Source organism: Salvelinus alpinus, chromosome 10 (genome assembly GCF_045679555.1).
Source record: "Salvelinus alpinus chromosome 10, SLU_Salpinus.1, whole genome shotgun sequence".
Lineage (NCBI taxonomy): Eukaryota > Metazoa > Chordata > Actinopteri > Salmoniformes > Salmonidae > Salvelinus > Salvelinus alpinus.
The window spans coordinates 545911-617999 of NC_092095.1; positions in this window are offsets into that span (position 1 = coordinate 545911).

Below are 72089 nucleotides of genomic sequence, written 5' to 3' on the forward strand. Positions count from 1 at the left end.
ATAATATAGACAGTAGATCTAGCTGGTCTGTCATAATATAATAGATACTGTAGATCTAGCTGGTCTGTGATACTGTAATAGAGGCAGTAGATCTAGCTGGTCTGTCATAATATAATAGCGACAGTAGATCTAGCTGGTCTGTCATAATGTAATAGAGACAGTAGATCTAGCTGGTCTGTCATAATATAATAGAGACATTGGATCTAGCTGGTCTGTCATAATATAATAGAGACAGTAGATCTAGCTGGTCTGTCATAATATAATAGCGACAGTAGATCTAGCTGGTCTGTCATAATATAATAGAGACATTAGATCTAGCTGGTCTGTCATAATATAATAGAGACATTGGATCTAGCTGGTCTGTCATAATATAATAGAGACATTAGATCTAGCTGGTCTGTCATAATATAATAGAGACAGTAGATCTAGCTGGTCTGTCATAATATAATAGAGACAGTATATCTAGCTGGTCTGTCATAATATAATAGAGACAGTAGATCTAGCTGGTCTGTCATAATATAATAGATACTGTAGATCTAGCTGGTCTGTCATACTGTAATAGAGGCAGTAGATCTAGCTGGTCTGTCATTATATAATAGAGACAGTATATCTAGCTGGTCTGTCATAATATAATAGAGACAGTAGATCTAGCTGGTCTGTCATAATATAATAGAGACAGTAGATCTAGCTGGTCTGTCATTATATAATAGAGACAGTAGATCTAGCTGGTCTGTCATAATATAATAGAGACAGTAGATCTAGCTGTTCTGTCATAATATAATAGAGACAGTAGATCTAGCTGTTCTGTCATATTATAATAGATACTGTAGATCTAGCTGTTCTGTCATAATATAATAGAGGCAGTAGATCTAGCTGGTCTGTCATTATATAATAGAGACAATATATCTAGCTGGTCTGTCATAATATAATAGAGACAGTAGATCTAGCTGGCCTGTCATAATATAATAGATACTGTAGATCTAGCTGGTCTGTCATAATGTAATAGAGACATTAGATCTAGCTGGTCTGTCATTATATAATAGAGACAGTAGATCTAGCTGGTCTGTCATAATATAATAGAGACAGTAGATCTAGCTGGTCTGTCATAATATAATTGAGACAGTAGATCTAGCTGGCCTGTCATAATATAATAGATACTGTAGATCTAGCTGATCTGTCATAATATAATAGAGACAGTATATCTAGCTGGTCTGTCATAATATAATAGAGTCATTGGATCTAGCTGGTCTGTCATAATATAATAGCGACAGTAGATCTAGCTGGTCTGTCATAATATAATAGAGACATTAGATCTAGCTGGTCTGTCATAATATAATAGAGACAGTAGATCTAGCTGGTTTGTCATAATATAATAGAGACAGTAGATCTAGCTGGTCTGTCATAATATAATAGAGACAGTATATCTAGCTGGTCTGTCATAATATAATAGAGACAGTAGATCTAGCTGGTCTGTCATAATATAATAGATACTGTAGATCTAGCTGGTCTGTGATACTGTAATAGATGCAGTAGATCTAGCTGGTCTGTCATAATATAATAGCGACAGTAGATCTAGCTGGTCTGTCATAATGTAATAGAGACAGTAGATCTAGCTGGTCTGTCATAATATAATAGAGACAGTAGATCTAGCTGGTCTGTCATAATATAATAGAGACAGTATATCTAGCTGGTCTTTCATAATATAATAGAGACAGTAGATCTAGCTGGTCTGTCATAATATAATAGAGACAGTAGATCTAGCTGGTCTGTCATAATATAATAGAGACAGTAGATCTAGCTGGTCTGTCATAATATAATATAGACAGTAGATCTAGCTGGTCTGTCATAATATAATAGCGACAGTAGATCTAGCTGGTCTGTCATAATATAATAGAGACATTAGATCTAGCTGGTCTGTCATAATATAATAGAGAAAGTAGATCTAGCTGGTTTGTCATAATATAATAGAGACAATAGATCTAGCTGGTCTGTCATAATATAATAGCGTCAGTAGATCTAGCTGGTCTGTCATAATATAATAGACACTGTAGATCTAGCTGGTCTTTCATAATATAATAGAGACAGTAGATCTAGCTGGTTTGTCATAATATAATATAGACAGTAGATCTAGCTGGTCTGTCATAATATAATAGATACTGTAGATCTAGCTGGTCTGTGATACTGTAATAGAGGCAGTAGATCTAGCTGGTCTGTCATAATATAATAGCGACATTAGATCTAGCTGGTCTGTCATAATATAATAGAGACAGTAGATCTAGCTGGTCTGTCATAATATAATAGAGACAGTAGATCTAGCTGGTCTGTCATAATATAATAGAGACAGTAGATCTAGCTGGTCTGTCATAATATAATAGAGACAGTAGATCTAGCTGGTCTGTCATAATATAATAGATACTGTAGATCTAGCTGGTCTGTGATACTGTAATAGAGACAGTAGATCTAGCTGGTCTGTCATAATATAATAGAGACAGTAGATCTAGCTGGTCTGTCATAATGTAATAAAGACAGTAGATCTAGCTGGTCTGTCATAATATAATAGAGACAGTAGATCTAGCTGGTCTGTCATAATATAATAGAGACAGTAGATCTAGCTGGTCTTTCATAATATAATAGAGACAGTAGATCTAGCTGGTCTGTCATAATATAATAGAGACAGTAGATCTAGCTGGTCTGTCATAATATAATAGAGACATTAGATCTAGCTGGTCTGTCATAATATCATAGAGACAGTAGATCTAGCTGGTCTGTCATAATATAATAGAGACAGTAGATCTAGCTGGTCTGTCATAATATAATAGAGACATTAGATCTAGCTGGTCTGTCATAATATAATAGAGACAGTAGATCTAGCTGGTTTGTCATAATATAATAGAGACAGTAGATCTAGCTGGTCTGTCATAATATAATAGAGACAGTAGATCTAGCTGGTCTGTCATAATATAATAGACACTGTAGATCTAGCTGGTCTTTCATAATATAATAGAGACAGTAGATCTAGCTGGTTTGTCATAATATAATATAGACAGTAGATCTAGCTGGTCTGTCATAATATAATAGATACTGTAGATCTAGCTGGTCTGTGATACTGTAATAGAGGCAGTAGATCTAGCTGGTCTGTCATAATATAATAGCGACAGTAGATCTAGCTGGTCTGTCATAATGTAATAGAGACAGTAGATCTAGCTGGTCTGTCATAATATAATAGAGACATTGGATCTAGCTGGTCTGTCATAATATAATAGAGACAGTAGATCTAGCTGGTCTGTCATAATATAATAGAGACAGTATATCTAGCTGGTCTGTCATAATATAATAGAGACAGTAGATCTAGCTGGTCTGTCATAATATAATAGATACTGTAGATCTAGCTGGTCTGTCATACTGTAATAGAGGCAGTAGATCTAGCTGGTCTGTCATTATATAATAGAGACAGTATATCTAGCTGGTCTGTCATAATATAATAGAGACAGTAGATCTAGCTGGTCTGTCATAATATAATAGAGACAGTAGATCTAGCTGGTCTGTCATAATATAATAGAGACAGTAGATCTAGCTGGTCTGTCATAATATAATAGAGACAGTAGATCTAGCTGTTCTGTCATAATATAATAGAGACAGTAGATCTAGCTGGTCTGTCATAATATAATAGATACTGTAGATCTAGCTGTTCTGTCATAATATAATAGAGGCAGTAGATCTAGCTGGTCTGTCATTATATAATAGAGACAATATATCTAGCTGGTCTGTCAAAATATAATAGAGACAGTATATCTAGCTGGCCTGTCATAATATAATAGATACTGTAGATCTAGCTGGTCTGTCATAATATAGAGACAGTAGATCTAGCTGGTCTGTCATTATATAATAGAGGCAGTAGATCTAGCTGGTCTGTCATTATATAATAGAGACAGTAGATCTAGCTGGTCTGTCATAATATAATTGAGACAGTAGATCTAGCTGGCCTGTCATAATATAATAGATACTGTAGATCTAGCTGATCTGTCATAATATAATAGAGACAGTATATCTAGCTGGTCTGTCATAATATAATAGAGTCATTGGATCTAGCTGGTCTGTCATAATATAATAGCGACAGTAGATCTAGCTGGTCTGTCATAATATAATAGAGACATTAGATCTAGCTGGTCTGTCATAATATAATAGAGACATTGGATCTAGCTGGTCTGTCATAATATAATAGAGACATTAGATCTAGCTGGTCTGTCATAATATAATAGAGACAGTAGATCTAGCTGGTTTGTCATAATATAATAGAGACAGTAGATCTAGCTGGTCTGTCATAATATAATAGAGACAGTATATCTAGCTGGTCTGTCATAATATAATAGAGACAGTAGATCTAGCTGGTCTGTCATAATATAATAGATACTGTAGATCTAGCTGGTCTGTGATACTGTAATAGATGCAGTAGATCTAGCTGGTCTGTCATAATATAATAGCGACAGTAGATCTAGCTGGTCTGTCATAATGTAATAGAGACAGTAGATCTAGCTGGTCTGTCATAATATAATAGAGACAGTAGATCTAGCTGGTCTGTCATAATATAATAGAGACAGTAGATCTAGCTGGTCTTTCATAATATAATAGAGACAGTAGATCTAGCTGGTCTGTCATAATATAATAGAGACAGTAGATCTAGCTGGTCTGTCATAATATAATAGAGACAGTAGATCTAGCTGGTCTGTCATAATATAATATAGACAGTAGATCTAGCTGGTCTGTCATAATATAATAGAGACAGTAGATCTAGCTGGTCTGTCATAATATAATAGAGACATTAGATCTAGCTGGTCTGTCATAATATAATAGAGAAAGTAGACCTAGCTGGTTTGTCATAATATAATAGAGACAATAGATCTAGCTGGTCTGTCATAATATAATAGCGTCAGTAGATCTAGCTGGTCTGTCATAATATAATAGACACTGTAGATCTAGCTGGTCTTTCATAATATAATAGAGACAGTAGATCTAGCTGGTTTGTCATAATATAATATAGACAGTAGATCTAGCTGGTCTGTCATAATATAATAGATACTGTAGATCTAGCTGGTCTGTGATACTGTAATAGAGGCAGTAGATCTAGCTGGTCTGTCATAATATAATAGCGACAGTAGATCTAGCTGGTCTGTCATAATGTAATAGAGACAGTAGATCTAGCTGGTCTGTCATAATATAATAGAGACAGTAGATCTAGCTGGTCTGTCATAATATAATAGAGACAGTAGATCTAGCTGGTCTTTCATAATATAATAGAGACAGTAGATCTAGCTGGTCTGTCATAATATAATAGAGACAGTAGATCTAGCTGGTCTGTCATAATATAATAGAGACAGTAGATCTAGCTGGTCTGTCATAATATAATATAGACAGTAGATCTAGCTGGTCTGTCATAATATAATAGCGACAGTAGACCTAGCTGGTTTGTCATAATATAATAGAGACAATAGATCTAGCTGGTCTGTCATAATATAATAGCGTCAGTAGATCTAGCTGGTCTGTCATAATATAATAGACACTGTAGATCTAGCTGGTCTTTCATAATATAATAGAGACAGTAGATCTAGCTGGTTTGTCATAATATAATATAGACAGTAGATCTAGCTGGTCTGTCATAATATAATAGATACTGTAGATCTAGCTGGTCTGTCATAATATAGAGACAGTAGATCTAGCTGGTCTGTCATTATATAATAGAGGCAGTAGATCTAGCTGGTCTGTCATTATATAATAGAGACAGTAGATCTAGCTGGTCTGTCATAATATAATTGAGACAGTAGATCTAGCTGGCCTGTCATAATATAATAGATACTGTAGATCTAGCTGATCTGTCATAATATAATAGAGACAGTATATCTAGCTGGTCTGTCATAATATAATAGAGTCATTGGATCTAGCTGGTCTGTCATAATATAATAGCGACAGTAGATCTAGCTGGTCTGTCATAATATAATAGAGACATTAGATCTAGCTGGTCTGTCATAATATAATAGAGACATTGGATCTAGCTGGTCTGTCATAATATAATAGAGACAGTAGATCTAGCTGGTCTGTCATAATATAATAGAGACAGTAGATCTAGCTGGTTTGTCATAATATAATAGAGACAGTAGATCTAGCTGGTCTGTCATAATATAATAGAGACAGTAGATCTAGCTGGTCTGTCATAATATAATAGAGACAGTAGATCTAGCTGGTCTGTCATAATATAATAGATACTGTAGATCTAGCTGGTCTGTGATACTGTAATAGATGCAGTAGATCTAGCTGGTCTGTCATAATATAATAGCGACAGTAGATCTAGCTGGTCTGTCATAATGTAATAGAGACATTAGATCTAGCTGGTCTGTCATAATATAATAGAGACAGTAGATCTAGCTGGTCTGTCATAATATAATAGAGACAGTAGATCTAGCTGGTCTGTCATAATATAATAGAGACAGTAGATCTAGCTGGTCTGTCATAATATTATAGAGACAGTAGATCTAGCTGGTCTGTCATAATATAATAGAGACAGTAGATCTAGCTGGCCTGTCATAATATAATAGATACTGTAGATCTAGCTGATCTGTCATAATATAATAGAGACAGTAGATCTAGCTGGTCTGTCATAATATAATAGAGTCATTGGATCTAGCTGGTCTGTCATAATATAATAGCGACAGTAGATCTAGCTGGTCTGTCATAATATAATAGAGACATTAGATCTAGCTGGTCTGTCATAATATAATAGAGACATTGGATCTAGCTGGTCTGTCATAATATAATAGAGACATTAGATCTAGCTGGTCTGTCATAATATAATAGAGACAGTAGATCTAGCTGGTCTGTCATAATATAATAGAGACAGTAGATCTAGCTGGTCTGTCATAATATAATAGAGACAGTATATCTAGCTGGTCTTTCATAATATAATAGAGACAGTAGATCTAGCTGGTCTGTCATAATATAATAGAGACAGTAGATCTAGCTGGTCTGTCATAATATAATAGAGACAGTAGATCTAGCTGGTCTGTCATAATATAATATAGACAGTAGATCTAGCTGGTCTGTCATAATATAATAGCGACAGTAGATCTAGCTGGTCTGTCATAATATAATAGAGACATTAGATCTAGCTGGTCTGTCATAATATAATAGAGACATTGGATCTAGCTGGTCTGTCATAATATAATAGAGACATTAGATCTAGCTGGTCTGTCATAATATAATAGAGACAGTAGATCTAGCTGGTTTGTCATAATATAATAGAGACAGTAGATCTAGCTGGTCTGTCATAATATAATAGAGACAGTATATCTAGCTGGTCTGTCATAATATAATAGAGACAGTAGATCTAGCTGGTCTGTCATAATATAATAGATACTGTAGATCTAGCTGGTCTGTGATACTGTAATAGAGGCAGTAGATCTAGCTGGTCTGTCATAATATAATAGCGACAGTAGATCTAGCTGGTCTGTCATAATGTAATAGAGACAGTAGATCTAGCTGGTCTGTCATAATATAATAGAGACAGTAGATCTAGCTGGTCTGTCATAATATAATAGAGACAGTAGATCTAGCTGGTCTTTCATAATATAATAGAGACATTAGATCTAGCTGGTCTGTCATAATATAATAGAGACAGTAGATCTAGCTGGTCTGTCATAATATAATTGAGACAGTAGATCTAGCTGGCCTGTCATAATATAATAGAGACAGTAGATCTAGCTGATCTGTCATAATATAATAGAGACAGTATATCTAGCTGGTCTGTCATAATATAATAGAGACAGTAGATCTAGCTGGTCTGTCATAATATAATAGCGACAGTAGATCTAGCTGGTCTGTCATAATATAATAGAGACAGTAGATCTAGCTGGTCTGTCATAATATAATAGAGACATTGGATCTAGCTGGTCTGTCATAATATAATAGAGACAGTAGATCTAGCTGGTCTGTCATAATATAATAGAGACAGTAGATCTAGCTGGTTTGTCATAATATAATAGAGACAGTAGATCTAGCTGGTCTGTCATAATATAATAGAGACAGTATATCTAGCTGGTCTGTCATAATATAATAGAGACAGTAGATCTAGCTGGTCTGTCATAATATAATAGATACTGTAGATCTAGCTGGTCTGTGATACTGTAATAGATGCAGTAGATCTAGCTGGTCTGTCATAATATAATAGCGACAGTAGATCTAGCTGGTCTGTCATAATGTAATAGAGACAGTAGATCTAGCTGGTCTGTCATAATATAATAGAGACAGTAGATCTAGCTGGTCTGTCATAATATAATAGAGACAGTAGATCTAGCTGGTCTTTCATAATATAATAGAGACAGTAGATCTAGCTGGTCTGTCATAATATAATAGCGACAGTAGATCTAGCTGGTCTGTCATAATATAATAGAGACATTAGATCTAGCTGGTCTGTCATAATATAATAGAGAAAGTAGACCTAGCTGGTTTGTCATAATATAATAGAGACAATAGATCTAGCTGGTCTGTCATAATATAATAGCGTCAGTAGATCTAGCTGGTCTGTGATACTGTAATAGATGCAGTAGATCTAGCTGGTCTGTCATAATATAATAGCGACAGTAGATCTAGCTGGTCTGTCATAATGTAATAGAGACAGTAGATCTAGCTGGTCTGTCATAATATAATAGAGACAGTAGATCTAGCTGGTCTGTCATAATATAATAGAGACAGTAGATCTAGCTGGTCTTTCATAATATAATAGAGACAGTAGATCTAGCTGGTCTGTCATAATATAATATAGACAGTAGATCTAGCTGGTCTGTCATAATATAATAGCGACAGTAGATCTAGCTGGTCTGTCATAATATAATAGAGACATTAGATCTAGCTGGTCTGTCATAATATAATAGAGAAAGTAGACCTAGCTGGTTTGTCATAATATAATAGAGACAATAGATCTAGCTGGTCTGTCATAATATAATAGCGTCAGTAGATCTAGCTGGTCTGTCATAATATAATAGACACTGTAGATCTAGCTGGTCTTTCATAATATAATAGAGACAGTAGATCTAGCTGGTTTGTCATAATATAATATAGACAGTAGATCTAGCTGGTCTGTCATAATATAATAGAGACAGTAGATCTAGCTGGTCTGTGATACTGTAATAGAGGCAGTAGATCTAGCTGGTCTGTCATAATATAATAGCGACAGTAGATCTAGCTGGTCTGTCATAATATAATAGAGACAGTAGATCTAGCTGGTCTGTCATAATATAATAGAGACAGTAGATCTAGCTGGTCTGTCATAATATAATAGCGACAGTAGATCTAGCTGGTCTGTCATAATGTAATAGAGACAGTAGATCTAGCTGGTCTGTCATAATATAATAGAGACAGTAGATCTAGCTGGTCTGTCATAATATAATAGAGACAGTATATCTAGCTGGTCTTTCATAATATAATAGAGACAGTAGATCTAGCTGGTCTGTCATAATATAATAGAGACAGTAGATCTAGCTGGTCTGTCATAATATAATAGAGACAGTAGATCTAGCTGGTCTGTCATAATATAATATAGACAGTAGATCTAGCTGGTCTGTCATAATATAATAGCGACAGTAGATCTAGCTGGTCTGTCATAATATAATAGAGACAGTAGATCTAGCTGGTCTGTCATAATATAATAGAGACAGTAGATCTAGCTGGTTTGTCATAATATAATAGAGACAATAGATCTAGCTGGTCTGTCATAATATAATAGCGTCAGTAGATCTAGCTGGTCTGTCATAATATAATAGACACTGTAGATCTAGCTGGTCTTTCATAATATAATAGAGACAGTAGATCTAGCTGGTTTGTCATAATATAATATAGACAGTAGATCTAGCTGGTCTGTCATAATATAATAGATACTGTAGATCTAGCTGGTCTGTGATACTGTAATAGAGGCAGTAGATCTAGCTGGTCTGTCATAATATAATAGCGACAGTAGATCTAGCTGGTCTGTCATAATGTAATAGAGACAGTAGATCTAGCTGGTCTGTCATAATATAATAGAGACAGTAGATCTAGCTGGTCTGTCATAATATAATAGAGACAGTAGATCTAGCTGGTCTTTCATAATATAATAGAGACAGTAGATCTAGCTGGTCTGTCATAATATAATAGAGACAGTAGATCTAGCTGGTCTGTCATAATATAATAGAGACAGTAGATCTAGCTGGTCTGTCATAATATAATATAGACAGTAGATCTAGCTGGTCTGTCATAATATAATAGTGACAGTAGACCTAGCTGGTTTGTCATAATATAATAGAGACAATAGATCTAGCTGGTCTGTCATAATATAATAGCGTCAGTAGATCTAGCTGGTCTGTCATAATATGATAGACACTGTAGATCTAGCTGGTCTTTCATAATATAATAGAGACAGTAGATCTAGCTGGTTTGTCATAATATAATATAGACAGTAGATCTAGCTGGTCTGTCATAATATAATAGATACTGTAGATCTAGCTGGTCTGTCATAATATAGAGACAGTAGATCTAGCTGGTCTGTCATTATATAATAGAGGCAGTAGATCTAGCTGGTCTGTCATTATATAATAGAGACAGTAGATCTAGCTGGTCTGTCATAATATAATTGAGACAGTAGATCTAGCTGGTTTGTCATAATATAATATAGACAGTAGATCTAGCTGGTCTGTCATAATATAATAGATACTGTAGATCTAGCTGGTCTGTGATACTGTAATAGAGGCAGTAGATCTAGCTGGTCTGTCATAATATAATAGCGACAGTAGATCTAGCTGGTCTGTCATAATGTAATAGAGACAGTAGATCTAGCTGGTCTGTCATAATATAATAGAGACAGTAGATCTAGCTGGTCTGTCATAATATAATAGCGACAGTAGATCTAGCTGGTCTGTCATAATGTAATAGAGACAGTAGATCTAGCTGGTCTGTCATAATATAATAGAGACAGTAGATCTAGCTGGTCTGTCATAATATAATAGAGACAGTAGATCTAGCTGGTCTTTCATAATATAATAGAGACAGTAGATCTAGCTGGTCTGTCATAATATAATAGAGACAGTAGATCTAGCTGGTCTGTCATAATATAATATAGACAGTAGATCTAGCTGGTCTGTCATAATATAATAGAGACAGTAGATCTAGCTGGTCTGTCATAATATAATAGAGACATTAGATCTAGCTGGTCTGTCATAATATAATAGAGAAAGTAGACCTAGCTGGTTTGTCATAATATAATAGAGACAATAGATCTAGCTGGTCTGTCATAATATAATAGCGTCAGTAGATCTAGCTGGTCTGTCATAATATAATAGACACTGTAGATCTAGCTGGTCTTTCATAATATAATAGAGACAGTAGATCTAGCTGGTTTGTCATAATATAATATAGACAGTAGATCTAGCTGGTCTGTCATAATGTAATAGAGACAGTAGATCTAGCTGGTCTGTCATAATGTAATAGAGACATTAGATCTAGCTGGTCTGTCATAATATAATAGAGACAGTAGATCTAGCTGGTCTGTCATAATATAATAGAGACAGTAGATCTAGCTGGTCTGTCATAATATAATAGAGACTGTAGATCTAGCTGGTCTGTCATAATATAATAGAGACATTAGATCTAGCTGGTCTTTCATAATATAATAGAGGCAGTAGATCTAGCTGGTCTGTCATAATATAATAGAGACAGTAGATCTAGCTGGTCTGTCATAATATAATAGAGACAGTAGATCTAGCTGGTCTGTCATAATATAATATAGACAGTAGATCTAGCTGGTCTGTCATAATATAATAGCGACAGTAGACCTAGCTGGTTTGTCATAATATAATAGAGACAATAGATCTAGCTGGTCTGTCATAATATAATAGCGTCAGTAGATCTAGCTGGTCTGTCATAATATAATAGACACTGTAGATCTAGCTGGTCTTTCATAATATAATAGAGACAGTAGATCTAGCTGGTTTGTCATTATATAATAGAGACAGTAGATCTAGCTGGCCTGTCATAATATAATAGATACTGTAGATCTAGCTGGTCTGTCATAATAAAATAGAGACATTAGATCTAGCTGGTCTGTCATTATATAATAGAGGCAGTAGATCTAGCTGGTCTGTCATTATATAATAGAGACAGTAGATCTAGCTGGTCTGTCATAATATAATTGAGACAGTAGATCTAGCTGGTTTGTCATAATATAATATAGACAGTAGATCTAGCTGGTCTGTCATAATATAATAGATACTGTAGATCTAGCTGGTCTGTGATACTGTAATAGAGGCAGTAGATCTAGCTGGTCTGTCATAATATAATAGCGACAGTAGATCTAGCTGGTCTGTCATAATGTAATAGAGACAGTAGATCTAGCTGGTCTGTCATAATATAATAGAGACAGTAGATCTAGCTGGTCTGTCATAATATAATAGCGACAGTAGATCTAGCTGGTCTGTCATAATGTAATAGAGACAGTAGATCTAGCTGGTCTGTCATTATATAATAGAGGCAGTAGATCTAGCTGGTCTGTCATTATATAATAGAGACAGTAGATCTAGCTGGTCTGTCATAATATAATTGAGACAGTAGATCTAGCTGGTTTGTCATAATATAATATAGACAGTAGATCTAGCTGGTCTGTCATAATATAATAGATACTGTAGATCTAGCTGGTCTGTGATACTGTAATAGAGGCAGTAGATCTAGCTGGTCTGTCATAATATAATAGCGACAGTAGATCTAGCTGGTCTGTCATAATGTAATAGAGACAGTAGATCTAGCTGGTCTGTCATAATATAATAGAGACAGTAGATCTAGCTGGTCTGTCATAATATAATAGCGACAGTAGATCTAGCTGGTCTGTCATAATGTAATAGAGACAGTAGATCTAGCTGGTCTGTCATAATATAATAGACACTGTAGATCTAGCTGGTCTTTCATAATATAATAGAGACAGTAGATCTAGCTGGTTTGTCATAATATAATATAGACAGTAGATCTAGCTGGTCTGTCATAATATAATAGATACTGTAGATCTAGCTGGTCTGTGATACTGTAATAGAGGCAGTAGATCTAGCTGGTCTGTCATAATATAATAGCGACAGTAGATCTAGCTGGTCTGTCATAATGTAATAGAGACAGTAGATCTAGCTGGTCTGTCATAATATAATAGAGACAGTAGATCTAGCTGGTCTGTCATAATATAATAGAGACAGTAGATCTAGCTGGTCTTTCATAATATAATAGAGACAGTAGATCTAGCTGGTCTGTCATAATATAATAGAGACAGTAGATCTAGCTGGTCTGTCATAATATAATAGAGACAGTAGATCTAGCTGGTCTGTCATAATATAATATAGACAGTAGATCTAGCTGGTCTGTCATAATATAATAGCGACAGTAGACCTAGCTGGTTTGTCATAATATAATAGAGACAATAGATCTAGCTGGTCTGTCATAATATAATAGCGTCAGTAGATCTAGCTGGTCTGTCATAATATAATAGACACTGTAGATCTAGCTGGTCTTTCATAATATAATAGAGACAGTAGATCTAGCTGGTTTGTCATAATATAATATAGACAGTAGATCTAGCTGGTCTGTCATAATATAATAGATACTGTAGATCTAGCTGGTCTGTCATAATATAGAGACAGTAGATCTAGCTGGTCTGTCATAATATAGAGACAGTAGATCTAGCTGGTCTGTCATTATATAATAGAGGCAGTAGATCTAGCTGGTCTGTCATTATATAATAGAGACAGTAGATCTAGCTGGTCTGTCATAATATAATTGAGACAGTAGATCTAGCTGGCCTGTCATAATATAATAGATACTGTAGATCTAGCTGATCTGTCATAATATAATAGAGACAGTATATCTAGCTGGTCTGTCATAATATAATAGAGTCATTGGATCTAGCTGGTCTGTCATAATATAATAGCGACAGTAGATCTAGCTGGTCTGTCATAATATAATAGAGACATTAGATCTAGCTGGTCTGTCATAATATAATAGAGACATTGGATCTAGCTGGTCTGTCATAATATAATAGAGACATTAGATCTAGCTGGTCTGTCATAATATAATAGAGACAGTAGATCTAGCTGGTCTGTCATAATATAATAGAGACAGTAGATCTAGCTGGTCTGTCATAATATAATAGATACTGTAGATCTAGCTGGTCTGTGATACTGTAATAGATGCAGTAGATCTAGCTGGTCTGTCATAATATAATAGCGACAGTAGATCTAGCTGGTCTGTCATAATGTAATAGAGACAGTAGATCTAGCTGGTCTGTCATAATATAATAGAGACAGTAGATCTAGCTGGTCTGTCATAATATAATAGAGACAGTAGATCTAGCTGGTCTTTCATAATATAATAGAGACAGTAGATCTAGCTGGTCTGTCATAATATAATAGAGACAGTAGATCTAGCTGGTCTGTCATAATATAATAGAGACAGTAGATCTAGCTGGCCTGTCATAATATAATAGATACTGTAGATCTAGCTGATCTGTCATAATATAATAGAGACAGTATATCTAGCTGGTCTGTCATAATATAATAGAGTCATTGGATCTAGCTGGTCTGTCATAATATAATAGCGACAGTAGATCTAGCTGGTCTGTCATAATATAATAGAGACATTAGATCTAGCTGGTCTGTCATAATATAATAGAGACATTGGATCTAGCTGGTCTGTCATAATATAATAGAGACATTAGATCTAGCTGGTCTGTCATAATATAATAGAGACAGTAGATCTAGCTGGTTTGTCATAATATAATAGAGACAGTAGATCTAGCTGGTCTGTCATAATATAATAGAGACAGTATATCTAGCTGGTCTGTCATAATATAATAGAGACAGTAGATCTAGCTGGTCTGTCATAATATAATAGATACTGTAGATCTAGCTGGTCTGTGATACTGTAATAGATGCAGTAGATCTAGCTGGTCTGTCATAATATAATAGCGACAGTAGATCTAGCTGGTCTGTCATAATGTAATAGAGACAGTAGATCTAGCTGGTCTGTCATAATATAATAGAGACAGTAGATCTAGCTGGTCTGTCATAATATAATAGAGACAGTATATCTAGCTGGTCTTTCATAATATAATAGAGACAGTAGATCTAGCTGGTCTGTCATAATATAATAGAGACAGTAGATCTAGCTGGTCTGTCATAATATAATAGAGACAGTAGATCTAGCTGGTCTGTCATAATATAATATAGACAGTAGATCTAGCTGGTCTGTCATAATATAATAGCGACAGTAGATCTAGCTGGTCTGTCATAATATAATAGAGACATTAGATCTAGCTGGTCTGTCATAATATAATAGAGAAAGTAGACCTAGCTGGTTTGTCATAATATAATAGAGACAATAGATCTAGCTGGTCTGTCATAATATAATAGATACTGTAGATCTAGCTGGTCTGTCATAATATAATAGAGACAGTAGATCTAGCTGGTCTGTCATTATATAATAGAGGCAGTAGATCTAGCTGGTCTGTCATAATATAATAGAGACAGTAGATCTAGCTGGTCTGTCATAATATAATTGAGACAGTAGATCTAGCTGGCCTGTCATAATATAATAGATACTGTAGATCTAGCTGATCTGTCATAATATAATAGAGACAGTATATCTAGCTGGTCTGTCATAATATAATAGAGTCATTGGATCTAGCTGGTCTGTCATAATATAATAGCGACAGTAGATCTAGCTGGTCTGTCATAATATAATAGAGACATTAGATCTAGCTGGTCTGTCATAATATAATAGAGACATTGGATCTAGCTGGTCTGTCATAATATAATAGAGACATTAGATCTAGCTGGTCTGTCATAATATAATAGAGACAGTAGATCTAGCTGGTCTGTCATAATATAATAGAGACATTAGATCTAGCTGGTCTGTCATAATATAATAGATACTGTAGATCTAGCTGGTCTGTGATACTGTAATAGAGGCAGTATATCTAGCTGGTCTGTCATAATATAATAGCGACAGTAGATCTAGCTGGTCTGTCATAATGTAATAGAGACAGTAGATCTAGCTGGTCTGTCATAATATAATAGAGACAGTAGATCTAGCTGGTCTGTCATAATATAATAGAGACAGTAGATCTAGCTGGTCTTTCATAATATAATAGAGACATTAGATCTAGCTGGTCTGTCATAATATAATAGAGACAGTAGATCTAGCTGGTCTGTCATAATATAATTGAGACAGTAGATCTAGCTGGCCTGTCATAATATAATAGATACTGTAGATCTAGCTGATCTGTCATAATATAATAGAGACAGTATATCTAGCTGGTCTGTCATAATATAATAGAGTCATTGGATCTAGCTGGTCTGTCATAATATAATAGCGACAGTAGATCTAGCTGGTCTGTCATAATATAATAGAGACATTAGATCTAGCTGGTCTGTCATAATATAATAGAGACATTGGATCTAGCTGGTCTGTCATAATATAATAGAGACATTAGATCTAGCTGGTCTGTCATAATATAATAGAGACAGTAGATCTAGCTGGTTTGTCATAATATAATAGAGACAGTAGATCTAGCTGGTCTGTCATAATATAATAGAGACAGTATATCTAGCTGGTCTGTCATAATATAATAGAGACAGTAGATCTAGCTGGTCTGTCATAATATAATAGATACTGTAGATCTAGCTGGTCTGTGATACTGTAATAGATGCAGTAGATCTAGCTGGTCTGTCATAATATAATAGCGACAGTAGATCTAGCTGGTCTGTCATAATGTAATAGAGACAGTAGATCTAGCTGGTCTGTCATAATATAATAGAGACAGTAGATCTAGCTGGTCTGTCATAATATAATAGAGACAGTAGATCTAGCTGGTCTTTCATAATATAATAGAGACAGTAGATCTAGCTGGTCTGTCATAATATAATAGAGACAGTAGATCTAGCTGGTCTGTCATAATATAATAGAGACAGTAGATCTAGCTGGTCTGTCATAATATAATATAGACAGTAGATCTAGCTGGTCTGTCATAATATAATAGCGACAGTAGATCTAGCTGGTCTGTCATAATATAATAGAGACATTAGATCTAGCTGGTCTGTCATAATATAATAGAGAAAGTAGACCTAGCTGGTTTGTCATAATATAATAGAGACAATAGATCTAGCTGGTCTGTCATAATATAATAGCGTCAGTAGATCTAGCTGGTCTGTCATAATATAATAGACACTGTAGATCTAGCTGGTCTTTCATAATATAATAGAGACAGTAGATCTAGCTGGTTTGTCATAATATAATATAGACAGTAGATCTAGCTGGTCTGTCATAATATAATAGATACTGTAGATCTAGCTGGTCTGTGATACTGTAATAGAGGCAGTAGATCTAGCTGGTCTGTCATAATATAATAGCGACAGTAGATCTAGCTGGTCTGTCATAATATAATAGAGACAGTAGATCTAGCTGGTCTGTCATAATATAATAGAGACAGTAGATCTAGCTGGTCTGTCATAATATAATAGAGACAGTAGATCTAGCTGGTCTTTCATAATATAATAGAGACAGTAGATCTAGCTGGTCTGTCATAATATAATAGAGACAGTAGATCTAGCTGGTCTGTCATAATATAATAGAGACAGTAGATCTAGCTGGTCTGTCATAATATAATATAGACAGTAGATCTAGCTGGTCTGTCATAATATAATAGCGACAGTAGATCTAGCTGGTTTGTCATAATATAATAGAGACAGTAGATCTAGCTGGTCTGTCATAATATAATAGCGTCAGTAGATCTAGCTGGTCTGTCATAATATAATAGACACTGTAGATCTAGCTGGTCTTTCATAATATAATAGAGACAGTAGATCTAGCTGGTTTGTCATAATATAATATAGACAGTAGATCTAGCTGGTCTGTCATAATATAATAGATACTGTAGATCTAGCTGGTCTGTCATAATATAGAGACAGTAGATCTAGCTGGTCTGTCATAATATAATAGAGACAGTAGATCTAGCTGGTCTGTCATAATATAATAGAGACAGTAGATCTAGCTGGTCTGTCATAATATAATATAGACAGTAGATCTAGCTGGTCTGTCATAATATAATAGCGACAGTAGATCTAGCTGGTCTGTCATAATATAATAGAGACAGTAGATCTAGCTGGTCTGTCATAATATAATAGCGTCAGTAGATCTAGCTGGTCTGTCATAATATAATAGACACTGTAGATCTAGCTGGTCTTTCATAATATAATAGAGACAATAGATCTAGCTGGTTTGTCATAATATAATATAGACAGTAGATCTAGCTGGTCTGTCATAATATAATAGATACTGTAGATCTAGCTGATCTGTCATAATATAATAGAGACAGTATATCTAGCTGGTCTGTCATAATATAATAGAGTCATTGGATCTAGCTGGTCTGTCATAATATAATAGCGACAGTAGATCTAGCTGGTCTGTCATAATATAATAGAGACATTAGATCTAGCTGGTCTGTCATAATATAATAGAGACATTGGATCTAGCTGGTCTGTCATAATATAATAGAGACATTAGATCTAGCTGGTCTGTCATAATATAATAGAGACAGTAGATCTAGCTGGTTTGTCATAATATAATAGAGACAGTAGATCTAGCTGGTCTGTCATAATATAATAGAGACAGTATATCTAGCTGGTCTGTCATAATATAATAGAGACAGTAGATCTAGCTGGTCTGTCATAATATAATAGATACTGTAGATCTAGCTGGTCTGTCATAATATAATAGATGCAGTAGATCTAGCTGGTCTGTCATAATATAATAGCGACAGTAGATCTAGCTGGTCTGTCATAATGTAATAGAGACAGTAGATCTAGCTGGTCTGTCATAATATAATAGAGACAGTAGATCTAGCTGGTCTGTCATAATATAATAGAGACAGTAGATCTAGCTGGTCTTTCATAATATAATAGAGACAGTAGATCTAGCTGGTCTGTCATAATATAATAGAGACAGTAGATCTAGCTGGTCTGTCATAATATAATTGAGACAGTAGATCTAGCTGGCCTGTCATAATATAATAGATACTGTAGATCTAGCTGATCTGTCATAATATAATAGAGACAGTATATCTAGCTGGTCTGTCATAATATAATAGAGTCATTGGATCTAGCTGGTCTGTCATAATATAATAGCGACAGTAGATCTAGCTGGTCTGTCATAATATAATAGAGACATTAGATCTAGCTGGTCTGTCATAATATAATAGAGACATAGGATCTAGCTGGTCTGTCATAATATAATAGAGACATTAGATCTAGCTGGTCTGTCATAATATAATAGAGACAGTAGATCTAGCTGGTTTGTCATAATATAATAGAGACAGTAGATCTAGCTGGTCTGTCATAATATAATAGAGACAGTATATCTAGCTGGTCTGTCATAATATAATAGATACTGTAGATCTAGCTGGTCTGTGATACTGTAATAGATGCAGTAGATCTAGCTGGTCTGTCATAATATAATAGCGACAGTAGATCTAGCTGGTCTGTCATAATGTAATAGAGACAGTAGATCTAGCTGGTCTGTCATAATATAATAGAGACAGTAGATCTAGCTGGTCTGTCATAATATAATAGAGACAGTAGATCTAGCTGGTCTTTCATAATATAATAGAGACAGTAGATCTAGCTGGTCTGTCATAATATAATAGAGACAGTAGATCTAGCTGGTCTGTCATAATATAATAGAGACATTAGATCTAGCTGGTCTGTCATAATATAATATAGACAGTAGATCTAGCTGGTCTGTCATAATATAATAGCGACAGTAGATCTAGCTGGTCTGTCATAATATAATAGAGACATTAGATCTAGCTGGTCTGTCATAATATAATAGAGAAAGTAGACCTAGCTGGTTTGTCATAATATAATAGAGACAATAGATCTAGCTGGTCTGTCATAATATAATAGCGTCAGTAGATCTAGCTGGTCTGTCATAATATAATAGACACTGTAGATCTAGCTGGTCTTTCATAATATAATAGAGACAGTAGATCTAGCTGGTTTGTCATAATATAATATAGACAGTAGATCTAGCTGGTCTGTCATAATATAATAGATACTGTAGATCTAGCTGGTCTGTGATACTGTAATAGAGGCAGTAGATCTAGCTGGTCTGTCATAATATAATAGCGACAGTAGATCTAGCTGGTCTGTCATAATGTAATAGAGACAGTAGATCTAGCTGGTCTGTCATAATATAATAGAGACATTGGATCTAGCTGGTCTGTCATAATATAATAGAGACATTAGATCTAGCTGGTCTGTCATAATATAATAGAGACAGTAGATCTAGCTGGTTTGTCATAATATAATAGAGACAGTAGATCTAGCTGGTCTGTCATAATATAATAGAGACAGTATATCTAGCTGGTCTGTCATAATATAATAGTAGATCTAGCTGGTCTGTGATACTGTAATAGATGCAGTAGATCTAGCTGGTCTGTCATAATATAATAGCGACAGTAGATCTAGCTGGTCTGTCATAATGTAATAGAGACAGTAGATCTAGCTGGTCTGTCATAATATAATAGAGACAGTAGATCTAGCTGGTCTGTCATAATATAATAGAGACAGTAGATCTAGCTGGTCTTTCATAATATAATAGAGACAGTAGATCTAGCTGGTCTGTCATAATATAATAGAGACAGTAGATCTAGCTGGTCTGTCATAATATAATAGAGACAGTAGATCTAGCTGGCCTGTCATAATATAATAGATACTGTAGATCTAGCTGATCTGTCATAATATAATAGAGACAGTATATCTAGCTGGTCTGTCATAATATAATAGAGACATTGGATCTAGCTGGTCTGTCATAATATAATAGATACTGTAGATCTAGCTGGTCTGTCATAATATAATAGAGACAGTAGATCTAGCTGGTCTGTCATAATATAATAGAGACATTGGATCTAGCTGGTCTGTCATAATATAATAGAGACAGTAGATCTAGCTGGTCTGTCATAATATAATAGAGACAGTAGATCTAGCTGGTTTGTCATAATATAATAGAGACAGTAGATCTAGCTGGTCTGTCATAATATAATAGAGACAGTAGATCTAGCTGGTCTGTCATAATATAATAGAGACAGTAGATCTAGCTGGTCTGTCATAATATAATAGATACTGTAGATCTAGCTGGTCTGTGATACTGTAATAGATGCAGTAGATCTAGCTGGTCTGTCATAATATAATAGCGACAGTAGATCTAGCTGGTCTGTCATAATATAATAGAGACAGTAGATCTAGCTGGTCTGTCATAATATAATAGAGACAGTAGATCTAGCTGGTCTGTCATAATATAATAGAGACAGTAGATCTAGCTGGTCTGTCATAATATAATAGAGACAGTAGATCAAGCTGGTCTGTCATAATATAATAGAGACAGTAGATCTAGCTGGTCTGTCATAATATAATAGAGACAGTAGATCTAGCTGGTCTGTCATAATATAATATAGACAGTAGATCTAGCTGGTCTGTCATAATATAATAGCGACAGTAGATCTAGCTGGTCTGTCATAATATAATAGAGACATTAGATCTAGCTGGTCTGTCATAATATAATAGAGAAAGTAGACCTAGCTGGTTTGTCATAATATAATAGAGACAATAGATCTAGCTGGTCTGTCATAATATAATAGCGACAGTAGATCTAGCTGGTCTGTCATAATATAATAGACACTGTAGATCTAGCTGGTCTTTCATAATATAATAGAGACAGTAGATCTAGCTGGTTTGTCATAATATAATATAGACAGTAGATCTAGCTGGTCTGTCATAATATAATAGATACTGTAGATCTAGCTGGTCTGTGATACTGTAATAGAGGCAGTAGATCTAGCTGGTCTGTCATAATATAATAGCGACAGTAGATCTAGCTGGTCTGTCATAATGTAATAGAGACAGTAGATCTAGCTGGTCTGTCATAATATAATAGAGACATTGGATCTAGCTGGTCTGTCATAATATAATAGAGACATTAGATCTAGCTGGTCTGTCATAATATAATAGAGACAGTAGATCTAGCTGGTTTGTCATAATATAATAGAGACAGTAGATCTAGCTGGTCTGTCATAATATAATAGAGACAGTATATCTAGCTGGTCTGTCATAATAATAATAGAGACAGTAGATATAGCTGGTCTGTCATAATATAATAGATACTGTAGATCTAGCTGGTCTGTGATACTGTAATAGAGGCAGTAGATCTAGCTGGTCTGTCATAATATAATAGCGACAGTAGATCTAGCTGGTCTGTCATAATGTAATAGAGACAGTAGATCTAGCTGGTCTGTCATAATATAATAGAGACAGTAGATCTAGCTGGTCTGTCATAATATAATAGAGACAGTAGATCTAGCTGGTCTTTCATAATATAATAGAGACAGTAGATCTAGCTGGTCTGTCATAATATAATAGAGACAGTAGATCTAGCTGGTCTGTCATAATATAATAGAGACAGTAGATCTAGCTGGTCTGTCATAATATAATATAGACAGTAGATCTAGCTGGTCTGTCATAATATAATAGCGACAGTAGATCTAGCTGGTCTGTCATAATATAATAGAGACATTAGATCTAGCTGGTCTGTCATAATATAATAGAGAAAGTAGACCTAGCTGGTTTGTCATAATATAATAGAGACAATAGATCTAGCTGGTCTGTCATAATATAATAGCGTCAGTAGATCTAGCTGGTCTGTCATAATATAATAGACACTGTAGATCTAGCTGGTCTTTCATAATATAATAGAGACAGTAGATCTAGCTGGTTTGTCATAATATAATATAGACAGTAGATCTAGCTGGTCTGTCATAATATAATAGATACTGTAGATCTAGCTGGTCTGTGATACTGTAATAGAGGCAGTAGATCTAGCTGGTCTGTCATAATATAATAGCGACAGTAGATCTAGCTGGTCTGTCATAATATAATAGAGACATTAGATCTAGCTGGTCTGTCATAATATAATAGAGACATTGGATCTAGCTGGTCTGTCATAATATAATAGAGACAGTAGATCTAGCTGGTCTGTCATAATATAATAGAGACAGTAGATCTAGCTGGTTTGTCATAATATAATAGAGACAGTAGATCTAGCTGGTCTGTCATAATGTAATAGAGACAGTATATCTAGCTGGTCTGTCATAATATTATAGAGACAGTAGATATAGCTGGTCTGTCATAATATAATAGATACTGTAGATCTAGCTGGTCTGTGATACTGTAATAGAGGCAGTAGATCTAGCTGGTCTGTCATAATATAATAGCGACAGTAGATCTAGCTGGTCTGTCATAATGTAATAGAGACAGTAGATCTAGCTGGTCTGTCATAATATAATAGAGACAGTAGATCTAGCTGGTCTGTCATAATATAATAGAGACAGTAGATCTAGCTGGTCTTTCATAATATAATAGAGACAGTAGATCTAGCTGGTCTGTCATAATATAATAGAGACAGTAGATCTAGCTGGTCTGTCATAATATAATAGAGACAGTAGATCTAGCTGGTCTGTCATAATATAATATAGACAGTAGATCTAGCTGGTCTGTCATAATATAATAGCGACAGTAGATCTAGCTGGTCTGTCATAATATAATAGAGACATTAGATCTAGCTGGTCTGTCATAATATAATAGAGAAAGTAGACCTAGCTGGTTTGTCATAATATAATAGAGACAATAGATCTAGCTGGTCTGTCATAATATAATAGCGTCAGTAGATCTAGCTGGTCTGTCATAATATAATAGACACTGTAGATCTAGCTGGTCTTTCATAATATAATAGAGACAGTAGATCTAGCTGGTTTGTCATAATATAATATAGACAGTAGATCTAGCTGGTCTGTCATAATATAATAGATACTGTAGATCTAGCTGGTCTGTGATACTGTAATAGAGGCAGTAGATCTAGCTGGTCTGTCATAATATAATAGCGACAGTAGATCTAGCTGGTCTGTCATAATGTAATAGAGACAGTAGATCTAGCTGGTCTGTCATAATATAATAGAGACATTGGATCTAGCTGGTCTGTCATAATATAATAGAGACAGTAGATCTAGCTGGTCTGTCATAATATAATAGAGACAGTAGATCTAGCTGGTCTGTCATAATATAATAGAGACAGTAGATCTAGCTGGTCTGTCATAATGTAATAGAGACAGTATATCTAGCTGGTCTGTCATAATATAATAGAGACATTAGATATAGCTGGTCTGTCATAATATAATAGATACTGTAGATCTAGCTGGTCTGTGATACTGTAATAGAGGCAGTAGATCTAGCTGGTCTGTCATAATATAATAGCGACAGTAGATCTAGCTGGTCTGTCATAATGTAATAGAGACAGTAGATCTAGCTGGTCTGTCATAATATAATAGAGACAGTAGATCTAGCTGGTCTGTCATAATATAATAGAGACAGTAGATCTAGCTGGTCTTTCATAATATAATAGAGACAGTAGATCTAGCTGGTCTGTCATAATATAATAGAGACAGTAGATCTAGCTGGTCTGTCATAATATAATAGAGACATTAGATCTAGCTGGTCTGTCATAATATAATATAGACAGTAGATCTAGCTGGTCTGTCATAATATAATAGAGACAGTAGATCTAGCTGGTCTGTCATAATATAATAGAGACATTAGATCTAGCTGGTCTGTCATAATATAATAGAGAAAGTAGACCTAGCTGGTCTGTCATAATATAATAGAGACAATAGATCTAGCTGGTCTGTCATAATATAATAGAGACAGTAGATCTAGCTGGTCTGTCATAATATAATAGACACTGTAGATCTAGCTGGTCTTTCATAATATAATAGAGACAGTAGATCTAGCTGGTTTGTCATAATATAATATAGACAGTAGATCTAGCTGGTCTGTCATAATATAATAGATACTGTAGATCTAGCTGGTCTGTGATACTGTAATAGAGGCAGTAGATCTAGCTGGTCTGTCATAATATAATAGCGACAGTAGATCTAGCTGGTCTGTCATAATGTAATAGAGACAGTAGATCTAGCTGGTCTGTCATAATATAATAGAGACATTGGATCTAGCTGGTCTGTCATAATATAATAGAGACAGTAGATCTAGCTGGTCTGTCATAATATAATAGCGACAGTAGATCTAGCTGGTCTGTCATAATATAATAGAGACATTAGATCTAGCTGGTCTGTCATAATATAATAGAGACATTAGATCTAGCTGGTCTGTCATAATATAATAGAGACAGTAGATCTAGCTGGTCTGTCATAATATAATACAGACAGTAGATCTAGCTGGTCTGTCATAATATAATAGAGACAGTATATCTAGCTGGTCTGTCATAATATAATAGAGACAGTAGATCTAGCTGGTCTGTCATAATATAATAGATACTGTAGATCTAGCTGGTCTGTCATACTGTAATAGAGGCAGTAGATCTAGCTGGTCTGTCATTATATAATAGAGACAGTATATCTAGCTGGTCTGTCATAATATAATAGAGACAGTAGATCTAGCTGGTCTGTCATAATATAATAGAGACAGTAGATCTAGCTGGTCTGTCATTATATAATAGAGACAGTAGATCTAGCTGGTCTGTCATAATATAATAGAGACAGTAGATCTAGCTGTTCTGTCATAATATAATAGAGACAGTAGATCTAGCTGGTCTGTCATATTATAATAGATACTGTAGATCTAGCTGTTCTGTCATAATATAATAGAGGCAGTAGATCTAGCTGGTCTGTCATTATATAATAGAGACAATATATCTAGCTGGTCTGTCAAAATATAATAGAGACAGTATATCTAGCTGGCCTGTCATAATATAATAGATACTGTAGATCTAGCTGGTCTGTCATAATATAGAGACAGTAGATCTAGCTGGTCTGTCATTATATAATAGAGGCAGTAGATCTAGCTGGTCTGTCATTATATAATAGAGACAGTAAATCTAGCTGGTCTGTCATAATATAATTGAGACAGTAGATCTAGCTGGCCTGTCATAATATAATAGATTATGTAGATCTAGCTGATCTGTCATAATATAATAGAGACAGTATATCTAGCTGGTCTGTCATAATATAATAGAGTCATTGGATCTAGCTGGTCTGTCATAATATAATAGCGACAGTAGATCTAGCTGGTCTGTCATAATATAATAGAGACATTAGATCTAGCTGGTCTGTCATAATATAATAGAGACAGTAGATCTAGCTGGTCTGTCATAATATAATAGAGACAGTAGATCTAGCTGGTCTGTCATAATATAATAGAGACAGTAGATCTAGCTGGTTTGTCATAATATAATAGAGACAGTAGATCTAGCTGGTCTGTCATAATATAATAGAGACAGTAGATCTAGCTGGTCTGTCATAATATAATAGAGACAGTAGATCTAGCTGGTCTGTCATAATATAATAGAGACAGTAGATCTAGCTGGTTTGTCATAATATAATAGAGACAGTAGATCTAGCTGGTCTGTCATAATATAATAGAGACAGTATATCTAGCTGGTCTGTCATAATATAATAGAGACAGTAGATCTAGCTGGTCTGTCATAATATAATAGATACTGTAGATCTAGCTGGTCTGTGATACTGTAATAGAGGCAGTAGATCTAGCTGGTCTGTCATAATATAATAGCGACAGTAGATCTAGCTGGTCTGTCATAATGTAATAGAGACAGTAGATCTAGCTGGTCTGTCATAATATAATAGAGACAGTAGATCTAGCTGGTCTGTCATAATATAATAGAGACAGTAGATCTAGCTGGTCTTTCATAATATAATAGAGACAGTAGATCTAGCTGGTCTGTCATAATATAATAGAGACAGTAGATCTAGCTGGTCTGTCATAATATAATAGAGACAGTAGATCTAGCTGGTCTGTCATAATATAATATAGACAGTAGATCTAGCTGGTCTGTCATAATATAATAGCGACAGTAGATCTAGCTGGTCTGTCATAATATAATAGAGACATTAGATCTAGCTGGTCTGTCATAATATAATAGAGAAAGTAGACCTAGCTGGTTTGTCATAATATAATAGAGACAATAGATCTAGCTGGTCTGTCATAATATAATAGCGTCAGTAGATCTAGCTGGTCTGTCATAATATAATAGACACTGTAGATCTAGCTGGTCTTTCATAATATAATAGAGACAGTAGATCTAGCTGGTTTGTCATAATATAATATAGACAGTAGATCTAGCTGGTCTGTCATAATATAATAGATACTGTAGATCTAGCTGGTCTGTGATACTGTAATAGAGGCAGTAGATCTAGCTGGTCTGTCATAATATAATAGCGACAGTAGATCTAGCTGGTCTGTCATAATGTAATAGAGACAGTAGATCTAGCTGGTCTGTCATAATATAATAGAGACATTGGATCTAGCTGGTCTGTCATAATATAATAGAGACAGTAGATCTAGCTGGTCTGTCATAATATAATAGCGACAGTAGATCTAGCTGGTCTGTCATAATATAATAGAGACATTAGATCTAGCTGGTCTGTCATAATATAATAGAGACATTGGATCTAGCTGGTCTGTCATAATATAATAGAGACATTAGATCTAGCTGGTCTGTCATAATATAATAGAGACAGTAGATCTAGCTGGTCTGTCATAATATAATAGAGACAGTATATCTAGCTGGTCTGTCATAATATAATAGAGACAGTAGATCTAGCTGGTCTGTCATAATATAATAGATACTGTAGATCTAGCTGGTCTGTCATACTGTAATAGAGGCAGTAGATCTAGCTGGTCTGTCATTATATAATAGAGACAGTATATCTAGCTGGTCTGTCATAATATAATAGAGACAGTAGATCTAGCTGGTCTGTCATAATATAATAGAGACATTAGATCTAGCTGGTCTGTCATAATATAATAGAGACAGTAGATCTAGCTGGTCTGTCATAATATAATAGAGACAGTAGATCTAGCTGTTCTGTCATAATATAATAGAGACAGTAGATCTAGCTGGTCTGTCATATTATAATAGATACTGTAGATCTAGCTGTTCTGTCATAATATAATAGAGGCAGTAGATCTAGCTGGTCTGTCATTATATAATAGAGACAATATATCTAGCTGGTCTGTCAAAATATAATAGAGACAGTATATCTAGCTGGCCTGTCATAATATAATAGATACAGTAGATCTAGCTGGTCTGTCATAATATAATAGAGACAGTAGATCTAGCTGGTCTGTCATAATATAATAGAGGCAGTAGATCTAGCTGGTCTGTCATTATATAATAGAGACAGTAAATCTAGCTGGTCTGTCATAATATAATAGAGACAGTAGATCTAGCTGGCCTGTCATAATATAATAGATAATGTAGATCTAGCTGATCTGTCATAATATAATAGAGACAGTATATCTAGCTGGTCTGTCATAATATAATAGAGTCATTGGATCTAGCTGGTCTGTCATAATATAATAGCGACAGTAGATCTAGCTGGTCTGTCATAATATAATAGAGACATTAGATCTAGCTGGTCTGTCATAATATAATAGAGACATTGGATCTAGCTGGTCTGTCATAATATAATAGAGACATTAGATCTAGCTGGTCTGTCATAATATAATAGAGACAGTAGATCTAGCTGGTTTGTCATAATATAATAGAGACAGTAGATCTAGCTGGTCTGTCATAATATAATAGAGACAGTATATCTAGCTGGTCTGTCATAATATAATAGAGACAGTAGATCTAGCTGGTCTGTCATAATATAATAGATACTGTAGATCTAGCTGGTCTGTGATACTGTAATAGATGCAGTAGATCTAGCTGGTCTGTCATAATATAATAGCGACAGTAGATCTAGCTGGTCTGTCATAATGTAATAGAGACAGTAGATCTAGCTGGTCTGTCATAATATAATAGAGACAGTAGATCTAGCTGGTCTGTCATAATATAATAGAGACAGTAGATCTAGCTGGTCTTTCATAATATAATAGAGACAGTAGATCTAGCTGGTCTGTCATAATATAATAGAGACAGTAGATCTAGCTGGTCTGTCATTATATAATAGAGTCAGTATATCTATCTGGTTTGTCATAATATAATATAGACAGTAGATCTAGCTGGTCTGTCATAATGTAATAGAGACAGTAGATCTAGCTGGTCTGTCATAATATAATAGAGACATTAGATCTAGCTGGTCTGTCATAATATAATAGAGAAAGTAGATCTAGCTGGTTTGTCATAATATAATAGAGACAGTAGATCTAGCTGGTCTGTCATAATATAATAGCGTCAGTAGATCTAGCTGGTCTGTCATAATATAATAGACACTGTAGATCTAGCTGGTCTTTCATAATATAATAGAGACAGTAGGTCTAGCTGGTTTGTCATAATATAATAGAGACAGTAGATCTAGCTGGTCTGTCATAATATAATAGATACTGTAGATCTAGCTGGTCTGTGATACTGTAATAGAGGCAGTAGATCTAGCTGGTCTGTCATAATATAATAGAGACAGTAGATCTAGCTGGTTTGTCATAATATAATATAGACAGTAGATCTAGCTGGTCTGTCATAATATAATAGATACTGTAGATCTAGCTGGTCTATGATACTGTAATAGAGGCAGTAGATCTAGCTGGTCTGTCATAATGTAATAGAGACAGTAGATCTAGCTGGTCTGTCATAATATAATAGAGACATTGGATCTAGCTGGTCTGTCATAATATAATAGAGACATTAGATCTAGCTGGTCTGTCATAATATAATAGAGACAGTAGATCTAGCTGGTCTGTCATAATATAATATAGACAGTAGATCTAGCTGGTCTGTCATAATATAATAGCGACAGTAGATCTAGCTGGTCTGTCATAATATAATAGAGACATTAGATCTAGCTGGTCTGTCATAATATAATAGAGAAAGTAGACCTAGCTGGTTTGTCATAATATAATAGAGACAATAGATCTAGCTGGTCTGTCATAATATAATAGCGTCAGTAGATCTAGCTGGTCTGTCATAATATAATAGACACTGTAGATCTAGCTGGTCTTTCATAATATAATAGAGACAGTAGATCTAGCTGGTTTGTCATAATATAATATAGACAGTAGATCTAGCTGGTCTGTCATAATATAATAGATACTGTAGATCTAGCTGGTCTGTGATACTGTAATAGAGGCAGTAGATCTAGCTGGTCTGTCATAATATAATAGAGACAGTATATCTAGCTGGTCTGTCATAATGTAATAGAGACAGTAGATCTAGCTGGTCTGTCATAATATAATAGAGACATTGGATCTAGCTGGTCTGTCATAATATAATAGAGACATTAGATCTAGCTGGTCTGTCATAATATAATAGCGACAGTAGATCTAGCTGGTCTGTCATAATATAATAGAGACATTAGATCTAGCTGGTCTGTCATAATATAATAGAGACATTGGATCTAGCTGGTCTGTCATAATATAATAGAGACATTAGATCTAGCTGGTCTGTCATAATATAATAGAGACAGTAGATCTAGCTGGTCTGTCATAATATAATAGAGACAGTATATCTAGCTGGTCTGTCATAATATAATAGAGACAGTAGATCTAGCTGGTCTGTCATAATATAATAGATACTGTAGATCTAGCTGGTCTGTCATACTGTAATAGAGGCAGTAGATCTAGCTGGTCTGTCATTATATAATAGAGACAGTATATCTAGCTGGTCTGTCATAATATAATAGAGACAGTAGATCTAGCTGGTCTGTCATAATATAATAGAGACAGTAGATCTAGCTGGTCTGTCATTATATAATAGAGACAGTAGATCTAGCTGGTCTGTCATAATATAATAGAGACAGTAGATCTAGCTGTTCTGTCATAATATAATAGAGACAGTAGATCTAGCTGGTCTGTCATATTATAATAGATACTGCAGATCTAGCTGTTCTGTCATAATATAATAGAGGCAGTAGATCTAGCTGGTCTGTCATTATATAATAGAGACAATATATCTAGCTGGTCTGTCAAAATATAATAGAGACAGTATATCTAGCTGGCCTGTCATAATATAATAGATACTGTAGATCTAGCTGGTCTGTCATAATATAGAGACAGTAGATCTAGCTGGTCTGTCATTATATAATAGAGGCAGTAGATCTAGCTGGTCTGTCATTATATAATAGAGACAGTAAATCTAGCTGGTCTGTCATAATATAATTGAGACAGTAGATCTAGCTGGCCTGTCATAATATAATAGATAATGTAGATCTAGCTGGTCTGTCATAATATAATAGAGACAGTAGATCTAGCTGGTCTGTCATAATATAATAGAGACATTGGATCTAGCTGGTCTGTCATAATATAATAGCGACAGTAGATCTAGCTGGTCTGTCATAATATAATAGAGACATTAGATCTAGCTGGTCTGTCATAATATAATAGAGACATTGGATCTAGCTGGTCTGTCATAATATAATAGAGACATTAGATCTAGCTGGTCTGTCATAATATAATAGAGACAGTAGATCTAGCTGGTTTGTCATAATATAATAGAGACAGTAGATCTAGCTGGTCTGTCATAATATAATAGAGACAGTAGATCTAGCTGGTCTGTCATAATATAATAGAGACAGTAGATCTAGCTGGTCTGTCATAATATAATAGATACTGTAGATCTAGCTGGTCTGTGATACTGTAATAGATGCAGTAGATCTAGCTGGTCTGTCATAATATAATAGAGACAGTAGATCTAGCTGGTCTGTCATAATATAATAGAGACAGTAGATCTAGCTGGTCTGTCATAATATAATAAAGACAGTAGATCTAGCTGGTCTGTCATAATATAATAGAGACATTAGATCTAGCTGGTCTGTCATAATATAATAGAGACAGTAGATCTAGCTGGTCTGTCATAATATAATAGAGACAGTAGATCTAGCTGGTCTTTCATAATATAATAGAGACAGTAGATCTAGCTGGTCTGTCATAATATAATAGAGACAGTAGATCTAGCTGGTCTGTCATAATATAATAGAGACAGTAGATCTAGCTGGTCTGTCATAATATAATATAGACAGTAGATCTAGCTGGTCTGTCATAATATAATAGAGACAGTAGATCTAGCTGGTCTGTCATAATATAATAGAGACAGTAGATCTAGCTGGTCTGTCATAATATAATAGAGACAGTAGATCTAGCTGGTTTGTCATAATATAATAGAGACAGTAGATCTAGCTGGTCTGTCATAATATAATAGAGACAGTAGATCTAGCTGGTCTGTCATAATATAATAGACACTGTAGATCTAGCTGGTCTGTCATAATATAATAGAGACAGTAGGTCTAGCTGGTCTGTCATAATATAATAGAGACAGTAGATCTAGCTGGTCTGTCATAATATAATAGATACTGTAGATCTAGCTGGTCTGTGATAATGTAATAGAGGCAGTAGATCTAGCTGGTCTGTCATAATATAATAGAGACAGTAGATCTAGCTGGTTTGTCATAATATAATATAGACAGTAGATCTAGCTGGTCTGTCATAATATAATAGATACTGTAGATCTAGCTGGTCTGTGATACTGTAATAGAGGCAGTAGATCTAGCTGGTCTGTCATAATGTAATAGAGACAGTAGATCTAGCTGGTCTGTCATAATATAATAGAGACATTGGATCTAGCTGGTCTGTCATAATATAATAGAGACATTAGATCTAGCTGGTCTGTCATAATATAATAGAGACAGTAGATCTAGCTGGTCTGTCATAATATAATAGAGACAGTAGATCTAGCTGGTCTGTCATAATATAATAGAGACAGTATATCTAGCTGGTCTGTTATAATATAATAGAGACAGTAGATCTAGCTGGTCTGTCATAATATAATAGATACAGTAGATCTAGCTGGTCTGTCATAATATAATAGAGACAGTAGATCTAGCTGGTCTGTCATAATATAATAGCGACAGTAGATCTAGCTGGTCTGTCATAATGTAATAGAGACAGTAGATCTAGCTGGTCTGTCATAATATAATAGAGACAGTAGATCTAGCTGGTCTGTCATAATATAATAGAGACAGTAGATCTAGCTGGTCTTTCATAATATAATAGAGACAGTAGATCTAGCTGGTCTGTCATAATATAATAGAGACAGTAGATCTAGCTGGTCTGTCATAATATAATATAGACAGTAGATCTAGCTGGTCTGTCATAATATAATAGCGACAGTAGATCTAGCTGGTCTGTCATAATATAATAGAGACATTAGATCTAGCTGGTCTGTCATAATATAATAGAGACAGTAGATCTAGCTGGTTTGTCATAATATAATAGAGACAGTAGATCTAGCTGGTCTGTCATAATATAATAGCGTCAGTAGATCTAGCTGGTCTGTCATAATATAATAGACACTGTAGATCTAGCTGGTCTTTCATAATATAATAGAGACAGTAGATCTAGCTGGTTTGTCATAATATAATATAAACAGTAGATCTAGCTGGTCTGTCATAATATAATAGATACTGTAGATCTAGCTGGTCTGTGATACTGTAATAGAGGCAGTAGATCTAGCTGGTCTGTCATAATATAATAGCGACAGTAGATCTAGCTGGTCTGTCATAATGTAATAGAGACAGTAGATCTAGCTGGTCTGTCATAATATAATAGAGACATTGGATCTAGCTGGTCTGTCATAATATAATAGAGACAGTAGATCTAGCTGGTCTGTCATAATATAATAGAGACAGTAGATCTAGCTGGTCTGTCATAATATAATAGAGACAGTAGATCTAGCTGATCTGTCATAATATAATAGAGACAGTAGATCTAGCTGGTCTGTCATAATATAATAGAGACAGTAGATCTAGCTGGTCTGTCATAATATAATAGAGACATTGGATCTAGCTGGTCTGTCATAATATAATAGAGACAGTAGATCTAGCTGGTCTGTCATAATATAATAGAGACATTAGATCTAGCTGGTCTGTCATAATATAATAGAGACATTAGATCTAGCTGGTCTGTCATAATATAATAGAGACAGTAGATCTAGCTGGTCTGTCATAATATAATAGATACTGTAGATCTAGCTGGTCTGTCATACTGTAATAGAGGCAGTAGATCTAGCTGGTCTGTCATTATATAATAGAGACAGTATATCTAGCTGGTCTGTCATAATATAATAGAGACAGTAGATCTAGCTGGTCTGTCATAATATAATAGCGACAGTAGATCTAGCTGGTCTGTCATAATATAATAGAGACATTAGATCTAGCTGGTCTGTCATAATATAATAGAGAAATTGGATCTAGCTGGTCTGTCATAATATAATAGAGACATTAGATCTAGCTGGTCTGTCATAATATAATAGAGACAGTAGATCTAGCTGGTTTGTCATAATATAATAGAGACAGTAGATCTAGCTGGTCTGTCATAATATAATAGAGACAGTATATCTAGCTGGTCTGTCATAATATAATAGAGACAGTAGATCTAGCTGGTCTGTCATAATATAATAGATACTGTAGATCTAGCTGGTCTGTGATACTGTAATAGATGCAGTAGATCTAGCTGGTCTGTCATAATATAATAGCGACAGTAGATCTAGCTGGTCTGTCATAATGTAATAGAGACAGTAGATCTAGCTGGTCTGTCATAATATAATAGAGACAGTAGATCTAGCTGGTCTGTCATAATATAATAGAGACAGTAGATCTAGCTGGTCTTTCATAATATAATAGAGACAGTAGATCTAGCTGGTCTGTCATAATATAATAGAGACATTAGATCTAGCTGGTCTGTCATAATATAATAGAGACAGTAGATCTAGCTGGTCTGTCATAATATAATATAGACAGTAGATCTAGCTGGTCTGTCATAATATAATAGAGACAGTAGATCTAGCTGGTCTGTCATAATATAATAGAGACATTAGATCTAGCTGGTCTGTCATAATATAATAGAGAAAGTAGACCTAGCTGGTTTGTCATAATATAATAGAGACAATAGATCTAGCTGGTCTGTCATAATATAATAGCGTCAGTAGATCTAGCTGGTCTGTCATAATATAATAGACACTGTAGATCTAGCTGGTCTTTCATAATATAATAGAGACAGTAGATCTAGCTGGTTTGTCATAATATAATATAGACAGTAGATCTAGCTGGTCTGTCATAATATAATAGATACTGTAGATCTAGCTGGTCTGTGATACTGTAATAGAGGCAGTAGATCTAGCTGGTCTGTCATAATATAATAGAGACAGTAGATCTAGCTGGTTTGTCATAATATAATATAGACAGTAGATCTAGCTGGTCTGTCATAATATAATAGATACTGTAGATCTAGCTGGTCTGTGATACTGTAATAGAGGCAGTAGATCTAGCTGGTCTGTCATAATGTAATAGAGACAGTAGATCTAGCTGGTCTGTCATAATATAATAGAGACATTAGATCTAGCTGGTCTGTCATAATATAATAGAGACATTAGATCTAGCTGGTCTGTCATAATATAATAGAGACAGTAGATCTAGCTGGTTTGTCATAATATAATAGAGACAGTAGATCTAGCTGGTCTGTCATAATATAATAGAGACAGTAGATCTAGCTGGTCTGTCATAATATAATAGAGACAGTAGATCTAGCTGGTCTGTCATAATATAATAGATACTGTAGATCTAGCTGGTCTGTCATACTGTAATAGAGGCAGTAGATCTAGCTGGTCTGTCATAATATAATAGCGACAGTAGATCTAGCTGGTCTGTCATAATGTAATAGAGACAGTAGATCTAGCTGGTCTGTCATAATATAATAGAGACAGTAGATCTAGCTGGTCTGTCATAATATAATAGAGACAGTAGATCTAGCTGGTCTGTCATAATATAATAGATACTGTAGATCTAGCTGGTCTGTCATACTGTAATAGAGGCAGTAGATCTAGCTGGTCTGTCATTATATAATAGAGACAGTATATCTAGCTGGTCTGTCATAATATAAGAGAGACAGTAGATCTAGCTGGTCTGTCATAATATAATAGAGACAGTAGATCTAGCTGGTCTGTCATTATATAATAGAGACAGTAGATCTAGCTGGTCTGTCATAATATAATAGAGACAGTAGATCTAGCTGTTCTGTCATATTATAATAGATACTGTAGATCTAGCTGTTCTGTCATAATATAATAGAGACAGTAGATCTAGCTGGTCTGTCATTATATAATAGAGACAATATATCTAGCTGGTCTGTCAAAATATAATAGAGACAGTAGATCTAGCTGGCCTGTCATAATATAATAGATACTGTAGATCTAGCTGGTCTGTCATAATATAATAGAGACAGTAGATCTAGCTGGTCTGTCATAATATAATAGAGGCAGTAGATCTAGCTGGTCTGTCATTATATAATAGAGACAATATATCTAGCTGGTCTGTCAAAATATAATAGAGACAATATATCTAGCTGGTCTGTCATAATATAATAGAGACAGTAGATCTAGCTGGCCTGTCATAATATAATAGAGACAGTAGATCTAGCTGGTCTGTCATAATATAATAGAGACAGTAGATCTAGCTGGTCTGTCATAATATAATAGAGACAGTAGATCTAGCTGGTCTGTCATAATATAATAGAGACAGTAGATCTAGCTGGTCTGTCATAATATAATAGAGACATTAGATCTAGCTGGTCTGTCATAATATAATAGAGACAATATATCTAGCTGGTCTGTCATACTGTAATAGAGGCAGTAGATCTAGCTGGTCTGTCATAATATAATAGAGACAGTATATCTAGCTGGTCTTTCATAATATAATAGAGGCAGTAGATCTAGCTGGTTTATCATAACATAATCGAGACAGTAGATCTAGCTGGTCTGTCATAATATAATAGAGACAGTAGATCTAGCTGGTCTGTCATAATATAATAGAGACAGTAGATCTAGCTGGTCTGTCATAATATAATAGAGACATTAGATCTAGCTGGTCTGTCATAATGTAATAGAGACATTAGATCTAGCTGGTCTGTCATAATATAATAGATACTGTAGATCTAGCTGGTCTGTCATAATATAATAGAGACATTGGATCTAGCTGGTCTGTCATAATATAATAGAGACAGTAGATCTAGCTGGTCTGTCATAATATAATAGAGACAGTAGATCTAGCTGGTCTGTCATAATATAATAGAGACATTAGATCTAGCTGGTCTGTCATAATATAATAGAGACATTGGATCTAGCTGGTCTGTCATAATATAATAGAGACATTAGATCTAGCTGGTCTGTCAAAATATAATAGAGACAGTATATCTAGCTGGTCTGTCATAATATAATAGAGACAGTAGATCTAGCTGGTCTGTCATAATATAATAGAGACAGTAGATCTAGCTGGTCTGTCATAATATAATAGATACTGTAGATCTAGCTGGTCTGTCATACTGTAATAGAGGCAGTAGATCTAGCTGGTCTGTCATTATATAGAGACAGTATATCTAGCTGGTCTGTCATAATATAATAGAGACAGTAGATCTAGCTGGTCTGTCATAATATAATAGAGACAGTAGATCTAGCTGGTCTGTCATTATATAATAGAGACAGTAGATCTAGCTGGTCTGTCATAATATAATAGAGACAGTAGATCTAGCTGTTCTGTCATAATATAATAGAGACAGTAGATCTAGCTGGTCTGTCATTATATAATAGAGGCAGTAGATCTAGCTGGTCTGTCATAATATAATAGAGACAGTAGATCTAGCTGGTCTGTCATAATATAATAGAGACAGTAGATCTAGCTGGTCTGTCATAATATAATAGCGACAGTATATCTAGCTGGTCTGTCATAATATAATAGAGACAGTAGATCTAGCTGGTCTGTCATAATATAATAGAGACATTGGATCTAGCTGGTCTGTCATAATATAATAGAGACATTAGATCTAGCTGGTCTGTCATAATATAATAGAGACAGTAGATCTAGCTGGTTTGTCATAATATAATAGAGACAGTAGATCTAGCTGGTCTGTCATAATATAATAGAGACAGTATATCTAGCTGGTCTGTCATAATATAATAGAGACAGTAGATCTAGCTGGTCTGTCATAATATAATAGATACTGTAGATCTAGCTGGTCTGTGATACTGTAATAGAGGCAGTAGATCTAGCTGGTCTGTCATAATATAATAGCGACAGTAGATCTAGCTGGTCTGTCATAATGTAATAGAGACAGTAGATCTAGCTGGTCTGTCATAATGTAATAGAGACAGTAGATCTAGCTGGTCTGTCATAATATAATAGAGACAGTAGATCTAGCTGGTCTGTCATAATATAATAGAGACAGTAGATCTAGCTGGTCTTTCATAATATAATAGAGACAGTAGATATAGCTGGTCTGTCATAATATAATAGAGACAATATATCTAGCTGGTCTGTCATACTGTAATAGAGGCAGTAGATCTAGCTGGTCTGTCATAATATAATAGAGACAGTATATCTAGCTGGTCTTTCATAATATAATAGAGGCAGTAGATCTAGCTGGTTTATCATAACATAATCGAGACAGTAGATCTAGCTGGTCTGTCATAATATAGAGACAGTAGATCTAGCTGGTATGTCATAATATAATAGAGACAGTAGATCTAGCTGGTCTGTCATAATATAATAGAGACATTAGATCTAGCTGGTCTGTCATAATATAATAGAGACAGTAGATCTAGCTGGTCTGTCATAATATAATAGATACTGTAGATCTAGCTGGTCTGTCATAATATAATAGAGACATTGGATCTAGCTGGTCTGTCATAATATAATAGAGACAGTAGATCTAGCTGGTCTGTCATAATATAATAGCGACAGTAGATCTAGCTGGTCTGTCATAATATAATAGAGACATTAGATCTAGCTGGTCTGTCATAATATAATAGAGACATTGGATCTAGCTGGTCTGTCATAATATAATAGAGACATTAGATCTAGCTGGTCTGTCAAAATATAATAGAGACAGTAGATCTAGCTGGTCTGTCATAATATAATAGAGACAGTATATCTAGCTGGTCTGTCATAATATAATAGAGACAGTAGATCTAGCTGGTCTGTCATAATATAATAGAGACATTAGATCTAGCTGGTCTGTCATACTGTAATAGAGACATTAGATCTAGCTGGTCTGTCATTATATAATAGAGACAGTATATCTAGCTGGTCTGTCATAATATAATAGAGACAGTAGATCTAGCTGGTCTGTCATAATATAATAGAGACAGTAGATCTAGCTGGTCTGTCATAATATAATAGAGACAGTAGATCTAGCTGGTCTGTCATAATATAATAGAGACAGTAGATCTAGCTGTTCTGTCATAATATAATAGAGACAGTAGATCTAGCTGGTCTGTCATTATATAATAGAGGCAGTAGATCTAGCTGGTCTGTCATTATATAATAGAGACAGTAGATCTAGCTGGTCTGTCATAATATAATAGAGACAGTAGATCTAGCTGGTCTGTCATAATATAATAGCGACAGTATATCTAGCTGGTCTGTCATAATATAATAGAGACATTAGATCTAGCTGGTCTGTCATAATATAATAGAGACATTAGATCTAGCTGGTCTGTCATAATATAATAGAGACAGTAGATCTAGCTGGTCTGTCATAATATAACAGAGACAGTAGATCTAGCTGGTCTGTCATAATATAATAGAGACATTAGATCTAGCTGGTCTGTCATAATATAATAGAGACAGTATATCTAGCTGGTCTGTCATAATATAATAGAGACAGTAGATCTAGCTGGTCTGTCATAATATAATAGATACTGTAGATCTAGCTGGTCTGTGATACTGTAATAGAGGCAGTAGATCTAGCTGGTCTGTCATAATATAATAGAGACAGTAGATCTAGCTGGTCTGTCATAATATAATAGAGACAGTAGATCTAGCTGGTCTGTCATAATATAATAGAGACAGTAGATCTAGCTGGTCTGTCATAATATAATAGAAACAGTAGATCTAGCTGGTCTGTCATAATATAATAGAGACAGTAGATCTAGCTGGTCTTTCATAATATAATAGAGACAGTAGATATAGCTGGTCTGTCATAATATAATAGAGACAGTAGATCTAGCTGGTCTGTCATAATATAATAGAGACAGTAGATCTAGCTGGTCTGTCATAATATAATATAGACAGTAGATCTAGCTGGTCTGTCATAATATAATAGAGACAGTAGATCTAGCTGGTCTGTCATAATATAATAGAGACATTAGATCTAGCTGGTCTGTCATAATATAATAGAGACAGTAGATCTAGCTGGTCTGTCATAATATAATAGATACTGTAGATCTAGCTGGTCTGTCATAATATAATAGAGACATTGGATCTAGCTGGTCTGTCATAATATAATAGAGACAGTAGATCTAGCTGGTCTGTCATAATATAATAGCGACAGTAGATCTAGCTGGTCTGTCATAATATAATAGAGACATTAGATCTAGCTGGTCTGTCATAATATAATAGAGACATTGGATCTAGCTGGTCTGTCATAATATAATAGAGACAGTAGATCTAGCTGGTCTGTCATAATATAATAGAGACAGTAGATCTAGCTGGTCTGTCATAATATAATAGAGACAGTAGATCTAGCTGGTCTGTCATAATATATTAGCGACAGTAGATCTAGCTGGCCTGTCATAATATAATAGAGACAGTAGATCTAGCTGGTCTGTCATAATATAATAGAGACAATATATCTAGCTGGTCTGTCATACTGTAATAGAGGCAGTAGATCTAGCTGGTCTGTCATAATATAATAGAGACAGTATATCTAGCTGGTCTTTCATAATATAATAGAGGCAGTAGATCTAGCTGGTTTATCATAACATAATCGAGACAGTAGATCTAGCTGGTCTGTCATATTATAATAGATACTGTAGATCTAGCTGGTCTGTCATAATATAATAGAGACATTAGATCTAGCTGGTCTGTCATAATATAATAGAGACAGTAGATCTAGCTGGTCTGTCATAATATAATAGCGACAGTAGATCTAGCTGGTCTGTCATAATATAATAGAGACATTAGATCTAGCTGGTCTGTCATAATATAATAGAGACATTGGATCTAGCTGGTCTGTCATAATATAATAGAGACATTAGATCTAGCTGGTCTGTCAAAATATAATAGAGACAGTAGATCTAGCTGGTCTGTCATAATATAATAGAGACAGTAGATCTAGCTGGTCTGTCATAATATAATAGAGACAGTAGATCTAGCTGGTCTGTCATAATATAATAGAGACAGTAGATCTAGCTGGTCTGTCATAATATAATAGAGACAGTAGATCTAGCTGGTCTGTCATAATATAATAGAGACAGTAGATCTAGCTGTTCTGTCATAATATAATAGAGACAGTAGATCTAGCTGGTCTGTCATTATATAATAGAGGCAGTAGATCTAGCTGGTCTGTCATAATATAATAGAGACAGTAGATCTAGCTGGTCTGTCATAATATAATAGAGACAGTAGATCTAGCTGGTCTGTCATAATATAATAGCGACAGTATATCTAGCTGGTCTGTCATAATATAATAGAGACATTAGATCTAGCTGGTCTGTCATAATATAATAGAGACATTGGATCTAGCTGGTCTGTCATAATATAATAGAGACATTAGATCTAGCTGGTCTGTCATAATATAATAGAGACAGTAGATCTAGCTGGTTTGTCATAATATAATAGAGACAGTAGATCTAGCTGGTCTGTCATAATATAATAGAGACAGTATATCTAGCTGGTCTTTCATAATATAATAGAGACAGTAGATCTAGCTGGTCTGTCATAATATAATAGATACTGTAGATCTAGCTGGTCTGTGATACTGTAATAGAGGCAGTAGATCTAGCTGGTCTGTCATAATATAATAGCGACAGTAGATCTAGCTGGTCTGTCATAATGTAATAGAGACAGTAGATCTAGCTGGTCTGTCATAATATAATAGAGACAGTAGATCTAGCTGGTCTGTCATAATATAATAGAGACAGTAGATCTAGCTGGTCTGTCATAATATAATAGAGACAGTAGATATAGCTGGTCTGTCATAATATAATAGAGACAGTAGATCTAGCTGGTCTGTCATAATATAATAGAGACAGTAGATCTAGCTGGTCTGTCATAATATAATATAGACAGTAGATCTAGCTGGTCTGTCATAATATAATAGCGACAGTAGATCTAGCTGGTCTGTCATAATATAATAGAGACATTAGATCTAGCTGGTCTGTCATAATATAATAGAGAAAGTAGACCTAGCTGGTTTGTCATAATATAATAGAGACAATAGATCTAGCTGGTCTGTCATAATATAATAGCGTCAGTAGATCTAGCTGGTCTGTCATAATATAATAGACACTGTAGATCTAGCTGGTCTTTCATAATATAATAGAGACAGTAGATCTAGCTGGTTTGTCATAATATAATATAGACAGTAGATATAGCTGGTCTGTCATAATGTAATAGAGACAGTAGATCTAGCTGGTCTGTCATAATATAATAGAGACATTGGATCTAGCTGGTCTGTCATAATATAATAGAGACAGTAGATCTAGCTGGTCTGTCATAATATAATAGCGACAGTAGATCTAGCTGGTCTGTCATAATATAATAGAGACATTAGATCTAGCTGGTCTGTCATAATATAATAGAGACATTGGATCTAGCTGGTCTGTCATAATATAATAGAGACATTAGATCTAGCTGGTCTGTCATAATATAATAGAGACAGTAGATCTAGCTGGTCTGTCATAATATAATAGAGACAGTATATCTAGCTGGTCTGTCATAATATAATAGAGACAGTAGATCTAGCTGGTCTGTCATAATATAATAGATACTGTAGATCTAGCTGGTCTGTCATACTGTAATAGAGGCAGTAGATCTAGCTGGTCTGTCATTATATAATAGAGACAGTATATCTAGCTGGTCTGTCATAATATAATAGAGACAGTAGATCTAGCTGGTCTGTCATAATATAATAGAGACAGTAGATCTAGCTGGTCTGTCATTATATAATAGAGACAGTAGATCTAGCTGGTCTGTCATAATATAATAGAGACAGTAGATCTAGCTGTTCTGTCATAATATAATAGAGACAGTAGATCTAGCTGTTCTGTCATATTATAATAGATACTGTAGATCTAGCTGTTCTGTCATAATATAATAGAGGCAGTAGATCTAGCTGGTCTGTCATTATATAATAGAGACAGTATATCTAGCTGGTCTGTCAAAATATAATAGAGACAGTAGATCTAGCTGGCCTGTCATAATATAATAGATACTGTAGATCTAGCTGGTCTGTCATAATATAGAGACAGTAGATCTAGCTGGTCTGTCATAATATAATAGAGGCAGTAGATCTAGCTGGTCTGTCATTATATAATAGAGACAATATATCTAGCTGGTCTGTCAAAATATAATAGAGACAATATATCTAGCTGGTCTGTCATAATATAATAGAGACAGTAGATCTAGCTGGCCTGTCATAATATAATAGAGACAGTAGATCTAGCTGGTCTGTCATAATATAATAGAGACAGTAGATCTAGCTGGTCTGTCATAATATAATAGAGACACTAGATCTAGCTGGTCTGTCATAATATATTAGCGACAGTAGATCTAGCTGGCCTGTCATAATATAATAGAGACAGTAGATCTAGCTGGTCTGTAATAATATAATAGATACTGTAGATCTAGCTGGTCTGTCATACTGTAATAGAGGCAGTAGATCTAGCTGGTCTGTCATTATATAATAGAGACAGTATATCTAGCTGGTCTGTCATAATATAATAGAGACAGTAGATCTAGCTGGTCTGTCATAATATAATAGAGACAGTAGATCTAGCTGGTCTGTCATTATATAATAGAGACAGTAGATCTAGCTGGTCTGTCATAATATAATAGAGACAGTAGATCTAGCTGTTCTGTCATAATATAATAGAGACAGTAGATCTAGCTGTTCTGTCATATTATAATAGATACTGTAGATCTAGCTGTTCTGTCATAATATAATAGAGGCAGTAGATCTAGCTGGTCTGTCATTATATAATAGAGACAATATATCTAGCTGGTCTGTCAAAATATAATAGAGACAGTATATCTAGCTGTTCTGTCATAATATAATAGAGACAGTAGATCTAGCTGGTCTGTCATTATATAATAGAGGCAGTAGATCTAGCTGTTCTGTCATAATATAATAGAGACAGTAGATCTAGCTGGTCTGTCATTATATAATAGAGGCAGTAGATCTAGCTGGTCTGTCATTATATAATAGAGACAGTAGATCTAGCTGGTCTGTCATAATATAATTGAGACAGTAGATCTAGCTGGCCTGTCATAATATAATAGCGACAGTATATCTAGCTGGTCTGTCATAATATAATAGAGACATTAGATCTAGCTGGTCTGTCATAATATAATAGAGACATTGGATCTAGCTGGTCTGTCATAATATAATAGAGACATTAGATCTAGCTGGTCTGTCATAATATAATAGAGACAGTAGATCTAGCTGGTTTGTCATAATATAATAGAGACAGTAGATCTAGCTGGTCTGTCATAATATAATAGAGACAGTATATCTAGCTGGTCTGTCATAATATAATAGAGACAGTAGATCTAGCTGGTCTGTCATAATATAATAGATACTGTAGATCTAGCTGGTCTGTGATACTGTAATAGAGGCAGTAGATCTAGCTGGTCTGTCATAATATAATAGCGACAGTAGATCTAGCTGGTCTGTCATAATGTAATAGAGACAGTAGATCTAGCTGGTCTGTCATAATATAATAGAGACAGTAGATCTAGCTGGTCTGTCATAATATAATAGAGACAGTAGATCTAGCTGGTCTGTCATAATATAATAGAGACAGTAGATATAGCTGGTCTGTCATAATATAATAGAGACAGTAGATCTAGCTGGTCTGTCATAATATAATAGAGACAGTAGATATAGCTGGTCTGTCATAATATAATATAGATACTGTAGATCTAGCTGGTCTGTCATAATATAATAGCGACAGTAGATATAGCTGGTCTGTCATAATATAATATAGATACTGTAGATCTAGCTGGTCTGTCATAATATAATAGCGACAGTAGATCTAGCTGGTCTGTCATAATATAATAGAGACATTAGATCTAGCTGGTCTGTCATAATATAATAGAGAAAGTAGACCTAGCTGGTTTGTCATAATATAATAGAGACAATAGATCTAGCTGGTCTGTCATAATATAATAGCGTCAGTAGATCTAGCTGGTCTGTCATAATATAATAGACACTGTAGATCTAGCTGGTCTTTCATAATATAATAGAGACAGTAGATCTAGCTGGTTTGTCATAATATAATATAGACAGTAGATATAGCTGGTCTGTCATAATATAATAGATACTGTAGATCTAGCTGGTCTGTGATACTGTAATAGAGGCAGTAGATCTAGCTGGTCTGTCATAATATAATAGCGACAGTAGATCTAGCTGGTCTGTCATAATGTAATAGAGACAGTAGATCTAGCTGGTCTGTCATAATATAATAGAGACATTGGATCTAGCTGGTCTGTCATAATATAATAGCGACAGTAGATCTAGCTGGTCTGTCATAATATAATAGAGACATTAGATCTAGCTGGTCTGTCATAATATAATAGAGACATTGGATCTAGCTGGTCTGTCATAATATAATAGAGACATTAGATCTAGCTGGTCTGTCATAATATAATAGAGACATTAGATCTAGCTGGTCTGTCATAATATAATAGAGACAGTATATCTAGCTGGTCTGTCATAATATAATAGAGACAGTAGATCTAGCTGGTCTGTCATAATATAATAGATACTGTAGATCTAGCTGGTCTGTCATACTGTAATAGAGGCAGTAGATCTAGCTGGTCTGTCATTATATAATAGAGACAGTATATCTAGCTGGTCTGTCATAATATAATAGAGACAGTAGATCTAGCTGGTCTGTCATAATATAATAGAGACAGTAGATCTAGCTGGTCTGTCATTATATAATAGAGACAGTAGATCTAGCTGGTCTGTCATAATATAATAGAGACAGTAGATCTAGCTGTTCTGTCATAATATAATAGAGACAGTAGATCTAGCTGTTCTGTTATATTATAATAGATACTGTAGATCTAGCTGTTCTGTCATAATATAATAGAGGCAGTAGATCTAGCTGGTCTGTCATTATATAATAGAGACAATATATCTAGCTGGTCTGTCAAAATATAATAGAGACAGTATATCTAGCTGGCCTGTCATAATATAATAGATACTGTAGATCTAGTTGGTCTGTCATAATATAGAGACAGTAGATCTAGCTGGTCTGTCATAATATAATAGAGGCAGTAGATGTAGCTGGTCTGTCATTATATAATAGAGACAATATATCTAGCTGGTCTGTCAAAATATAATAGAGACAATATATCTAGCTGGTCTGTCATAATATAATAGAGACAGTAGATCTAGCTGGCCTGTCATAATATAATAGAGACAGTAGATCTAGCTGGTCTGTCATAATATAATAGAGACAGTAGATCTAGCTGGTCTGTCATAATATAATAGAGACAGTAGATCTAGCTGGTCTGTCATAATATATTAGCGACAGTAGATCTAGCTGGCCTGTCATAATATAATAGAGACAGTAGATCTAGCTGGTCTGTCATAATATAATAGAGACAATATATCTAGCTGGTCTGTCATACTGTAATAGAGGCAGTAGATCTAGCTGGTCTGTCATAATATAATAGAGACAGTATATCTAGCTGGTCTTTCATAATATAATAGAGACAGTAGATCTAGCTGGTCTGTCATAATATAATCGAGACAGTAGATCTAGCTGGTCTGTCATAATATAATAGAGACATTAGATCTAGCTGGTATGTCATAATATAATAGAGACAGTAGATCTAGCTGGTCTGTCATAATATAATAGAGACAGTAGATCTAGCTGGTCTGTCATAATATAATAGAGACAGTAGATCTAGCTGGTCTGTCATATTATAATAGATACTGTAGATCTAGCTGGTCTGTCATAATATAATAGAGACATTAGATCTAGCTGGTCTGTCATAATATAATAGAGACAGTAGATCTAGCTGGTCTGTCATAATATAATAGCGACAGTAGATCTAGCTGGTCTGTCATAATATAATAGAGACATTAGATCTAGCTGGTCTGTCATAATATAATAGAGACATTAGATCTAGCTGGTCTGTCATAATATAATAGAGACATTAGATCTAGCTGGTCTGTCATAATATAATAGAGACACTAGATCTAGCTGGTCTGTCATAATATAATAGAGACAGTATATCTAGCTGGTCTGTCATAATATAATAGAGACAGTAGATCTAGCTGGTCTGTAATAATATAATAGATACTGTAGATCTAGCTGGTCTGTCATACTGTAATAGAGGCAGTAGATCTAGCTGGTCTGTCATTATATAATAGAGACAGTATATCTAGCTGGTCTGTCATAATATAATAGAGACAGTAGATCTAGCTGGTCTGTCATAATATAATAGAGACAGTAGATCTAGCTGGTCTGTCATTATATAATAGAGACAGTAGATCTAGCTGGTCTGTCATAATATAATAGAGACAGTAGATCTAGCTGTTCTGTCATAATATAATAGAGACAGTAGATCTAGCTGGTCTGTCATTATATAATAGAGGCAGTAGATCTAGCTGTTCTGTCATAATATAATAGAGGCAGTAGATCTAGCTGGTCTGTCATTATATAATAGAGACAATATATCTAGCTGGTCTGTCAAAATATAATAGAGACAGTATATCTAGCTGGCCTGTCATAATATAATAGATACTGTAGATCTAGCTGGTCTGTCATAATATAGAGACAGTAGATCTAGCTGGTCTGTCATAATATAATAGAGGCAGTAGATCTAGCTGGTCTGTCATTATATAATAGAGACAGTAGATCTAGCTGGCCTGTCATAATATAATAGAGACAGTAGATCTAGCTGGTCTGTCATAATATAATAGAGACAGTAGATCTAGCTGGTCTGTCATAATATAATAGAGACAGTAGATCTAGCTGGTCTGTCATAATATATTAGAGACAGTAGATCTAGCTGGCCTGTCATAATATAATAGAGACAGTAGATCTAGCTGGTCTGTCATAATATAATAGAGACAATATATCTAGCTGGTCTGTCATACTGTAATAGAGGCAGTAGATCTAGCTGGTCTGTCATAATATAATAGAGACAGTATATCTAGCTGGTCTTTCATAATATAATAGAGGCAGTAGATCTAGCTGGTTTATCATAACATAATCGAGACAGTAGATCTAGCTGGTCTGTCATAATATAGAGACAGTAGATCTAGCTGGTATGTCATAATATAATAGAGACAGTAGATCTAGCTGGTCTGTCATAATATAATAGAGACATTAGATCTAGCTGGTCTGTCATAATATAATAGAGACAGTAGATCTAGCTGGTCTGTCATATTATAATAGATACTGTAGATCTAGCTGGTCTGTCATAATATAATAGCGACAGTAGATCTAGCTGGTCTGTCATAATATAATAGCGACAGTAGATCTAGCTGATCTGTCATTATATAATAGAGGCAGTAGATCTAGCTGGTCTGTCATTATATAATAGAGACAGTAGATCTAGCTGGTCTGTCATAATATAATTGAGACAGTAGATCTAGCTGGCCTGTCATAATATAATAGATACTGTAGATCTAGCTGATCTGTCATAATATAATAGAGACAGTATATCTAGCTGGTCTGTCATAATATAATAGAGTCATTGGATCTAGCTGGTCTGTCATAATGTAATAGAGACATTAGATCTAGCTGGTCTGTCATAATATAATAGAGGCAGTAGATCTAGCTGGTCTGTCATTATATAATAGAGACAATAGATCTAGCTGGTCTGTCATAATATAATAGAGACATTAGATCTAGCTGGTCTGTCATAATGTAATAGAGATATTAGATCTAGCTGGTCTGTCATAATATAATAGAGACAGTAGATCTAGCTGGTCTGTCATGATATAATAGAGACATTAGATCTAGCTGGTCTGTCATAATATAATAGAGACATTAGATCTAGCTGGTCTGTCATAATATAATAGAGACATTAGATCTAGCTGGTCTGTCATAATATAATAGAGACATTAGATCTAGCTGGTCTGTCATAATGTAATAGAGACATTAGATCTAGCTGGTCTGTCATAATATAATAGAGACAGTAGATCTAGCTGGCCTGTCATAATATAATAGATACTGTAGATCTAGCTGGTCTGTCATAATATAATAGAGACATTAGATCAAGCTGGTCTGTCATAATATAATAGAGACAGTAGATCTAGCTGGTCTGTCATAATATAATAGAGACAGTAGATCTAGCTGGTCTGTCATAATATAATAGCGACAGTAGATCTAGCTGGTCTGTCATAATATAATAGAGACAGTAGATCTAGCTGGTCTGTCATAATATAATAGCGACAGTAGATCTAGCTGGTCTGTCATAATATAATAGCGACAGTAGATCTAGCTGGTCTGTCATAATGTAATAGAGACAGTAGATCTAGCTGGTCTGTCATAATATAATAGAGACATTGGATCTAGCTGGTCTGTCATAATATAATAGAGACAGTAGATCTAGCTGGTCTGTCATAATATAATAGCGACAGTAGATCTAGCTGGTCTGTCATAATATAATAGAGACATTAGATCTAGCTGGTCTGTCATAATATAATAGAGACATTGGATCTAGCTGGTCTGTCATAATATAATAGAGACATTAGATCTAGCTGGTCTGTCATAATATAATAGAGACAGTAGATCTAGCTGGTCTGTCATAATATAATAGAGACAGTATATCTAGCTGGTCTGTCATAATGTAATAGAGACATTAGATCTAGCTGGTCTGTCATAATATAATAGAGACATTAGATCTAGCTGGTCTGTCATACTGTAATAGAGACAGTAGATCTAGCTGGTCTGTCATTATATAATAGAGACAGTAGATCTAGCTGGTCTGTCATAATATAATAGAGACAGTAGATCTAGCTGGTCTGTCATAATATAATAGAGACAGTAGATCTAGCTGTTCTGTCATAATATAATAGAGACAGTAGATCTAGCTGTTCTGTCATATTATAATAGATGCTGTAGATCTGGCTGTTCTGTCATAATATAATAGAGGCAGTAGATCTAGCTGGTCTGTCATTATATAATAGAGACAATATATCTAGCTGGTCTGTCAAAATATAATAGAGACAGTATATCTAGCTGGCCTGTCATAATATAATAGATACTGTAGATCTAGCTGGTCTGTCATAATATAGAGACAGTAGATCTAGCTGGTCTGTCATAATATAATAGAGGCAGTAGATCTAGCTGGTCTGTCATTAAATAATAGAGACAATATATCTAGCTGGTCTGTCATAATATAATAGAGACATTAGATCTAGCTGGTCTGTCATAATATAATAGAGACATTAGATCTAGCTGGTCTGTCATAATTTAATAGAGATATTAGATCTAGCTGGTCTGTCATAATATAATAGAGACAGTAGATCTAGCTGGTCTGTCATGATATAATAGAGACATTAGATCTAGCTGGTCTGTCATAATATAATAGAGACAGTAGATCTAGCTGGTCTGTCATAATATAATAGAGACAGTAGATCTAGCTGGTCTGTCATAATATAATAGAGTCATTGGATCTAGCTGGTCTGTCATAATGTAATAGAGACATTAGATCTAGCTGGTCTGTCATAATATAATAGAGACAGTAGATCTAGCTGGCCTGTCATAATATAATAGATACTGTAGATCTAGCTGGTCTGTCATAATATAATAGAGACATTAGATCAAGCTGGTCTGTCATAATATAATAGAGACAGTAGATCTAGCTGGTCTGTCATAATATAATAGAGACAGTAGATCTAGCTGGTCTGTCATAATATAATAGAGACAGTAGATCTAGCTGGTCTGTCATAATATAGAGACAGTAGATCTAGCTGGTCTGTCATAATATAATAGAGACAGTAGATCTAGCTGGTCTGTCATAATATAATAGCGACAGTAGATCTAGCTGGTCTGTCATAATATAATAGAGACAGTAGATCTAGCTGGTCTGTCATAATATAATAGAGACATTGGATCTAGCTGGTCTGTCATAATATAATAGAGACAGTAGATCTAGCTGGTCTGTCATAATATAATAGAGACAGTAGATCTAGTTGGTCTGTCATAATATAATAGAGACATTAGATCTAGCTGGTCTGTCATAATATAATAGAGACATTGGATCTAGCTGGTCTGTCATAATATAATAGAGACATTAGATCTAGCTGGTCTGTCATAATATAATAGAGACAGTAGATCTAGCTGGTCTGTCATAATATAATAGAGACAGTATATCTAGCTGGTCTGTCATAATATAATAGAGACAGTAGATCTAGCTGGTCTGTCATAATATAATAGATACTGTAGATCTAGCTGGTCTGTCATACTGTAATAGAGGCAGTAGATCTAGCTGGTCTGTCATTATATAATAGAGACAGTATATCTAGCTGGTCTGTCATAATATAATAGAGACAGTAGATCTAGCTGGTCTGTCATAATATAATAGAGACAGTAGATCTAGCTGGTCTGTCATTATATAATAGAGACAGTAGATCTAGCTGGTCTGTCATAATATAATAGAGACAGTAGATCTAGCTGTTCTGTCATAATATAATAGAGACAGTAGATCTAGCTGTTCTGTCATATTATAATAGATACTGTAGATCTAGCTGTTCTGTCATAATATAATAGAGACATTAGATCTAGCTGGTCTGTCATAATATAATAGAGACAGTATATCTAGCTGGTCTGTCATAATATAATAGAGACAGTAGATCTAGCTGGTCTGTCATAATATAATAGAGACAGTAGATCTAGCTGGTCTGTCATAATATAATAGAGACAGTAGATCTAGCTGGTCTGTCATAATATAATAGAGGCAGTAGATCTAGCTGGTCTGTCATTATATAATAGAGACAATATATCTAGCTGGTCTGTCAAAATATAATAGAGACAATATATCTAGCTGGTCTGTCATAATATAATAGAGACAGTAGATCTAGCTGGCCTGTCATAATATAATAGAGACAGTAGATCTAGCTGGTCTGTCATAATATAATAGAGACAGTAGATCTAGCTGGTCTGTCATAATATAATAGAGACAGTAGATCTAGCTGGTCTGTCATAATATAATAGAGACAGTAGATCTAGCTGGTCTGTCATAATATAATAGAGACAGTAGATCTAGCTGGTCTGTCATAATATAATAGAGACAATATATCTAGCTGGTCTGTCATACTGTAATAGAGGCAGTAGATCTAGCTGGTCTGTCATAATATAATAGAGACAGTATATCTAGCTGGTCTTTCATAATATAATAGAGGCAGTAGATCTAGCTGGTTTATCATAACATAATCGAGACAGTAGATCTAGCTGGTCTGTCATAATATAGAGACAGTAGATCTAGCTGGTATGTCATAATATAATAGAGACAGTAGATCTAGCTGGTCTGTCATAATATAATAGAGACATTAGATCTAGCTGGTCTGTCATAATATAATAGAGACAGTAGATCTAGCTGGTCTGTCATAATATAATAGATACTGTAGATCTAGCTGGTCTGTCATAATATAATAGCGACAGTAGATCTAGCTGGTCTGTCATAATATAATAGCGACAGTAGATCTAGCTGATCTGTCATAATATAATAGAGACAGTAGATCTAGCTGGCCTGTCATAATATAATAGATACTGTAGATCTAGCTGATCTGTCATAATATAATAGAGACAGTATATCTAGCTGGTCTGTCATAATATAATAGAGTCATTGGATCTAGCTGGTCTGTCATAATGTAATAGAGACATTAGATCTAGCTGGTCTGTCATAATATAATAGAGGCAGTAGATCTAGCTGGTCTGTCATTATATAATAGAGACAATAGATCTAGCTGGTCTGTCATAATATAATAGAGTCATTGGATCTAGCTGGTCTGTCATAATTTAATAGAGACATTAGATCTAGCTGGTCTGTCATAATATAATAGAGACAGTAGATCTAGCTGGTCTGTCATGATATAATAGAGACATTAGATCTAGCTGGTCTGTCATAATATAATAGAGACAGTAGATCTAGCTGGTCTGTCATAATATAATAGAGACAGTAGATCTAGCTGGTCTGTCATAATATAATAGAGTCATTGGATCTAGCTGGTCTGTCATAATGTAATAGAGACATTAGATCTAGCTGGTCTGTCATAATATAATAGAGACAGTAGATCTAGCTGGCCTGTCATAATATAATAGATACTGTAGATCTAGCTGGTCTGTCATAATATAATAGAGACATTAGATCTAGCTGGTCTGTCATAATATAATAGAGACAGTAGATCTAGCTGGCCCGTCATAATATAATAGAGACAGTAGATCTAGCTGGTCTGTCATAATATAATAGAGACAGTAGATCTAGCTGGTCTGTCATAATATAGAGACAGTAGATCTAGCTGGTCTGTCATAATATAATAGAGACAGTAGATCTAGCTGGTCTGTCATAATATAATAGCGACAGTAGATCTAGCTGGTCTGTCATAATGTAATAGAGACAGTAGATCTAGCTGGTCTGTCATAATATAAACTGTAGATCTAGCTGGTCTTTCATAATATAATAGAGACAGTAGATCTAGCTGGTCTGTCATAATATAATAGAGACAGTATATCTAGCTGGTCTTTCATAATATAATAGAGGCAGTAGATCTAGCTGGTTTATCATAACATAATCGAGACAGTAGATCTAGCTGGTCTGTCATAATATAATAGAGACAGTAGATCTAGCTGGCCCGTCATAATATAATAGAGACAGTAGATCTAGCTGGTCTGTCATAATATAATAGAGACAGTAGATCTAGCTGGTCTGTCATAATATAGAGACAGTAGATCTAGCTGGTCTGTCATAATATATTAGCGACAGTAGATCTAGCTGGTCTGTCATAATATAATAGCGACAGTAGATCTAGCTGGTCTGTCATAATGTAATAGAGACAGTAGATCTAGCTGGTCTGTCATAATATAAACTGTAGATCTAGCTGGTCTTTCATAATATAATAGAGACAGTAGATCTAGCTGGTCTGTCATAATATAATAGAGACAGTATATCTAGCTGGTCTTTCATAATATAATAGAGGCAGTAGATCTAGCTGGTTTATCATAACATAATCGAGACAGTAGATCTAGCTGGTCTGTCATAATATAGAGACAGTAGATCTAGCTGGTATGTCATAATATAATAGAGACAGTAGATCTAGCTGGTCTGTCATAATATAATAGAGACATTAGATCTAGCTGGTCTGTCATAATATAATAGAGACAGTAGATCTAGCTGGTCTGTCATATTATAATAGATACTGTAGATCTAGCTGTTCTGTCATAATATAATAGAGGCAGTAGATCTAGCTGGTCTGTCATTATATAATAGAGACAGTAGATCTAGCTGGTCTGTCATAATATAATAGCGACAGTAGATCTAGCTGGTCTGTCATAATATAATAGCGACAGTAGATCTAGCTGGTCTGTCACAAAGTAATAGAGACATTAGATCTAGCTGGTCTGTCATTATATAATAGAGGCAGTAGATCTAGCTGGTCTGTCATATTATAATAGATACTGTAGATCTAGCTGTTCTGTCATAATATAATAGAGGCAGTAGATCTAGCTGGTCTGTCATTATATAATAGAGACAGTAGATCTAGCTGGTCTGTCATAATATGATAGCGACAGTAGATCTAGCTGGTCTGTCATAATATAATAGCGACAGTAGATCTAGCTGATCTGTCATAATATAATAGAGACAGTAGATCTAGCTGGTCTGTCAAAAAGTAATAGAGACATTAGATCTAGCTGGTCTGTCATTATATAATAGAGGCAGTAGATCTAGCTGGTCTGTCATTATATAATAGAGACAGTAGATCTAGCTGGTCTGTCATAATATAATTGAGACAGTAGATCTAGCTGGCCTGTCATAATATAATAGATACTGTAGATCTAGCTGATCTGTCATAATATAATAGAGACAGTAGATCTAGCTGGTCTGTCATAATATAATAGAGTCATTGGATCTAGCTGGTCTGTCATAATGTAATAGAGACATTAGATCTAGCTGGTCTGTCATAATATAATAGAGGCAGTAGATCTAGCTGGTCTGTCATTATATAATAGAGACAATAGATCTAGCTGGTCTGTCATAATATAATAGAGACATTAGATCTAGCTGGTCTGTCATAATTTAATAGAGACATTAGATCTAGCTGGTCTGTCATAATATAATAGAGACAGTAGATCTAGCTGGTCTGTCATGATATAATAGAGACATTAGATCTAGCTGATCTTTCATAATATAATAGAGACAGTAGATCTAGCTGGCCTGTCATAATATAATAGAGACAGTAGATCTAGCTGGTCTGTCATAATATAATAGAGTCATTGGATCTAGCTGGTCTGTCATAATATAATAGAGTCATTGGATCTAGCTGGTCTGTCATAATGTAATAGAGACATTAGATCTAGCTGGTCTGTCATAATATAATAGAGACAGTAGATCTAGCTGGCCTGTCATAATATAATAGATACTGTAGATCTAGCTGGTATGTCATAATATAATAGAGACATTAGAACTAGCTGGTCTGTCATAATATAATAGAGACAGTAGATCTAGCTGGCCTGTCATAATATAATAGATACTGTAGATCTAGCTGGTCTGTCATAATATAATAGAGACAGTAGATCTAGCTGGTCTGTCATAATATAATAGAGACAGTAGATCTAGCTGGTCTGTCATAATATAATAGAGACAGTAGATCTAGCTGGTCTGTCATAATATAATAGCGACAGTAGATCTAGCTGATCTGTCATAATATAATAGAGACAGTAGATCTAGCTGGTCTGTCACAAAGTAATAGAGACATTAGATCTAGCTGGTCTGTCATTATATAATAGAGGCAGTAGATCTAGCTGGTCTGTCATATTATAATAGATACTGTAGATCTAGCTGTTCTGTCATAATATAATAGAGGCAGTAGATCTAGCTGGTCTGTCATTATATAATAGAGACAGTAGATCTAGCTGGTCTGTCATAATATAATAGCGACAGTAGATCTAGCTGGTCTGTCATAATATAATAGCGACAGTAGATCTAGCTGATCTGTCATAATATAATAGAGACAGTAGATCTAGCTGGTCTGTCAAAATGTAATAGAGACATTAGATCTAGCTGGTCTGTCATTATATAATAGAGACAGTAGATCTAGCTGGTCTGTCATTATATAATAGAGACAGTAGATCTAGCTGGTCTGTCATAATATAATTGAGACAGTAGATCTAGCTGGTCTGTCATAATATAATAGATACTGTAGATCTAGCTGGTCTGTCATAATATAATAGAGACAGTAGATCTAGCTGGTCTGTCATAATATAATAGAGTCATTGGATCTAGCTGGTCTGTCATAATGTAATAGAGACATTAGATCTAGCTGGTCTGTCATAATATAATAGAGACAGTAGATCTAGCTGGTCTGTCATAATATAATAGAGACAATAGATCTAGCTGGTCTGTCATAATATAATAGAGACATTAGATCTAGCTGGTCTGTCATAATTTAATAGAGACATTAGATCTAGCTGGTCTGTCATAATATAATAGAGACAGTAGATCTAGCTGGTCTGTCATGATATAATAGAGACATTAGATCTAGCTGGTCTTTCATAATTTAATAGAGACAGTAGATCTAGCTGGCCTGTCATAATATAATAGAGACAGTAGATCTAGCTGGTCTGTCATAATATAATAGAGTCATTGGATCTAGCTGGTCTGTCATAATATAATAGAGTCATTGGATCTAGCTGGTCTGTCATAATGTAATAGAGACATTAGATCTAGCTGGTCTGTCATAATATAATAGAGACAGTAGATCTAGCTGGCCTGTCATAATATAATAGATACTGTAGATCTAGCTGGTATGTCATAATATAATAGAGACATTAGATCTAGCTGGTCTGTCATAATATAATAGAGACAGTAGATCTAGCTGGTCTGTCATAATATAATAGAGACAGTAGATCTAGCTGGTCTGTCATAATATAATAGGGACAGTAGATCTAGCTGGTCTGTCATAATATAATAGAGACAGTAGATCTAGCTGGTCTGTCATAATATAATAGCGACAGTAGATCTAGCTGGTCTGTCATAATGTAATAGAGACAGTAGATCTAGCTGGTCTGTCATAATATAAACTGTAGATCTAGCTGGTCTTTCATAATATAATAGAGACAGTAGATCTAGCTGGTCTGTCATAATATAATAGAGACAATATATCTAGCTGGTCTGTCATAATGTAATAGAGGCAGTAGATCTAGCTGGTCTGTCATAATATAATAGAGACAATATATCTAGCTGGTCTGTCATACTGTAATAGAGGCAGTAGATCTAGCTGGTCTGTCATAATATGATAGAGACAGTAGATCTAGCTGGTCTGTCATATTATAATAGATACTGTAGATCTAGCTGTTCTGTCATAATATAATAGAGACAGTAGATCTAGCTGGTCTGTCATTATATAATAGAGACAGTAGATCTAGCTGGTCTGTCATAATATAATAGCGACAGTAGATCTAGCTGGTCTGTCATAATATAATAGAGACAGTAGATCTAGCTGATCTGTCATAATATAATAGAGACAGTAGATCTAGCTGGTCTGTCACAAAGTAATAGAGACATTAGATCTAGCTGGTCTGTCATAATATAATAGAGACAGTAGATCTAGCTGGCCTGTCATAATATAATAGATACTGTAGATCTAGCTGGTATGTCATAATATAATAGAGACATTAGATCTAGCTGGTCTGTCATAATATAATAGAGACAGTAGATCTAGCTGGCCTGTCATAATATAATAGAGACAGTAGATCTAGCTGGTCTGTCATAATATAATAGGGACAGTAGATCTAGCTGGTCTGTCATAATATAATAGAGACAGTAGATCTAGCTGGTCTGTCATAATATAATAGAGACAGTAGATCTAGCTGGTCTGTCATAATATAATAGCGACAGTAGATTTAGCTGGTCTGTCATAATGTAATAGAGACAGTAGATCTAGCTGGTCTGTCATAATATAAACTGTAGATCTAGCTGGTCTTTCATAATATAATAGAGACAGTAGATCTAGCTGGTCTGTCATAATATAATAGAGACAATATATCTAGCTGGTCTGTCATACTGTAATAGAGGCAGTAGATCTAGCTGGTCTGTCATAATATAATAGAGACAATATATCTAGCTGGTCTGTCATACTGTAATAGAGGCAGTAGATCTAGCTGGTCTGTCATACTGTAATAGAGGCAGTAGATCTAGCTGGTCTGTCATATTATAATAGATACTATAGATCTAGCTGTTCTGTCATAATATAATAGAGGCAGTAGATCTAGCTGGTCTGTCATTATATAATAGAGACTGTAGATCTAGCTGGTCTGTCATAATATAATAGTGGCAGTAGATCTAGCTGGTCTGTCATAATATAATAGAGGCAGTAGATCTAGCTGGTCTGTCATATTATAATAGATACTGTAGATCTAGCTGTTCTGTCATAATATAATAGAGGCAGTAGATCTAGCTGGTCTGTCATTATATAATAGAGACAGTAGATCTAGCTGGTCTGTCATAATATAATAGCGACAGTAGATCTAGCTGGTCTGTCATAATATAATAGCGACAGTAGATCTAGCTGATCTGTCATAATATAATAGAGACAGTAGATCTAGCTGGTCTGTCAAAAAGTAATAGAGACATTAGATCTAGCTGGTCTGTCATTATATAATAGAGGCAGTAGATCTAGCTGGTCTGTCATTATATAATAGAGACAGTAGATCTAGCTGGTCTGTCATAATATAATTGAGACAGTAGATCTAGCTGGCCTGTCATAATATAATAGATACTGTAGATCTAGCTGATCTGTCATAATATAATAGAGACAGTAGATCTAGCTGGTCTGTCATAATATAATAGAGACATTGGATCTAGCTGGTCTGTCATAATGTAATAGAGACATTAGATCTAGCTGGTCTGTCATAATATAATAGAGGCAGTAGATCTAGCTGGTCTGTCATTATATAATAGAGACAATAGATCTAGCTGGTCTGTCATAATATAATAGAGTCATTGGATCTAGCTGGTCTGTCATAATGTAATAGAGACATTAGATCTAGCTGGTCTGTCATAATATAATAGAGACATTAGATCTAGCTGATCTTTCATAATATAATAGAGACAGTAGATCTAGCTGGCCTGTCATAATATAATAGAGACAGTAGATCTAGCTGGTCTGTCATAATATAATAGAGACATTAGATCTAGCTGGTCTGTCATAATATAATAGAGACATTAGATCTAGCTGGTCTGTCATAAAGTAATAGAGACATTAGATCTAGCTGGTCTGTCATAATATAATAGAGACAGTAGATCTAGCTGGTCTGTCATAATATAATAGAGACAGTAGATCTAGCTGGTCTGTCATAATATAATAGAGACAGTAGATCTAGCTGGTCTGTCATAATATAATAGAGACAGTAGATCTAGCTGGTCTGTCATAATATAATAGAGACAGTAGATCTAGCTGGTCTGTCATAATATAATAGGGACAGTAGATCTAGCTGGTCTGTCATAATATAATAGAGACAGTAGATCTAGCTGGTCTGTCATAATATAATAGAGACAGTAGATCTAGCTGGTCTGTCATAATATAATAGCGACAGTAGATCTAGCTGGTCTGTCATAATGTAATAGAGACAGTAGATCTAGCTGGTCTGTCATAATATAAACTGTAGATCTAGCTGGTCTTTCATAATATAATAGAGACAGTAGATCTAGCTGGTCTGTCATAATATAATAGAGACAATACATCTAGCTGGTCTGTCATACTGTAATAGAGGCAGTAGATCTAGCTGGTCTGTCATAATATAATAGAGACAATATATCTAGCTGGTCTGTCATACTGTAATAGAGGCAGTAGATCTAGCTGGTCTGTCATAATATAATAGAGACAGTAGATCTAGCTGGTCTGTCATATTATAATAGATACTGTAGATCTAGCTGTTCTGTCATAATATAATAGAGGCAGTAGATCTAGCTGGTCTGTCATTATATAATAGAGACAGTAGATCTAGCTGGTCTGTAATAATATAATAGCGACAGTAGATCTAGCTGATCTGTCATAATATAATAGAGACAGTAGATCTAGCTGGTCTGTCACAAAGTAATAGAGACATTAGATCTAGCTGGTCTGTCATAATATAATAGAGACAGTAGATCTAGCTGGCCTGTCATAATATAATAGATACTGTAGATCTAGCTGGTATGTCATAATATAATAGAGACATTAGATCTAGCTGGTCTGTCATAATATAATAGAGACAGTAGATCTAGCTGGTCTGTCATAATATAATAGAGACAGTAGATCTAGCTGGTCTGTCATAATATAATAGGGACAGTAGATCTAGCTGGTCTGTCATAATATAATAGAGACAGTAGATCTAGCTGGTCTGTCATAATATAATAGACAGTAGATCTAGCTGTTCTGTCATAATATAAACTGTAGATCTAGCTGGTCTTTCATAATATAATAGAGACAGTAGATCTAGCTGGTCTGTCATAATATAATAGAGACAATATATCTAGCTGGTCTGTCATACTGTAATAGAGGCAGTAGATCTAGCTGGTCTGTCATAATATAATAGAGACAATATATCTAGCTGGTCTGTCATACTGTAATAGAGGCAGTAGATCTAGCTGGTCTGTCATACTGTAATAGAGGCAGTAGATCTAGCTGGTCTGTCATATTATAATAGATACTATAGATCTAGCTGTTCTGTCATAATATAATAGAGACAGTAGATCTAGCTGGTCTGTCATAATATAATAGAGACAGTAGATCTAGCTGGTCTGTCATAATATAATAGAGACAGTAGATCTAGCTGGTCTGTCATAATATAATAGCGACAGTAGATCTAGCTGATCTGTCATAATATAATAGAGACAGTAGATCTAGCTGGTCTGTCACAAAGTAATAGAGACATTAGATCTAGCTGGTCTGTCATTATATAATAGAGGCAGTAGATCTAGCTGGTCTGTCATTATATAATAGAGACAGTAGATCTAGCTGGTCTGTCATAATATAATTGAGACAGTAGATCTAGCTGGCCTGTCATAATATAATAGATACTGTAGATCTAGCTGATCTGTCATAATATAATAGAGACAGTATATCTAGCTGGTCTGTCACAAAGTAATAGAGACATTAGATCTAGCTGGTCTGTCATAATATTATATAGGCAGTAGATCTAGCTGGTCTGTCATTATATAATAGAGACAGTAGATCTAGCTGGTATGTCATAATATAATAGATACTGTAGATCTAGCTGTTCTGTCATAATATAATAGAGGCAGTAGATCTAGCTGGTCTGTCATTATATAATAGAGACAGTAGATCTAGCTGGTCTGTCATAATATAATAGCGACAGTAGATCTAGCTGGTCTGTCATAATATAATAGCGACAGTAGATCTAGCTGATCTGTCATAATATAATAGAGACAGTAGATCTAGCTGGTCTGTCATAAAGAAATAGAGACATTAGATCTAGCTGGTCTGTCATTATATAATAGAGGCAGTAGATCTAGCTGGTCTGTCATTATATAATAGAGACAGTAGATCTAGCTGGTCTGTCATAATATAATTGAGACAGTAGATCTAGCTGGCCTGTCATAATATAATAGATACTGTAGATCTAGCTGATCTGTCATAATATAATAGAGACAGTATATCTAGCTGGTCTGTCATAATATAATAGAGTCATTGGATCTAGCTGGTCTGTCATAATGTAATAGAGACATTAGATCTAGCTGGTCTGTCATAATATAATAGAGACAGTAGATCTAGCTGGTCTGTCAATATATAATAGAGACAATAGATCTAGCTGGTCTGTCATAATATAATAGAGACATTGGATCTAGCTGGTCTGTCATAATTTAATAGAGACATTAGATCTAGCTGGTCTGTCATAATATAATAGAGACATTAGATCTAGCTGGTCTGTCATAATATAATAGAGACAGTAGATCTAGCTGGTCTGTCATAATATAATAGAGACAGTAGATCTAGCTGGTCTGTCATAATATAATAGAGTCATTGGATCTAGCTGGTCTGTCATAATATAATAGAGTCATTGGATCTAGCTGGTCTGTCATAATGTAATAGAGACATTAGATCTAGCTGGTCTGTCATAATATAATAGAGACAGTAGATCTAGCTGGCCTGTCATAATATAATAGATACTGTAGATCTAGCTGGTATGTCATAATATAATAGAGACATTAGATCTAGCTGGTCTGTCATAATATAATAGAGACAGTAGATCTAGCTGGTCTGTCATAATATAATAGAGACAGTAGATCTAGCTGGTCTGTCATAATATAATAGGGACAGTAGATCTAGCTGGTCTGTCATAATATAATAGAGACAGTAGATCTAGCTGGTCTGTCATAATATAATAGAGACAGTAGATCTAGCTGGTCTGTCATAATATAATAGCGACAGTAGATCTAGCTGGTCTGTCATAATGTAATAGAGACAGTAGATCTAGCTGGTCTGTCATAATATAATAGAGACATTAGATCTAGCTGGTCTGTCATAATATAATAGAGACAGTAGATCTAGCTGGTCTGTCATAATATAATAGAGACATTAGATCTAGCTGGTCTGTCATACTGTAATAGAGGCAGTAGATCTAGCTGGTCTGTCATAATATAATAGAGACAATATATCTAGCTGGTCTGTCATACTGTAATAGAGGCAGTAGATCTAGCTGGTCTGTCATAATATAATAGAGACAGTAGATCTAGCTGGTCTGTCATATTATAATAGATACTGTAGATCTAGCTGTTCTGTCATAATATAATAGAGGCAGTAGATCTAGCTGGTCTGTCATTATATAATAGAGACAGTAGATCTAGCTGGTCTGTCATAATATAATAGCGACAGTAGATCTAGCTGGTCTGTCATAATATAATAGCGACAGTAGATCTAGCTGGTCTGTCATAATATAATAGAGACAGTAGATCTAGCTGGTCTGTCATAATATAATAGAGTCATTAGATCTAGCTGGTCTGTCATAATATAATAGAGACAGTAGATCTAGCTGGTCTGTCATAATATAATAGAGACATTAGATCTAGCTGGTCTGTCATAATATAATAGAGACATTAGATCTAGCTGGTCTGTCATAATATAATAGAGACAGTAGATCTAGCTGGCCTGTCATAATATAATAGAGACAGTAGATCTAGCTGGTCTGTCATAATATAATAGGGACAGTAGATCTAGCTGGTCTGTCATAATATAATAGAGACAGTAGATCTAGCTGGACTGTCATAATATATTAGCGACAGTAGATCTAGCTGGTCTGTCATAATATAATAGCGACAGTAGATCTAGCTGGTCTGTCATAATGTAATAGAGACAGTAGATCTAGCTGGTCTGTCATAATATAAAGAGACATTAGATCTAGCTGGTCTTTCATAATATAATAGAGACAGTAGATCTAGCTGGTCTGTCATAATATAATAGAGACAATATATCTAGCTGGTCTGTCATACTGTAATAGAGGCAGTAGATCTAGCTGGTCTGTCATAATATAATAGAGACAATATATCTAGCTGGTCTGTCATACTGTAATAGAGGCAGTAGATCTAGCTGGTCTGTCATACTGTAATAGAGGCAGTAGATCTAGCTGGTCTGTCATATTATAATAGATACTATAGATCTAGCTGTTCTGTCATAATATAATAGAGGCAGTAGATCTAGCTGGTCTGTCATTATATAATAGAGACAGTAGATCTAGCTGGTCTGTCATAATATAATAGCGACAGTAGATCTAGCTGGTCTGTCATAATATAATAGCGACAGTAGATCTAGCTGATCTGTCATAATATAATAGAGACAGTAGATCTAGCTGGTCTGTCACAAAGTAATAGAGACATTAGATCTAGCTGGTCTGTCATTATATAATAGAGGCAGTAGATCTAGCTGGTCTGTCATTATATAATAGAGACAGTAGATCTAGCTGGTCTGTCATAATATAATTGAGACAGTAGATCTAGCTGGCCTGTCATAATATAATAGATACTGTAGATATAGCTGATCTGTCATAATATAATAGAGACAGTATATCTAGCTGGTCTGTCACAAAGTAATAGAGACATTAGATCTAGCTGGTCTGTCATAATATTATATAGGCAGTAGATCTAGCTGGTCTGTCATTATATAATAGAGACAGTAGATCTAGCTGGTATGTCATAATATAATAGAGACAGTAGATCTAGCTGGCCTGTCATAATATAATATATACTAATTTTGACAGAAACTACGGTAGTAGCCAACCATCCCTAAAAAGCGGCGTAGCTGTCGTCTGGTGGTAGGTGCGGGAAATGCAATTATAGCCAATACCTTGGCATCAACAGGGCGCACTTGTCCATGGCCGACCTCTTTGCCAAGATAAGTAACAGTAGCTTTTCCAAACTCGCACTTTGCCAAGTTCAGGGTTAGCGAAGCAGCTGCCAACCATTCACATACTACCCTGAGAGAGTCAACATGATCTGACCACAGACGAATAAATCACCAGATCATCAAGATAAGCACTACAGTTGGGTACTCCAGCTAATACGGAGTTAACCAGTCGTTGGAAAGTGGCTGGTGCATTTCGCATCCCAAAAGCCATGACTGAGTACTGTAGGAAGTTGTCAGGGGTTACAAAGGCAGAAATCTCCGAAGCACGTGAAGTTACCGGAACCTGCCAGTAACCTTTTAAGAGGTCCAACTTAGTAACATACTTAGCAGCTCCAATAGTGTCGATACAGTTGTCCAGTCTGGGTAACGGGAACGAATCTGGCATTGTGACAGAATTAACCTTTCGATAATCCGTACATAACCTGGACGTACCATCAGGTTTAGGAACCAGAATGCAAGGAGAACTCCAAGGGCTTGAACTTGGCATAGCCAGGTCATTCTCCAACAAATATGTCACTTCATCCCTCATTATCTTCCTTTTGGAAGCGTTGATACGATAGGGGTGTTGCTTGATAGGTGTAGCATTTCCAACATTAATGTCATGTTCCAACACGTTTGTGCGAGTAGGAACGTCATTAAAGAGACATGGAAAACTGTGTAGTAGCCTCACAACATCGTCGGCCTGTCCGTCCGTTAAATGAACCAGACCTGACTGGATACAGCAGCATTTCTGAGTTGGGCAATCTAACGCACTGCTGCTGCGTATTGCGCAACTCTAATCCATCTCCCTCAACATGATCAATATGACAGTCCACTATCATAGCAGTAGAAGCAGCGGAGACAGCCGTACCTTCCTCTGTTTTTGAACTATCCACTTGGGTGATGGTATGCTTTTAACATGTTAATGTGGCACACACGAGATTGGCGTTTTCTATCAGGCGTTTGAAGCACATAATCAGTTTCACTTAATTTCTTCTCAATGAAATAAGGACCAGAGAAACGAGCTGACAGTGAAGATCCTGGAACAGGCAATAACACCAGTACTTGGTCACCTGGCTGTAGTGGACGAGAAACAGCCTCTTTATCATAGTGTCTTTTCATGCTCCTTTGGGAGGAAGACAGAGCTTCCTTTGCAAGAACACAGGCTTGGTGTAGGCGCTCCCGAAAGCGACTAACGTAGTCCAACACATTTTCATCTCCTGTACACAACTCTTGGGACAAAAACTGTTCTTTAAGAACTTTCATTGGTCCTCTCACTGTGTGACCAAACACTAGTTCAGCCGGGCTGAAACCTAGGGACTCCTGTACAGTTTCACGAGCAGCAAACAAAACTAGAGGAACTCCCTCATCCCAATCTTTCTCAGATTCCAAACAATATTTACGTAGCATAGACTTCAATGTCTGATGCCAACGTTCAAGCGCACCCTGAGACTCTGGGTGATAGGCGCTTGACACACGGTGCGTAATTGACAAGGATTTTAACACCTGCTTGAAAAGCTTGGACAGGAAATTGGTACCTTGATCACTTTGTACCACCTTAGGTAATCCGAATGTCGTGAAGAATTTAATTAAGGCTTTACTCACTACCGGGGCTGTAATCCTTCGCAGAGGAATGGCCTCGGGGTATCTTGTTGCCATACACATAATTGTCAACAGAAACTGGTTACCCGATTTTGTCTTCGGTAACGGTCCAACACAATCAACCACCACATGTTCGAATGGTTCACCTATGACAGGTATTGGACAAAGAGGAGCGGGAGGAATAACCTGATTTGGTTTTCCTGTTATCTGACATGTGTGGCATGTACGACAGTACTGAGCCACATCTTGTTTTAAACCTGGCCAAAAGAAATGGCGAAGAATCCGATCATAAGTTTTTGTGATTCCTAAATGACCAGTCCACTGGTGATCATGAGCAAGGGATAACACATTTTGTCGAAAGGCTGTAGGAATCACTATTTGGTAAACAGCATTCCAATCTCCGCCCGCGTCATCATGGGATGTCCATTTACGCATGAGGAGATTACCATCAATGAAGTAAGCCACGTTTTTCTTCTTTACCTCTTCCAATGAGACAACACTAGAAAAACATTTAGCAAGCTTGGTGTCAACCTTTTGGTTAGCAACCAGCTGCTCACGAGTGACTGGTAACTGTATTGCATCAGCAATAAGTTCAACATTCTTCGCTTCTTTCCTGGGCTGTTTGTCAGAGGTGATCAGCTTCCCAGAGGTAACGCACAACCCATCCTCTTGATTATCCTCTTTGAACAGAACAGTGTTCGACAAATCTATTGTTGATAAAACATGTTTACTGGAGAACTGAGACGAAGTAGAGACTCTGGACAGGGTGGATGAGGTTTAATTAAATGCAATTTATTCAGAGGTAAAGATATCTGAAATAGCGTGCACGGACCCTTTTCATCAAGCTCAAATGGAACTATCCGAAAGAAGCCCAGATAACAGAGTGCATATACATTTTATACAGTACAGAAAGTAGGTTGAGTCTGGAAGTTCTGGTCCTCTGGTTGGTTCTGATGAGTTGGGCGAGGTCTCCTTCAGGCCAGTATCACTGTCCCATTGGCTCTGAGTAGAGTTCTTTGTCTTCAGAAATGTTCAGCTAAAACAGGAGATTAGGTGTGTGCGTAGATGTTCCTATTTTGACATTTCTGTGTGTCTCTGTAAAATGTTCAGACTGAAGAGGAGTTTTTGTGTGTGCGTAGATGTTCCTGTCTTATCTGTGTTTATGAAAGGTTTACGTCAGCCCTCTGTCCTTGGGTATGTGTGTGTCTCAGTTTCTCGTGATATGCAGTACCAGGCACCCCTTTTCTTATCAGTCTTTATGAAAAGGCCTGTGTCAGCCATCTGTCTCTGGGTGTGTGTGTGGGTCTCCGTATCTGCTATGAGTTTGTGAGAAACCCTGTTTGGAAAGAAGTTAGTTATAACAATGTATTAGCAAATATGCTTGTGTTATAATAAATTATATTTATTACATTATCCTCTTTGAACAGAACAGTGTTCGACAAATCTATCACGTCACTCTCTTGTCGTGCCTGAGCACGAGTGACAGCACAAGCAGGGAACACATGTGGATAACTCTGTGCCAGCTCATTGGAGAGAGAGTGGTCACTTTTATCCAATACTTCCAATACGGGTACTACCTTTCCTCCGGCAATATCGTTACCCATTATAAAGGTCACACCTTTTACTGGCAACATCGGACGTACCCCCACTCTGAATATTCCACTGATTAACTCAGTGTACTTTCACAAAGTGCAATGGCACTGGGACAAAACCCATTTCTATACCCTGAACTAACACACTGGAACCACAGTATGTATCGTCGGATAAGGGCAACACATCAGACAATATAAACGACTGCGCCGCACCAGTATCTCTAAGGATTTTAACCGGACGCTGAGACGCTTCGTCATTCGCTAGGGACACAAACCCCTCGAAAATGAACGGTTCATAACTACGGTCGGGAACTGGGTCTTTCAAAATACATTTACCCTTAGGCACCTGTTTCGTTTCAGACCTCACAACCGTACGAATTAGACCAACACCTGTTGGTGGTTTGGCACGAAAAGGCATCCCTTGTTTACGTTTTAGCAGGAAGCAATCATTAATCATATGTCCCACCTTATGACAATAGAAACAGGGACGCTCATTTTTCTGGCGTGCTTGATATACTGCTGGCCGACTAGGGCTATAAGTAGGCAATTCTGTAACTCTACTCTCAGTATGAGCCGAAAACACACTCTCTCACAAACTCGTCTGCCAACATAGACGCTTCTGACAGGGAGGATACTTTCTGTTCATTTAGGTACACTACAATGCGTTCAGGTAAGCAATTTTTAAACTCTTCCAACAAAATTAACTCCCGGAGAGAGTTAAAATCAGTTACCTTGCTAGCAGCATGCCATTTATCAAACAGATTTCCCTTCTCTCTAGCAAATTCCACATAAGTCTTACTAGAAGACTTCTTATGAGACCTAAATCTCTGTCGGTATGCCTCAGGCACAAGCTCATATGCGCGAAGAACAGTAGCTTTGACCACTTCATAATTTAAACTGTCTTCAAGAGGTAGCGCTGACAAAACCTCTTGGGCTTTACCAGTTAATTTACACTGAAGTAATAGGCACCATACCTCTTTAGGCCTTTTCAAGGCTACGGCTATACGTTCAAATACACAAAAATAGGAGTCAACCTCTGACTCTCTGAACAAAGGTACCAAGGCAATCTGCCTACTAATGTCAAAAGTGTTGGGAGCTCTAGTTGGTGAGGACGGCTCACTAACAGTCACTGCAGGAACGAAGGCTAGCCTCGCTGTCTCTGCCTCCAGTTCCATCTGGCGCATTTTTAACTCCATCTGCCGCTGTTCTCGTTCTGCCTCAATTTTACACATCTCCAAATCTAACTGCCGCTGTTCTCGTTCTGCCTCAATTTTACACATCTCCAACTGGAGAGTCTCTCGCATAATTTGGGCTCTCTCTTCCGCCTCCAGTTGGAACTGTATTGACCGGACATCCCTCCTGGTATCACCGGTTGACTGTGGGGAGAGTGGATCAAAACGGGGCAATGTGGCTGGAGCTTTAGCCTCGCCCTCAGACACCACTGGGCTTAGAGGAGCAGCAACATCCCCTACAGGGATAGTAGGCTCAGGCAGCGGTAATACAAGCACCTGTTCTTCCAACAAAACATTCAACACTAGTTGTTTAACCTCCGCTTTAACTACATTCTGTGGAATCAATACTGAATAATGGTCAGCCAAGGTCATTAAATCAACTCTACGACACCTATCAAAAACCTCCCACGAAGGGTTATCCAAAAAGGACTTCAAATCAAATGTAGCCATTTTTAAATACTACACAGAGCCAACAAATAGTATACACTAATTCTACTTTAGCTATAACGTTCAACACTGAACTAGACCACTAAAACAATCTGCACAAGCGGTATGGGTGTCAGTAATGACAGATCCCGGATGAGCCCCCACTTATGTTACGAATCCCTTTGGCCCGACAGTCTAGGGGGGATGGTAATGGGACCCGTAACACAACTCATGCAAATTATAGTAGTGAAAACGTAACAGTGAGAACAAATAACACAGACAACTTAATTACCATCACACACTAAATGTTTAATTTATAAACACACGGTAAATGGGGGGGGGGAGCAGGAAAAGGGGCTGAGCGGGACCCAAGGAATGAAAGAATAATAATTCAAAAACACCCCTAAGTTAGACTAGCCTACTTCACAAACAGCTAACTAACTAACCAAAAATACAGGGGGTGGTCCGCCCAGTTCTAACTAGTGTTTTTAACCATGTTTAACTACGGGTAGTGTAGCCCAAGGGCGACTTGTCTGGTTACCCCCTTTTCCCACCATCAAACAAACACTCAAACACCATAACCAAAACAATACTCACAGGTGGGGACAAAGTGACATGTAGATGCAAACCACACAAGCGATCTACAGACAGAAGGCATGTTACAAAGAGATTGAGCTGGGGAGAAAACAACTGACAGGGGTTTTAAACCAAGGGAAAGGGACTGTGATTGGGTAAGGGAAAAGGAGCAGGTGTCTTCCGATTAGCGACTGATTGATGACTGATTGGGGAATGATTATTGTCACCTGTGAGTAGGGGAGAAGGAGAGAAAAGAAATACACACAGGATACACACAGAACACTTGTATCCGTAACAAGGCTCTACACCCAAACAAGGGCACTGCGTTCATCCACCTCTGGCCTGCTCGCCTCCCTACCTCTGAGGAAGTACAGTTCCCGCTCAGCCCAGTCAAAACTGTTCGCTGCTCTGGCACCCCAATGGTGGAACAAACTCCCTCACGACGCCAGGTCAGCGGAGTCAATCACCACCTTCCGGAGACACCTGAAACCCCACCTCTTTAAGGAATACCTAGGATAGGATAAAGTAATCCTTCTAACCCCCCCCCCCCCCCTTAAAAGAGTTAGATGCACTATTGTAAAGTGGTTGTTCCACTGGATATCATAAGGTGAATGCACCAATTTGTAAGTCGCTCTGGATAAGAGCGTCTGCTAAATGACTTAAATGTAAATGTAATTCAAGACAACTAGGAAATCGGTAAAAAACGAGCTCCGACTGGGAAAATGATTTATTTCTATTCCTTAAAAAAAAAAAAACATTTTATCCCCAATTTCGTGTTATCCAATTTGTAGTTACAGTCTTGTCTCATCGCTGCAACTCCCGTACGGACTCGGGAGAGGCGAAGGTCGAGAGCCGTGCTGCTTCTTGACACAATGCTTGCTTAAACCGGAAGCCAGCCACACCAACGTGTCGGAGGAAACACCGTACACATTGCGACGGTGTCAGCGTGCATGCGCTCGGTCCGCCACAGGATTCGCTAGAGCGCGATGGGACAAGGACATCCCTGCCGGCCAAACCCTCCCCTAACCCGGACGACACTGGGCCAATTGTTCGCCGCCCCGTGGGTCTCCCGGTCGGCTGCGACAGAGCCTGGACTCAAACCAGGATATTTAGTGGCACAGCTAGTCTGAAAATTATAATTCCTAGAATGTTGGTAAAAGCCTTTGGTTAGTATCATAGCAAGGAAACAAAACACATAGCCTATTTCAATTATTTACGACAACAGCCCTAATGTTGGAATCAATCATTGTCATCGAGTCACATTTATGATCCTGTTCTAGCAGGATCCGGCTCAAATTAAGCACCGAAGTCAACATGGGCCAGCATCACTGTGGAACTCTAGAGTCAATGCCCTGACGAATTGAGGCTGTTCTGAGGGCAAAAGCGAGTGCAACTCAAAATTAGGAAGTTGTTCCTAATTTGTATACTCAGGGAATATCCATAGTTTTAAAAAAAGAATATAACGTATAAATGCCTCACGAGCTTAGTTTAGCTGTCGTACCCCATCATAACCCCAAAATATAAGCTTATTTTACTTCAATGTTTGTAAAAAAAATAAAAAAATGAATTGCCTCAAAACATGAATTTGTATATAATGGATGGTCAGTTCTTGCATCCATACCTCTGTTTATGAATTTGAGAGTGGTTACATTTCTCCAGGCACATCCCTCAGTTTATAACTAGGGTTTAAGATTGATGGTGAAATCTTGGGGTTAAGTGTGTTAAAACCTTCCTAGAAGTCACAGAGGGTGCATGGAGGGATTATCCAAGTTGTCTATACGAAAGGGGTATTTCATTTATTATAACAGGTTTTCAAGAGGCACTCATTTCGTGGAACAACCCATATCCATCAGTAACTGTGCTGTTCACCCATCTCAACTGACCTAGAGGGGTTAGGGTCAGTTTAGACCTTTACCTCTAAACCTGTTGTA